At 27.1% G+C, this 72,089-nt stretch overlaps 5 protein-coding genes across 7 annotated transcripts; 2 read left to right on the top strand and 3 right to left on the bottom strand.

The window, feature by feature from the left end:
- Nucleotides 1-20,847: 20,847 nt before the first annotated feature.
- Nucleotides 20,848-23,181, bottom strand: LOC124946018 (cyclin-D4-2-like). Its single transcript, XM_047486565.1, has 6 exons — nt 22,659-23,181; nt 22,207-22,299; nt 22,026-22,124; nt 21,684-21,912; nt 21,498-21,622; nt 20,848-21,297 (listed from the first exon to the last, which is right to left on the bottom strand). Exons 1-6 carry the CDS (start codon nt 22,926-22,928, stop codon nt 21,088-21,090), a joined length of 1,026 nt encoding a protein of 341 aa, XP_047342521.1. The 5' UTR covers nt 22,929-23,181; the 3' UTR covers nt 20,848-21,087.
- Nucleotides 23,182-40,773: 17,592 nt separating this feature from the next.
- On the top strand, nt 40,774-45,192 carry LOC124945133 (glucose-6-phosphate isomerase 1, chloroplastic). The gene is made up of 14 exons (XM_047485513.1): nt 40,774-41,417; nt 41,502-41,618; nt 41,698-41,796; nt 41,894-41,977; nt 42,225-42,368; nt 42,509-42,574; nt 42,803-42,871; nt 42,954-43,061; nt 43,828-43,880; nt 43,970-44,108; nt 44,200-44,356; nt 44,440-44,518; nt 44,750-44,816; nt 44,888-45,192. Exons 1-14 carry the CDS (start codon nt 40,878-40,880, stop codon nt 45,020-45,022), a joined length of 1,857 nt encoding a protein of 618 aa, XP_047341469.1. The 5' UTR covers nt 40,774-40,877; the 3' UTR covers nt 45,023-45,192.
- Nucleotides 45,193-45,404: 212 nt separating this feature from the next.
- Nucleotides 45,405-48,013, bottom strand: LOC124945399. Its single transcript, XM_047485827.1, has 6 exons — nt 47,553-48,013; nt 47,236-47,326; nt 46,833-46,993; nt 46,088-46,115; nt 45,862-45,970; nt 45,405-45,701 (listed from the first exon to the last, which is right to left on the bottom strand). The coding sequence occupies exons 1-6, from the start codon at nt 47,787-47,789 to the stop codon at nt 45,620-45,622; spliced, it is 708 nt and encodes a 235-aa protein (XP_047341783.1). The 5' UTR covers nt 47,790-48,013; the 3' UTR covers nt 45,405-45,619.
- A 3,076-nt stretch (nt 48,014-51,089) lies between these two features.
- LOC124945047 (rho GTPase-activating protein REN1) lies at nt 51,090-61,293 on the top strand. Of its 3 annotated transcripts, none has more exons than XM_047485415.1 (24): nt 51,090-51,281; nt 51,510-51,594; nt 51,784-51,933; nt 52,283-52,319; nt 53,278-53,354; nt 53,759-53,829; nt 53,958-54,036; nt 54,516-54,651; nt 55,070-55,189; nt 55,689-55,766; nt 57,148-57,203; nt 57,365-57,434; nt 57,676-57,760; nt 57,848-58,091; nt 58,295-58,537; nt 58,977-59,294; nt 59,382-59,431; nt 59,509-59,572; nt 59,673-59,756; nt 59,830-59,943; nt 60,019-60,170; nt 60,263-60,311; nt 60,407-60,580; nt 60,816-61,293. In XM_047485415.1, the coding sequence occupies exons 2-24, from the start codon at nt 51,553-51,555 to the stop codon at nt 61,014-61,016; spliced, it is 2,694 nt and encodes an 897-aa protein (XP_047341371.1). In that variant the 5' UTR covers nt 51,090-51,281; nt 51,510-51,552; the 3' UTR covers nt 61,017-61,293. The 3 variants fall into 3 exon arrangements, with proteins under 3 accessions (XP_047341371.1, XP_047341373.1, XP_047341372.1); XM_047485417.1 differs by having other exon boundaries at nt 60,407-60,509; nt 60,816-60,978; XM_047485416.1 differs by lacking the exon at nt 51,090-51,281 and adding an exon at nt 51,328-51,382.
- A 1,349-nt stretch (nt 61,294-62,642) lies between these two features.
- On the bottom strand, nt 62,643-63,995 carry LOC124945048 (mitochondrial uncoupling protein 5-like). The gene has a single exon (XM_047485418.1). It carries the CDS (start codon nt 63,747-63,749, stop codon nt 62,802-62,804), a length of 948 nt encoding a protein of 315 aa, XP_047341374.1. The 5' UTR covers nt 63,750-63,995; the 3' UTR covers nt 62,643-62,801.
- Between the last annotated feature and the right edge of the window lie 8,094 nt (nt 63,996-72,089).

The following is a 72,089-nucleotide window of genomic DNA, read 5'->3' as shown; positions in this document are numbered from 1 at the left end:
TACCTTCCCGTCGAATCTGGGAGAGATTGGGAGTTTTTTAATGGGAAGTATGTCATATGCCTTTTTTTTAACTTTTTTCAGTATTAATTAACCTCACGACTAGAGAGTCGCCACCTAATTTCAAAAATTAGGAATTTAAGAGATGTGAGTTCGGCGTTTGGTTACGTGTGGGAAAGGGTTTTTTAGACGCTATGTCCCACAACGCCCCTAAGGTCTCTACTAATTAATTTTGGCCTTTCTATAAAACATTCTTACGCTTTACATTTTATGATTTTCCATTTTAAACATTTATTGGGTTTGCATGGGATAAAAAAATAAGTAAGGATAAAAGAAAACAACAGCAAATAATTTACACATAAAGTTATCCTAAAAATCAAAACTAGGCAAGTTATTAATCAAAAATTAATTGGCCTAAGTCTAGATTAATTTTTAAGAAACTTTAGTGAATTATTTAAAGGTCTAAAATTTTACTATTTTGGGGTTTTTTTATTTAAATAAAAATAATAATGAAAATAATAAAAATAATAATAAAATAATAAAATAATAATAAATATAATTTATTTAAATATAGGGCGCCAATTTTATTAATTAAAGATTTTACTAATAAAGGTAGATTTGTTTGAATCTTATAATAGTCACTTTATTTTTTTTTTTTATTTCTTTTAAGGAGACTAACTTGTAACCCTTTCATTGAAATTGTCCCAAAAACACTATTTTCGTGGGCACAACAAATTAAGCCTTGCCTTGATATGTTTGTGATTTTCAAACGAAATAAATAATTGTATAGGGATGTTAAGAACCATATATAAAGTAATCTAACAATCCGTGTTATATTGAGTGATTTTTTTATTGAGTGATTTTTTTGTCACTTTGGCATACTCAATAGGAATAGGAAGACATTGACATATTTTACAGTTTGGTTGGGTGATCTGGACTCTTCTTCACGTTTGAGTGATATTGTACATATCGGTTCAAATATCTCGCCAAATTTATTTATTTGTCCATCTAATCCCTAAAAAATCATATTGACCCGATTTAGCTTATTATAAGTCCAAATGTACTATCAAGTTACAAACATGTTGCTATCCATTATTGGTTAAGTCCCATAGATTTTCTAAATATTTGTTACTTTATTTATTTGGATTAATTAGCATTGTCTCAAGATTAATTGTATAGTATATATTATTTCATCTCCATTTTATATTGTTAATGTCTAAATAGTATAAAAGACAATGCACCCTAATTAGTGATTTATTTTTAATATGCATAATCACCAAAAAAAAAGGACCAATTAATACCATGTGACAAGCAATGGGATAAGGCTTCCCCTTTGAAATTGATTAGCCAAGTTTGAGTCACCTATTGAGTGATCAACTCAAAAGATAGTGTTAAGATCTGATCATTTTCCACTTGATTAATTACAAATGAAGGAGGATCAAGGAAGATCAACTCAAAAGAGTGTTAAGTGTTAAGCTCTAAGCTCGATCTATTTCGAACTTGATTAATTACAAATGAAGAAGAGACTACCTTTTGGGACTAATTACACAACCTACTATATAAAACCATCCAATCTTTGGGCCGGCATAGGACAATAAGGGGCAGGTTTCCTATGATGGGATGTGAAACAATTAATTGAAGATTGACCCTTCAAACAAGAAGGAGTAGGGAATCATATCAAAAGCATAATTTGATGATCAAGAAGAAGCTTAATTGTGCTTTGTTATCATATACTTGTTCTAAAACCAAGTATCAAGCTATTGGTTAGATTTTATATAACCCAATTGGCATAATTTTCTATGAATTTGGCGATGATTTAGATACCCAAATGACATAATCTACAAGTTGGTGGATGATGATTGAATTTCCCTTAGATGCCCAAAATATATACATGAGGTCAGTTAGAAATTATATATTGTTTAGTTTGATATACACTATATTTTAAGTTAAACATTTACTTTTTGAATTTAGGAAGCTAGAATTAACCGAACTCGAAATATTTAGTCTTTTAAACACTACGACTTTCAATACATTTTATAAATAAAAATCAAATTTGATGGAAGTATAACCCTAAAGTGCTGGAATCCTAAGTTGGGGAATGACATGAAGACCAACTATATTTATTGTGGCTCCCACTATGGTGTAACTACTGAATTTCAATTGCCTGTAATAGGCTTTACCGCACAAAATAGTACATTACCTTAACTCAATCTCTTTTCTTCCTTATAAAGAATAAATTTAACTAATTTTAAAACATGTATTTTTTTCTTATTAAATATAAATTTAGAGTTATTGTTTATGATAATTATTTGATAAGATTTATTGTCAGGGTCATGTTATCATCCTATATTAAAAAAAATATATTTGATACAATTTAATGTATTAGATTGCTTTTTAGTTTAACACTATCTTTTGAGTCATTCTATCTTCCTATATTTAAAAATTATATTGTTTAGATATAATAATATGAAGTAGATGATACAAAAAAAATAACATTTTAAGCTTTTCTGATGTTACAATATAATTTTAAACTAAAGTAAATTTCTAAAACAAACTATATGTTTATTAATTTTTAGTCAAGGTTAATTAAATATATGTTAACACAAAGTCTCATCCAAATAAGAAGGTAACACGAGATTAAAATTTTGATTTATTAGACTGAACTTTTATCACTTAAATTATTTTAGTAAGTCAGTTAATTTAATTAAATATTTTTAATAATAACATATATTTGACAATGAAAATGCGAGGACAAAAGGAAACAACTAGCGACATACATAGCCAATCGATCACACGGGAGTTATACTTTTTCCAACATATGTTTGGTGCGATGTAAAGCATAAAAATAAAAATTTCAGCCGCTAATGCTATAGTACGTTTAATCACTACTATATAGTAGTCCACTTAATTATTAAGTATAAAGATGACAAATATAATTGTTTAATTAGACCAGTTAAGAGCTACCACCACAAAATATTATATTGACTAATCATACTTTGGTAGCTAAACCACCGGTGAAGGATTATATATATTTACCAGAACATGAGATGCACGTTATCATATAAAAATAATAATTTTCTGACTTATTTTTTCAAATTTGTATTCTTGTGATTAAGAGATCGATATGATAAATGTATAACGTAAGCATTATAAAAAAAAAAGTTAAGTAACGACTTGAATTAAATTAGTCTATCGTCATTATTGATATGAGAATTTAATTTACTTTAATTTGAGATTAGGAGTTGAATATTAATATAATTTATACTAGCAAATATTTCAGAATTAACAAATAAAATAATATATGGTCGCTCAAACCCAACAAAAAAAGGGTATGATTACATACCACCTAATTCCCATAAAGAAAAACCTAAAACCTTTGACTAATTAAGGGTGTTTCATTATAAGTTATTTACTTTATTATTTATGATATTAATTAGTAAGATGCAATAATTGTATTGTAGAATTCTTTTGTGTGTGTGTTTTTACTTGTGCTGCAAGCTAACGTCTTTCAGAAATGACTAGTTTGCCAGCTAAAGTTGTTCGTAGAAGTAGGGTCATCTGTTAGAGTATATATATATATATATATATATATATATATATATATATATATATATATATATATATATATATATATATATATATATATATATGTTGAAGATTTTTTCTTTTAATTGTTTTTGTTTAATCTTAAATATATTATTATATAATGTTATAATTTATTCAAATGAAAACTAAACTGTAACAATAAAACATTTCTAAGTTCATGCCTCAAAATACCCTATGCAAAGTGCCACTCATTTTCAGGTGTTTGCGTATTTAAATTCATTACGAAAATTTTGTATATTTATGTTTTTCTTAATAATGTTTCATTCCTAAATACGTTTTATTTATTCATCAACTTTCTTTTATAATTGCACAAAATGTTTGATGTTAATTACCGATCTTTCAAAATAACAAGTTTTTGATTCAATATATTTAGGCAAATCATGCTTCAGTTTTCTCTTTTATACTCTACCTCCATCGTCGTAGAGACAAGATACAAACTCTGGATCCTTAACATTATTCGGTCTTTGCTTTTCTTATCCCCTTTCGAAATCATCTTTCAATAGAATGATCGAGTTCATTTGAAATTTTTATAATTAGGATATTTATATATGTTACTTGGTTGAAATTAACCCCTTAATTAGTCATTTGCAATTAATCCTTTAAGTGTCAATCTTATTATTGTTATTATTATTATTTTCTCTAAAGTTCTAATATTTTTCCTTTCATGTAAATTTTTCCTGCATAAAAATTGACTTTGTTATCTTAACAGAAGTTTTTTTTTTTTCTCAATCCTTAAGAATTACCTTTTATAAAAGTAAATAATAATACAGGCATAGAATTAGGATATATTTCTAAATCATAAAAAAAAACTTTATTTTGATGATTTAAACATTCCACCCACGAGCATGCAACTTTTTGCATTACTGTGCCTACTAAAAAAAGGTTCTACACTTAAACGAAATATTTGGTGATGGGTTCTTTGAAAATAATTTCAAATGACCCACGTCATTCAATAAGACTTGTTTGACATATATAGGGTTAATTATTTTTAAATAATCTTATTATATAACTGGTTAAAATAATTAATATCATCCTATTATTATGACCCCAATTAAATCAGCTTATTAAAAAAAAGTAAAAAAAAAATAATAATTGTGATTTATTAAATGGAGAGTTTAATGAGGAGGGTATGGAGAGAGCACTTACTAGTAATTAGGTTACAAATGAGTGTGGGGTTGGAGTGAGTGGGGCATGAAACCACATAACAAGCCAATTAGTTGTGGATTCTCCAACAATAACGCCCACGCTTAGAAAGCTATCTAACCTAAAAACAACATTAATTTATAATAACATATATTTTTAACGAGGAAAGTTGATATTATTAGCGAAAGTTCACGAGTTAATTAGGTCTCGAATTCTATTTTCACGGGTAATAGAGGGTTGTAACTTGTAACTATGAGATGTCATTCTAGTTTTTTTCAATTAAAAAAAATATATATTTAAATCTTTATATATTATAAATGATCCGGGGTGTTTGAATCATAAGATTTTATACTCTCCCACTGAGTAATGAGTCTATGTATTCTTATTGTTTAAATTGAAAAATATATTTCAAACTTATTTAATAATAAAAAAATATATCAATCATATAATATAGAAATAAAAGACCCGGAAAAGGAGGCCACGGTGTCCCATAATCCATTAGATATATTTTTGCCCCCAACAAAACAACATGTCAACACACATGATAACTTGTGATTAAATTAACTTCATTTTTATACATCATGCACCCACTTTCTTTAGACTTTAGAGGTCCCCGATTCTTCCTGTTATTTCTTTTTTTAATTAATTATTAATTACGTCCACATTTTTATTAATTATTATATAATAGTACTAACCAATTACAATTAGAGAGAGATAAAGAAAAGAAGTCCTCACTCCTCATCAATTGGCATGCATTTTTCTTTATTAATTAAGCAATTGTTGTCTTGGTACTTTTAATTAATACCCAGATTAATTAATATACATATATATATTATATATAAAAGCTTATGATCAATTATAATGCTTCTCCAGCTTCCATCATATAACTCGTGTGACTTTTTCTTTTTCTTTTTCTTTTCCTTTTCTACCACTACCATCTCTTTTCTTATTAATACTATTCAAATAATCTCTTTATTTATTTTTTATTTAATGCAAAACTATGTTTGATTGTATAAGAGAAAAACATGATTGGGTTTTACTTTTTTTTTTTTTTTTTTTTTTTTTTGTATGTGTAGAAAAAAGAAATATGTTACATTTTCAAGTGTTATTTTGAATCACTTTAATAAACATGCACATTAGAGTGGAAGGAAATATGGGACACTAAGATAGGTGGTAGCAATAAGACAAGCATTTTCAACCCAAGATAGTTGGATTCAAACTTCTTGCACTTACCCATACAAAATTGATCAATTGAGTGAATAAATCAAGTCTTCATTCCACTTCATAATTCTCCACTCTAAAAAATGTCAACTTACCTTGACTTTGCTAGCTAGTAATTCTCCTTCCTAACCAATATTAGTATTTTTATGGCTAATTGTGTGACAATTGTTTTGAAATTATGTTGTGCCGACATAAGTTGGGACTAACTTTATAACATTTAGTTGGGTCAAAAGACAAAAAAGAATAAGTCTAGTGTAAACAAATCCTTAATTCAACTTAATGATTTAGAAAGTAAAGTGAACAAAGACTATATATTTTTTTCATTCTATATGTTTTTAAACAAAGTTGATTTGATTTATTGAAAATTTAAACAAAACAACAAAACTTATAAATTTTAAATCACAATGAGTAAAGCAAAAACACAATTAATTAATAGTAAGTGGCTTCCTCCAATAAGTGATGTATATATTGTGGAGTCCCAATGAGACTTTCACTCTACTACATGGTTCTAAACTCCATTAGAATATCCACAATATATATTGTGATTCGTGAACTAGGTCATCGCAAGCTAATCAAGAAAAATTGTGAAATCAATAAGGACAAAAGTCAATAAAAATGACAATAACACAATTGAGGTTCCTAAATATTTTTTTATATAGTTGATGCAATCTAATGCTTCCCTTCCTCCATATAGTTTTCTTGCTTTTTTGCATTTTCCTTGATCTTTTCAACAAATTTTACTTATTCATCAACAAAAGAACCAACATTTATTTGAAATTGTAATCAAAATTTTCTTCAATCTTTAAATGGTGGTCATATATGTTGTGTATAAAATATTGAACTCTACCCTTTTAAATGATTCTACTTAATTGATTTTGAATCTCATTTATTTATTTTTATTTAAATCTTGAATAGATATTAATAAAACATTAAATACAAATTCATAACTCACACCAAAATGATAAAAGAAGAAGAAGTTATATTGCATGGTCATTTGTAATACTACATATGTTTGTTTGTTTTTTTTGATTAATGATGCATTTTTTTTTAGCCTACCTTAAATCATGAAAATATCTATTATCAAATTACAATAATCATCGTAGTTGTCCGAATTAATATCATTCATAATGTTATTATTACAACATTTTCTGAGGTTCGTTCCGAAAACCCGATAAAGTCAGTCGGGGAGTTAATCATTTTTATCGAGTACATACGAACTCGATAACTTATTGGGCAACATGGTTTCATTCTAATTTTTATTTTTCTAACGTAATGTTTTGTCTTTAATCTTAAAAAATTCTTATCATTTACAATATACATGAACAATTTTCAAAAAAATACATCTCAATCAAACACAATTAAATGATCCCAACCCTACAAATTAATTTGCACTCCTTAATATATATGTTCTAGCTCTATTTTTTTCTAATTAACCCTAATCTATCCATAATTAAGTTAAGTCTTATAGCCTGGTCCAAGTTTTGGCATGTCAATCATGAATGTCTCACGTAGGGCCTCACCCCATTTGAGGTAGGGATCAAATTGGGATGTGGATTCACAAATGACACAAATCAAGGTAGGAAGTGGAGTAATAAAATACTCAATATATGGGGTTGGTTTCACAAATCAAGGTTGGGGTCTATTAATAAAATACTAGCACATATATATATATATATAATCTCTTTCCTAATTTGACATTTAATTCAGCATTTATTTGAGTTTAGACATTAATAATTATTTTAATTAAAGTTAAGGGAAAAAAGGAGCCAAAAGCACAAGTAGTACAATGCACTAAATTCAGGCGAGTTTTACGGAAGCTAGCATTAGAGAGATTATTACTCATTTTCACACGTACGCCTCCACTAATTAATCCACTCCACTCTTAATAAGTTTTTTTAAAGCTCTTAAAATGAATTATGATAAAAGTTCAGGAGAGGAAATTATTAGCTTTTGATCATCTTTTGAATTGGTCTTATAATTAATAATTCAATTTGATGTTACTTTTGTCAAAGGAAAATAAAAATAAAAATAAAGGGTTTTGGGTAATCGATTGATTACAAAAGTTGAATAAGGATGTGGGTAATTAACGCTCTTGTCGATTCAAATCTTTTTTTCACTAATTACCATCATTTCAATCTTGAAATTAAGTCGTTTAAACCCTAAGGTGCCTTAATGACTTCTCATTCCTTAAGTAAGAATAATTAGGGGGGGTAAGAGTATACATTGTTTTAAGTCCACTTTAATTTGTTGGTAATGTTAGGCCATCTGCCGGTTTAGGGTCAATTAAGTTAATTACCATGTTTGAAAATGCTTGTGAGTATCATCATTATCATTTTGAATACAATTTCTACCACTGTTTACTATTGATACTTATGACTTAATCTAAATATATATTTCATTGTTAATTGGATGTGCCAAAATAAATTGGTGTGGTGGGATGATATGGTAATATGGGATAGACTCGGTTGAATCAAGTAAAAATTAATGTTCGAGGATTCGGGTAGCTAGGTTTCGGTTCTAGGAATTTACACATGATTCATGCTTCCATTCTTCGGTTTTTTTTATTTCATTCCCTCAGCATACTATTGTTTTTTATGATGAATTTTATTTTATCATTGTTCTATCTAATCTCCTACTTTTCTATGAGTGTGTCTTTGGTGTATTGTCATTATCAAAGAGGGGATACAATTTTTGTCCCGGTTAGCCTTTTTATCACACAAATTGTAAAGAGTACTATTAACACTCGCAATCGTACCAAGTTGAACGTACAAAAGAGTTACGAATATTCGCAATATTCAACAATTTAATTTGATGAAAAACAAGTCATCAATTTCCTATCATCCTTGATTAAGTGGATTATCAATTAATGTTCCAAATTATTAATCAATTAGATTTTGGTCGGTATGAACTGCTTGTGATTTGCGTCGAGTATGACATGTTTGCCAAGCAGACCATGTGGGCTCATTTGAAGTATTTTGTTCTATTAGGACCTATTTGCAAAACTTGTTTGTTGAAAATTTTGAAAAATAACCTAATAAAACATTTCTTTTAAAAATATACTATATGGTGAGATATTACATATTAATAGACCAGTGATGTTGCCAAAACTCTTATTGGTTATTTGAGTCGGGTTGAATATGTTTATTATCTAGGTTGTGACCGACCCGTTTTATGAATTACTTGGATATGAGTAATATACAAAATTTGCACACAATGTGTGGCTCAAGTTACAACTGGTCTGTCTTTAATTTATATCAAATATTTCATATTTGACATCACGGAATTAAACCCAATAAAAAATAAAGTTAAACCCAGGTCACAAACAAAATTCTTAAAATGTTTTGATATTGAAATTATAAAAATATGAAATTAGAATCCGCCATAACTGATTATGATTATGGTATGAACCATTAATGAATTGGGGTGTCAAACACTACTAAAATTTATGAGTGGTTACCGGTAAGGTTTGGGTCGGATTGCACCAGGCCTGCTCAATCGGGTCTCATCCGGGTCTAGGAGACCCGCCCGTAACTAGAAAACATATGATTGAATTAAAAAAAATATAGGTATGACTTGATTATGAAAAAGAAATGTGTTATTATAAAAGAAAGAAAGCAATTAAGGATAGGATATATATAATATATAATGTGAAAATGACAGTATAACCCCCGAAATTGATGATAATGAGACATTAGAATTTGACATTGCACGCTTGGAATCAAATTAATTCCCATTTCAAATCCTCCACACATTAATTAAGCCTTCCATGATGTCACTTCGATGATCATCTCTATAATTCTATTCATGCTTAGATGATCAAACCCTAATAATAATATATATAAATATGTAGTTGTTAATTAGCTTTCAACCATATATATATATATATATATATATATATAATCATTCATGAAATTAAATTAATCTTTCTAGTAACTGTCATTATCTTCCTTCTTATAATTCATTAAAGTTATGAAAACGATTGAGTTTCCCTTGCTCACATCATACAATTTTAGGGTTGTCATTGTGATCCCGGTTGAGTTATATATTTGAAATTGTAGATGAATTTAAATGAAAATAATGTTATTAAAAAGTAAATAATTTTATTTTTATTTTTATATAGACATTTCCAAATGAGGTGTAAAATAAATCAATTTTTTATTGTGATTTTTTATATTGTTATATATTGAATAATAAACTATATGATCCAGAAAAATAAATCTCTACTATTTTAGATAAAAACAATATCTTTAGGGGGATTTGTTAGAATTTAAAATATGTGTGAAGGGATATTTATTTAATAATATTGTGTAGACAAATGTATTATTATATTATTATTGATGGACTTGAAATAGAATCCAATCATCTGCAGAGAGAGCATTATCCTATAAAACTGGGTGTTTGCTGAAAGGGGGAACCAAATGGGGGCACAAATTCACATTAATTTATATAATTAAATTAATTAATTAATTAATTAGAAAGAGGAGGAGGAGAGAGAAAGAGGAAATCTTGTAAGTCCGACCATCAAATCTTGAGTACAGTAAGGCAGACTGCAGACTTTATTGTTTGTTTTATAAAAACAAAAGTCCCTCACGCGAGTCTATGCTTTTTTTGACACGCCGTCTTGTCGAAACCAGGAGCTATTATCCCCTACATCCTCATTCCATCATTCATCCATCCTCACCGTTTATCGTATCATCCCCAGGCCCAGCCCACCTTTTATTTGGGCTTCAGAAATAGCATTCTACGGGAACTTCTATTATGTTAATTATGGAAAATAAATTATGATTCTAAAAGATAATCTTGACTTTTAATGTTAAATTTCAATTATATGGATGTCATACATATTGTAATAAAATGTTATTATTGAAATGTTTTATTATTGACCAATATTTTTGTAAGGATGTGTAATTACAGATATACTTTTGTAGGGTAAATGAAATTATAAAATATATATATGTATGTGAAGTTTGTTTAAACAATGCATCTTTTTATAAAATCATATAGAATTTGACTTAGTTTTTTCTTTATATTATCATTGGAATTATTTTATAGGATTTTTTGAAAAAATTATAATTCGATAAAAACAATATATATTATATGACATTTTTGTATTGTGAATTATTAAAATATCATTTTATATTTAATAAATTAAGGAATGTAATAAATACTAATGACTTAATAAAAATATTTTTTTTTAAATAAATATCAAACGATTTTTTAGAGTTTGTTTGGTGTTAGACCTTGTTCCGTAAAGGCTGTTTAAATAATCTATAGAGGGGTGAAAATAATAATTAGTAATAATTGGGAGTACGTATTAATATTTTTTTAATATAATTATTAATATATATAAATAAAATAAATAATAATAATATTTTAAAATAAATTATATTTAATATTTTGGTTAATAAATTCAACAAATAAAAAAAAGTAATATTTAATTTTTTAAAATTATTATAATAATTTAAAATTAAACAAGGCGTTAGTGTTATTTGGGTTTTTGTTTGGTATTTTGGTGTTAGGTCTTGTTTGATAAAGACGGTTTAAATAATCTATAAAGAGTAGAAAAAATAATGATAGGTAATTATTTTGAGAAGGTATGAATATTTTTTTATAAAAGTATTAATTTATATAAATAAAATAAAATTAATAATTTAAAATAAAATATATTTTAATATTTTGATTAATAAATTTATTAATTTATTAATTTCACAAATAAAAAAAAGTAAATTAATATTTGATTTTTGTTAAGTTATTTGAATAATCCAAAATTGAACAAGTTTGGGTTTTTATTTGATATTTTATAAAGATTTTTTTTTAATAAAAATTAAATTACTTAATTGTTAGTTTGTTAAATTATGATAACGGATTTTTATATTTAAATAAAATAATAAAGTAAAAATAAATAAGATATAATATAATTCACAATATCTATATCAAACTCGTTATAATTATTGAAATGACTGGAGAGAATTGTCAAATGTCTATTGAATAACATGGAGTACTTTATACATAATTTTATAATTCAATACAATTATTTGCAATAGTCATCACCCGTATTCTTACTTTAATATTGATGTAATTAATTTAGAAACTGTCAAAATACAAAGGAAACCAATTATATCTAAAATTAGTAAATATGATTGAAAGTTTTCTTAGGGTTTTTTTTTTTATGTTTTTATTATTAGGATAAAATTCAATTTTTATCTCAAAATTCAAACATTTATATCTATCATCTAATTAATAATTTTATCCATTTAAATATCAAAATTATTTTCTAATTTTATTATCTATAAGTCACCATTCTCTATCCTAAACTATATCCTCTAAACTTAAATGGTAAAAGAGTCTTTAAATTTTAAAAAATAATTTTTTTTTATTTTTTATCCAACAAGAGTTTTTAAAGACAAAACCCAAGTAAAACTAAAAAAAAAACTTTCCTCAAACGAGGCCTATAGAATCTTAAAAGAGATAAATCTCTACTTATTTTCATTTTCTTCAAAATGGTCTCTTTAGTTGATTGTTGAATTGGTGGGCCTGTGACATGTATTATTTAAAAGATTATAAACAAAATAATTGAACCATTATTTTAGATACAAACGGCATATTATAATATATTTATAACATAATAGTCTGTGCACAAGAATATCAATTCAATATTATAACTATAACTAAAATGTCATAATATTCACAACGGCCTCAAACCTATATTAATATTCAATAAATAACCTAGATTAGTTTGTAAACATTTTTTACTAATACTACGAAAATTATGACCACTAAAAACTAAAAGCATTTTCAAAGCTCAAATCCAAAATGAGATTTTCATCATTTTCCTTCAATTATAAATTGTTCATCAATCTCAAAAGTATTTTTTTTTAGTTTCAACCTCTAAATTTAATTTAAGTATATTTTATATATTAAACGTATTTATATAATTTTATTCATTTATATAATATTTTTTATATACATAAATTTATAATAATGTTCAAAATTAATAATAATGTTTAAAAAAAAAATTAATGTTCAAAAAAATTATAATACTATTAAAAAATATATTTTTTAGTTTGTGGATTATAATTTTTACACCATTAATGAATTTTTTTAATTAATTTATAAACAAATTTAAAATAATATGATGCTATTAAAATATTATAGTGTAGTTAATAGCATTGTAAAATATATATATGAGGTGATATTAAAAAGTTATAAAAGTTGATGAAAAAAAAATATATTATTAAAAATTTCTTTTGATTTTGAGAATGAATTTTCGGTTAGAGAATAATTAATGTTTGAATGGACATTTATACCAAATTGAGTTTTAAAATAAAATTTTCGATTGAAGATGTTCTAAGATGAATTAGTAAAATATTGTTATATATTTATAATTTAATTAAAAGAAATTAAGAATACTTTAATATTTTTAATTGATAATTAAATAATATAAATTATATATATGATAATGATGTATAGATAAAAGTTTAAAAAAATCTATAAATCAAAGCTAAAACTATCCCGATAAGAGTTCGTTTGATTTTAGGTCTTAAAAAAGAATTATCCCTCTAATTATCGAATAAGGAGATTTTTATGTTTATATATATATATATATATATATAACTCTAACTTTCTAAATTTAATTCATTACTTAGTTTTTTAATTGAAAAAATATAACAAAACATACATTAATCTACTTATTTTATTCCTGAATTCCCATTTTATCACAATATCACTATTTTACTTTGATTAAAATTAAATTTTAAATGTAAAAAATATTTTGAAAATCCATCTTATACCAATTTAATTTTTAATCCAACAAAAAAAAGTTTCAAACACCCAAAATAAAAAAAAGAAATGATAAAATAGTAAATTTGGAAATGAGAATAAGAGAGAAAATAACAATGATGCAATCAAATTAGCTGAAAAATTTAAAAAAAAAATCTCAATTTTTTTTTTTCAATCGTAAAACTTTTTTTATTTTTTCCGTCAATGTGACCATCATTTACTCTGTTATTATATCTCCTATCACCCCTAATAATAATAATAATAATAATAATAATAATAAAACCACCCCAAGTCAGTTACAAAGTCCCCAATCAAATAAGTAACATGTCAAGGTGAAATTTGAAATCCTTATAATGAAAATCAATTATTATAAAAAATGTATAAATAGTAGAAAAAGCAAGTTGCCCTAATTATTCAAAGTGATTGGAGAAAATGAATAGAAATGATGAGTGAAAAGAGGTTATTGGAGAAAAGGTCCGGGGTCCGGGGAATAAGTGGATCGCAATCGCATCGCATCAGCGTTGGGATCCATTAAAACGCATGCTTTTTAACGCACGCTTCAGCTCGTTCATCCATGCCACCATACCGTACACCACACCACACACAACATAAACCCCCAATAATTTATTTATTTAAAAATGAAAATTAAACCTAAGACGGCGCGTGAGAGTACGTACGTTAATAACTTTTTTTTCAACGGGGTCAAACTGTTGTTTAATGACCTACTCCCATAGCACGCGAGCTTATCTGTCAAGATGAACTAGTAGACGTGTCGTTTTCTTAATGGTTTGGGCCCCACACTGCCAGAGTATTAATACAACAGTAGCCGCCAGTGGAGGCGTGTTTTTTTTATTATTTTTTCATTTCTTCCTATGATGTTCTTTTAACCTTTTCTATATTTTTTTTTTGTTATGGCAATCATAAAATAAATGACTTTTATCCTTGTAAAAAAAAAAAAGATTTATGAGAGAAAGAGCGCATGGGGGTCTGTCTGAAGTAGTGATTTATGAGATAGTACTACAAAGTTGAACCCAATAATAATAATAATAATAATAATAATAATTACTTTTAATACAATTGCTTGCATGCATGCACATCACATGTGTTATCATCCCCACACCACAAACACACTCCCCCAGGTCCTAGACCAGATCAGAGAGATCATTCATGCCTTGAACTGTCACTTAACTTTTATAAAAATAAATTTTAAAAAAAATTTATGTATAAATATATTTAATTATATTTTTCAATACCCATCTCCTCAAAGGAATACATCATTTATGTATTTTTTTTTTTTTTTTTTTTTGCTAAATTTATAAAATCATAAGAGAGTGGTTCGTTTGGTTTAATTGGTGTTTAATCCGTGAGAATTAGTCGCATTCGAAAAAGACGCGAAATCCGGCGTTTCAAAAAAAAAAAAAATTATCCTTATTTTAGTACCATGCATAGTTATTTAAATTTTTTGTATTGTTAATCACTTTATCTTTCACAAGTAGGCCCCGTACAAAAAAGAAGATATTGGGCTTTGTTTCATGACTTGTATTTTGTAATATTTTTCTCTCTCAAAAATTATTATTTGTGGACCTAAGGATTATTGGGCCTCTTCAAATGGTAGGCCCTAGGGATATTTTCATTATTTCCCATATACATTGAATTCGAATTCCATAACCGCCATGCATATTTCATTCATTCAGTTCCACATCTCCCGCGCTTAATCAATTGTATCGTCCAGATCTGATCGCAGCAGAGCTCCACTGTTCGAATAGACTGTTTTAAGGAGAGAATGATGGCTAAACTATGAGGATTTCTGTTCGAGGAATTGAAGAAATCATAAGGTAATTACTAATTAGTGATCTCATCGCCTGAAGTAGATGATTCAATTTCTTGAGTTGTAGATTGATTTCTGTAATAGTTCTTTGTCTTCAGTGGAAGTTGGCTGTATATGATTAAGTTAGGACTTAGGATCATATACAGCGGAGCTAATGATGGCTAAACTATGAGGATTTCCGTTCGAGGAATTGAAGAAATCTTAAGGTAATTAGTGATCTCATCGCCTGAAGTAGATGATTCTGTTTCTTGTGTTGTTGATTGATTTCTGTAATAGTTCTTTGTATTCAGTGGAAGTTGGCTGTATATGATTAAGTTAGTACATAGGATCATATACAGCTGAGCTAATGATGGCTAAACTATGAGGATTTCCGTTCGAGGAATTGAAGAAATCTTAAGGTAATTAGTGATCTCATCGCCTGAAATAGATGATTCTGTTTCTTGTGTTGTAGCTGCATTTCTTTCTGAAATAGTTCTTTGTCTTCAGTGTAAGTTGGCTGTATATGATCAAGTTATGATCACAATGATGTTTGCTCAAAAGCTCCTTGAAGAAGAATTTGTTGATATAAACTGAAACAATTTTTCCTTGATTGTCCTTCCTAGAATGAAATTTGAGCTTGTTTTGGAACAGAACATTACATAGATCATATTAGGAGGTTCGTTCTTTTTCCTTCGAAAATCTTATACAGTTATCTGATGCTTGCAATGTTTGCTCAGTGAGTCTTTAATATGCATCATATCTGTTTGCCAATATCACATTCACTTTCAGCAATGGTGTATAATCTTTTATCTGTTAATTTTGTTTGCTTTCAAATCATTAATTACCGCATTCAACAGCCTTAAACTCTTTTTTCCCTTTGAAATTCATTGCTTCCATGATAATCCTTTTGATATTCGATATAGATTTCAGTTTCCAACAATTTATTTGGAAGAAACCTTGCAATCTTTCAACATTATGAGCATATCAAAATCTTCTTCTGATTCATTGAATTGTTCCTTTCTGCTCCTACAACTTTTATCTCTGCATTACTGATATTTTTTCCTGAAATCAATTTAGGAGATAATAAGAAATTTAACTAGTCCTGAGATTCAGTTGCGTCTGATTGATTAGAGCAAGTTTTGAGTTGTTGATATATAGTTGTGTTCACAGGTCATTCTACCTGAAGGATGAAAAGTTGGCATGGAAGGAGGTTAAAACTTCAATGGCAACTTATTTTACTTCTTGCAAAAGACCAATATCTCAATGTTCATCTAAACTAAGGTATGGGTATTTTATAATTTCAAGGCTCTTGTCTTCTATTCCATACTTATTTAATAATATTTAGTTATATTGGAAGAGGACATAAGGGATGGAATGAGTACTAAATTGGAAAGACTAACACTAAATACCAAAATCTAACAGAGAGGATGTGGAGAAAAGGACACTTATTAGTACAAAAACAATACTCCATCCAATAACATCATGTTCCTTACTGTAAAATAACAGAAATCCCTGTACAATGTTATGAAGAAGACAGGAACTAGAATTTAAAATATATCCAGACTAATTTTTTATTATAAAAATCGATATAACACCATAACAGAAACTGAATATGCAAACATTTACTATGCAACCAGGTAACTGTGATTTTTGGATTTATAATATTCATCAATAATATAATCTGAGTTATACTTAAAGTAAATTATCTTTTAAGGTAGATGATCATTAAATCTGTTAAAAAGTTTCTCTCATTCTATTACGAAAAATATTTTTAACATGTTTCACAGCAGAAATGCGTTATGTAGTTGTCGTTGAAACAAATAGATTTAAAACTAAACGGATAAACTTGTCAATCAAATGATATTGTTCAAACTTTTTTGTTTCAAATAAACTTCGATACAATTCTAAGATCATAGACATATTCTGAAAATTTTCATTACTAACTACATCAAACTCAAAATGTTATAGTTGACACCTCAAATTAATAATGCATTTCATATTCGGTGAAATTCCTGAGATAATATTTCTCGGTAAGAGTCAAAATTTTGTCAATGTTGAACTTTTAAAATTTATTGTTTGGATCCAAAGTAAAACTAAAAATAAAGTTTGATTGTTAAATATATGAAGTTTAACTCTTCCAACTAAAATATATATTGCACTATTCAATATATCTTAATGAAAGTGATGTTTAACTATGATATTGATATTTTTTGTCGACATGAACGACTATTTTTTATAATGATAATTTTATATGGTAATTAATATCTATTCTTGTGCAAAATAATATGATATACAAAATTATACAAACTTGGTGAAAGAATGTATTTCAATTTAGAGCTATTTGGATTAAAAAATATAAATAAATGAATTTCAAATTATAAGGGTTTATTGATAAAATAATTTTCAATTTTTCAGAGAATATTTTTTTTATTAAGCTTGAATAAATTATATTGTTTTGAGTGGTCACCCGAGCAATCACCTAGGTAGTAATGTACATGTATATGACAACAACAAATGTGGAAGTTTGACATTATAATTGTGTCATGTGTTTCTTTGTGTGTTTTTCTCCTTTTTAAATGAGCCTAATACTATTTCCCAATATGAATGTGGACTATAAGGTGCATTGCTATAACCCTCACAAATGTAAACCTAATAACTAGAGGAGAATCCAAGTTCATAATTTCGTATTCATGTCATTTTGCATGAGATTAGATTAAATGTTAATATAATAAAAATAAGTGATAATTACAAGAAATGTATCTATTCATGTCTAAAAAAAATATCATTATAGTTGAACATCAATTTTATTATTATATATTCAATGTTACAATAGATTTTCAGTTAAAATAATTAAATTTCAGATGAAATAATATGACAATCAAATTTATATTTTTTAGTTTACTTTGAACTCATATGATAAATTTAAAAAGTTCAACTTTAACAAAATTTTGATTATTGTCGTAAAATTTTATTCCGAGGATTTCACCGAATATAAAATGCATAATTTGATGTGTCAACTACAACATTTTGAGATTACGGAGATTGTAGTGAAAATTTTTAAAGTATGTCCATTATCTCAGAATTGTGTCGAAATTTATTTGAAACAAAAAAGTTTGAACAATATCATTTGATAGATTTAGTTTTAATTTATTTGTTTCAACAATTACAGAACGAACAATAGAAATATGTTAAAAAAGTTTTTCGTATCAAATAAGAGAGAACCTTTAGCTTTTATTATTTAGAGATAATTTATTTCCTCAAATGCATATTTAGCTTCTATTATTATATTATATTGGTTTTGAAAAAAGAAATCGTGTAAATTTTAAATCACGACTCCTCCTTTAGTCATATTCCAGTTATTTTTATCTATTCTAATTTATAGCCATAAAATAATGGAAATGTCAAATATTGAGCTCCTCAGCATTATATATTATTTGACTAAATTCTTTCACATTATATATTATTTCACTAGATCTTTACATCTTTCTCAATTTTGTATTTTTTTAATGAAAATTTTCAATGCTAGAGCTCTAACATGGAAACCTTGCTTAATAGGAGAAAATCATATTCCTTCCAATTTAGATTACTAAAGTTACTTCTCTCAACATGCGATTTAGGGTTTTAACTCGAGAAATGATTGTGGAAAAGATTTGAGAGAGAATTACGTGACACACAATCAATCTAATTACACTTTTATCCTTTTTCAGCCAATATGATGACATATTATTCCTATTTTCTCTCTCAAATTCTCTTTTCATATATTTCTCTTAATTAAAATAACTGTACAATCAGCCTTGGAATTTCCCCTAGGCCAAATAAACTCTTTGTAATATGAAGATCAATAAATTAACTTAAAAGATAAAAAAAAATTACAAAATATAATGAACTTAAAACTAATCTTAACGAGAGAAAAAAAATGAAATTAATGGCCCTAACTCCAAAATATATATATATATATATATATATGTGTGTGTGGATGAGAAGGGCTGCCTAAGGCCCAAATCTTGTTGGTTTTATTTAGGACTGATCAGGACTTAAGTTTAAACAATATTATAATTATTGTTCAATAATTTTATATTTATATGAATAAAAAAATTAGTGTGATTATATAGCGCAATAATCTCATTTCATATAAATGGTCATTATTTTACTATAATTTGATAATTGAGAACACAAAAATATAGTGCCATCCCTGCTTTTTAAAGGATAAACCATAATGATTTGAGAATCAAATTCTTCTTGTTCATTGACTAAAACAAATGTATTTTTATGTAATCTTGATACACCATTATTATTATTATTATTATTAGTTGCAGGCCACCATCAGAAAAAGTTAAATCAAAATATAGTTCAGTTACTGTCATGAGATCTACCATTATTTTTTCTTTATTTGAAAATGAATTGGACTTTTGTCTCTTTCATCTTTTCGATTTTGTTTTTCAAATAAAGCTTTTATACCTTGAAATTGGATAGACTTCCGCTCTCCCCCCACTTCAACCATAGACTTATTACTTATACCATTCTGTCTAACTTGGGTCAGAATTCAGATATAATAAAAGAAAAAGAAAATATACATGAAAACTTTAAATATTATATTAAAATTTCAATTAAATGATTTAGCATATTGAGCTTAAATTTTTTAGGTCATAAACTGTTGGGTTATTTCAAAAGTGTAAACATTTTTAAAATTGGATATTTTTAAAGATATTTATAACTTTAGAAAGTTTGAAGGCTTATATAAAGAATTGGGAAATAGTTAAGTGGCTTAAATAACATAATATTTGTAGATACCCACATGCCTCATGAGTCATAAGCCATGACTGAATGACATGAGTCAGGATTGCAGGTGCTTTATCATCAAAACCAAAGAGTCTTCTAACAGAGACATAGAGTCAAACAAAATACTAGTGGGCTATACAAAAAGCTTATAACCTTACTCAAAATGGTTTTCAATAATAGATCAATTAAAAAATAACCAAAATAATCTAAAATAATGAGGATTTTGTCTTATATAAGGTAAAAATAATAAGCCAGGTCTCTATATAAATCATATATAAAATTCTAAACAGTTTAAAAAATAATAATTCCACTCTGTTAAGTTTTCTATTTTTCTAAACAACAAATGAAATTAAAAGAAATATATATATAAATAAGATTGACAAAACAAGACAGTTTGCCATATTTTTCTAACCCCTCCCTCTGCCAATTCATTTCTCTTTAACAAATGAGTGTTCAAACCTTGACAGCCTGCCTATTCCAAATGAGGTCTCACCAGAAGAACAAAAATGTCTACATGTTTTCTCAAAATAATCTGTCCTCCAGTCTAGCTTCCTCATGAACCATCTTATTCATTCATTATCTTTTTACATTACCTGGTTTCATTTTTTACCTATAAAATGACAGAAAGATTTTCACATTTTTTTTTTCTTTTTTTCTTTTAACTATTTTGGAAGACACACCAAAGAAAAATGAAAATAAAAAACTCTCATCCCATCAAAACCAAACTGATAACATCCCATTTAGAGCTTTCCTCTTTAATTAACACTTGAACTGCTCTGCAAAGTATTTGAGCATGACCCAACAACTAGCGATGTTGTTGAAGATCCATCAGTTTTATTATAACTCAAGTATGCAGCATCCAGAACAGCATTAGGACTTTGAGGTACAGATGAGACAGCAGCAGCAGCAGCAGCTACTGTAGAAGAAGCCTTTTGAACAGATTCAAAACACTTGAGCAACCTCTCCTGATTAATTAAAAGAAAACAATCATTCATAAGATCAAACCATCCTTTTAGCTAACCAAATCCATATACAGAAGAACATTCCTTGTCTATCCTTGGGTCCATAATGATACAACTTTATGTCAAAATTATGACCACCAGACAAATCGACACAATTGTTGGCTTTTCAAATATGGACCACCAAAGTAATTTATTATTTTTACCTTTTCTACATAGTGAATGAGTCCGGATATAGATTCCTGAAAATCTACTGTTTGAACTTCTCCAACTACAGACATTGTCACTGCTGCTGCTATCTCAGACGGCTTGAATTCCAACAGATCATTCCCTGTTTTTAATTGTTAGCATTGTCATGAAAATCCAACATTTAAATTCATAGAATCATATACCTTTTACTATCATGTTCAAAATGATTTGGGTTGATTTGTGAATTGAACATCTAGAAAAGAATCTTTTCCCATCATCATCCTTATCATCCTTATTCATCATCTTTCTCTGGAAGAAATCTAGGAAACAAAATGGAGTGATTGCCTTCATCCTCCATTTCAGTGTGGTTAAAACCAGAAGCTCCATTCTCTGGATAGTCTTGCCTTCAAATATAGGTCTATGACCATCTATCTGTTCATCAAATCAGCACAATTTGATCTAAATTAATATATATATTAATATTTTTATAATAATAAAACAAACAAAAAAACTAGGGGAATTTCTTGTTTAGTTTTGTTTCATGCCTGTAAATCAAGAGATAAAGGAACCACAGTCTCTTCCATTTTGGCTGCAATAGACACACAAGCTACAGCCAATAACTGCATCATCCATGCTTTACCTTTCTACAAGAATAAGAATTCTTCTTAGTTTATTTGGTTTGTATTCTAACTTTTAGTTGTATAGTTAAGAGTGAGCAAAACTTACTAGTAATTCTGATTCATAGGCTGAAAGAAACCTGTCCATGTAGTTAATAGACAAATATGCACAGATTGGGCTGAAATTGAAATGGACATGCACCTGTTTGAATTAAAAATTAAAATAAAAAACTGTTATCAATTAAAGAGAAAAAACAGAGTTGGAAAAAAGTCAATAGAGTGGTAAATGGAGCAAAAATTCTTAACATTTTTATTTTTCATTAAAACCCCTACTAGAAAGGCAAAAACAAAAACATCCCACCTAACCCCATCACGGATTTTGTGTGATGAACTTAATAGCTAGCTGGAGAGAGAGAGAGAGAAGAGAAAACCCTTCATCCATGAAAAATTAAAATCACCCAAAAAAAAATATATAAAAAATTTAATGAATCTAGACTGATGATTCTAAAAAAATGGATCAAGAAGAATGGGAATGAACATGAACATGAGCATGAATCAAACCTTTGCAATCCAATTAACAGCTTCGGTTCTACCCAAGAAATCAAAATCCCCATTTGTCAGCCTATCCAGATAATCCCCACTGAGTAAATACTCATTTTCTCTCTCAAGCATTAAACCCATGGATTCATCGGTCACCTCCGGTAGCCTCCAATTGAGGGTTTCATCAAAGTTCTTATCTTGATGATCCTTCTTTCCCCCATCTTCAAAAACGCCGGTGCCGTTTTCTGCACAGAGAAGGCTTGCGCCTACATAGTCAAAACTCGGCTCCATTCAGGTATGGTCTCTCTTTCTTCTATATATGTCCTATCTATTTGCAATCTCTCTGTGTGACAGTGTTTATATAGATATGTGTTTTGTGTATATGGATTTTTAGATTTCACAGTCTCTGCTTAAAATGACACTCTTCTCTGTAAAATAAAATGAATGGATGCAGCAGCAGAGATGGACCAATTCGACTCTTCTAACTTATCGATGAAGACGAAGAAGATTTTACTCAATGAAAGAAACAAGAACAAATCAGATATGAATCTATAAACCCTTCCTCTCTCACTGTATATATGATTTGGTCTTATGCAGGAACAATTGTGTATTCTTATTGGCCTCTAGCCTAGGGTAAATGGGAAGAGAGAGAGAAGAAGAACACAAGAGAAAGCAATTGAAGAAGCAAAATATAAACAGCACCCAAGGAAGAAGGCAAGAGGGAGAGAGATAGAGAGAGAGTCTGGACTATGTGTGTGATGGGAAAACAGGTAATATCCTTCTTTTCTTCTTTCTTTTTACAGTATCTAATTACTATTTTCTTAAATTCTGTCTAAAAATAAACTTTAAAATTATTAATCTTTTTGGTAATTTCTTTTTATCAAATAGGAATTTTTTTGATTTCTTTCATCCATACCAAAAATAATCTAATTCAATAAGGGAAAATGTTTTGAACAAGACTAATTTTGTAATCAAGACTAATTGAAATGATATGCATCATATGACCGTTCTATTATCATCTAAATTGAATATTTAGAAATCTTGTTTATGGATATTTGAATTACTTTATTCAATTTTATTGTAATTAATTCTCGAATCTATTAACTAATTTTCATTGTTCCGAAATTCGTTGTCGTCTAGTGTTGTCACTTTTCATTTTATCATTTACCGCAAATTTAAGCTATCTATTTGAAAATTACCCTTTAAATTAATTGTGATCCTTAGATGTATATATATTAAACAAATAGTAAGTTAGGTTTTAAGTGTAAATATTGATTTTTAGAGTCCAACATTTTGTGTAGAATTTATTTTTGTGCTGATGCACATTAGGCAATTTTGATAATTAAACTAAACAAATAGAATATATTCTATTATTTTAATTGATTATGTCTTGAATTTGCTGTTTACAGTGAATGAAAAAAGAAAAGATGAAATTAACCCATAAGGATGGTATACAGTCATAATATATTTACATTTATTGTTCTATGATGTTTAGACCAAAATAGAGTTTAAAGGATTTTTTTATATATAAATATATATTTATTTATTTTTTCGAGAAGTTTAATGCCAACGATTTAATAATGTACTAGACATTAATTAATTTATGGAAACTGAAAATTAATCTAAAATTAAATTACCCCAATAAATGTAACAAAGGGTAATGGCTGGTGAGTGCCAGTGTGCACTGACCCTACTACTTACTGCCCTTCTGAGTTCTGCCTACTGCCCGTAATATTTTTGTCCATTTGTTCGGGGTAGTGACACGTGGTCTCTAATTTCTACTGTCCTTTTCATTTATTTTTGATTTATCTATGCTACACATAAAAATTATATCCTTCCAATTTTGTCCCTTAAACTGAAAAGGTAATTTTATTTTTGAATCAGTCTTTAAAAATTTTATTTTTTGAATTAATTTTATTTATTTATCATTTAAAATAACATATTTGTATTAATAAATTTATTGTTAATTTCACATTAACCAATTTTAACAAGTTTATACTAAGCAAAAATTTCTGAGCCAAATATTAGTTAAGAATCATTAATTAAGCCATTAGTAAAAAAATAAAATGTAAAATTATGAAATAAAAATGTTTTATTCGATTTATTTATTCGATATATTGATCAATTTAGTTTAATAAATTAAAAATTGGTATACTTAAAAAACACTTAATTATTAAAAAAAATTATATATTAAATATAAGTTAAATTCAAATTATATATTTTAAAAAATATATAATAATAATAAGTGAATCTGTTTGATTTGAGAGTTAAAAAATAGATGTTTATTATTTTCTTTTATAATATTAAGTCAAAGAGTTTAAAAAAAAATATTATTATTTTTTCATATTTAGTTTGATAATTTGATTTATTTAATACAATTTAATTTATTTAATTTTCACATTTATATCAATATTAGACAATTTCTCTTTTAGTTATTACTATTAATATAGAATATAATAAAAACATAAACCATATAATAAGAACTTATTTTACTTTTACTATTTAATATATTTTTATGTAATAATAAAAAAATAATCAATTATTACTTCATAAATATTATTATTATTATTTAATCAATAATAATAATTAAAGATTTCCAAAAATATAAATGAAGCAAATCTTAAATTACATCTATAAAATTAATAGATATTCATAAATTTTAATAATGGTGTATATATACTCCATAACATTTAATTTCTTATTGTTAAATAAATTTTGTTCTTTAAATTATCGTATTTAATTATATTTTTAATATTATATTATATAGTTTTTTAATTAATTAATAATTTAAAATATAATATGAAATTTATAATATAAATATAAATATTTTTATTATAAATTTAGGCCTATAATTCTCTTAGACCTTGTTAGTTAAAAAATCACAATTTAATCAAATATTATTTTATTTTTTCTCATTTATTTTATTATTTTATTTATTAATTAAAATATATTATATTTGTTTAATTATTACCTTACATTTTATTATTATATATTCATACAATTTAAGTTTTTTTATTAAAAAAATAATTATTTTTAAAAATCAGCATAATCATACCTTTTAAATTTTAAATATTCAATTACCAACTTATTACTCTAATTAAAAATTAATTAATAATAATGACAAGTTCTAAAATATAATATTAATAATATAGTTTGGTAAAATGGAGAGTAGATTAAATCTTAAATCATATTTTTATAATTTGATTTTTTTCATTTAAAATTTTATCTATTTTATAAATTAGGTAGATATTCGTAATATTATAATAATATATATTTAATATTAAAGATTACGAAGTTTTTTAATTATAATTAAGAATTTATATTAAATATAAAACATGACATGTCCAATATAAATCTTTAGCTTTATTTTAAGGTATGTTTCATTTTTTTACTGTTAATAGTATAATTATTTGTAATATTAATATTCTAATTAAAACTTGAGGAGTGATAGAGTGAGGGAATTTGGTGAGGGAATGACGTGGCATCACCTTTCATTGGTTGGAAAATGTAAAAGTGGGAGGAAAGAGAGAAAAGAGAGAAATTATTTGATTTTTTCAGCGAATAAAATTATGCCAGTCATTCCCTCACCAAATTCCCTCACCTAATCATTTCTCTTAAAACTTACTTAATAATTACTAACATAATAAATAATATATATATATATATATAATAATGTTTAACTGGTCTTCGCAAAACACTAGGCTACCTTTTTTTTACACTATTTTAACCGATTAAACTAATAATTCTTATATTATATTATCTATATATTTTATGGTTATTTTATAGAAAAAAAAATATAAAGACATTTTTTTGTACAAGTTTTTAGAAAATTTGGAAAAGAAACTTATTTGACAAAAGTTTTGATATTAAAAAAATATATACCCAAAAAAACTTTATTCAAAAAAATTATGATTTGACAAAATATTCATCTATAAAAAAAATTAAACGAGTTAAAAACTAATTTACTTATGTGATATAGTATAAAATTTGTGATTTATGATATGGTGTGTTAGATTTTAAATATTATTTAAATATTAATTTGAGTTATTTTAAAATTTAAGCTTTATAAGATTTATAATAATATTTTTAGAACAATATATTTTTTTAATTTAAAATGATTTCCAATATGAATTTTAGTATAACAAGTAATTAATATCATTAATAAATATTATCACACTTGCAAAAAATATAATTTTATACTCTTTTTTGTTAACTGATCTAATATAAATTCATAAAATATAATAGTAAAATATTGATGTCATTTACTTTATTATAAATTAGTTTTATACTAGGATTTAAAATTATAACTTTTGTTTATTCTATTCTAAGATAATTAATATATAAAAACATTTTAGTTGAGGATAAAATATAATAACTTATAAGTTTCAAGTTTTATGTTCAAAACTAAGTTTTCAATTAAAAACTAAATTATTAAAAAAAATGTTACCAAACTTTAATTTATTCTTTAAAGAAAACAAACCAACCATCACCCTACCCACTTCATTAGTTATATATTTAATATGAATGGAATTTAACATTTTTCATTGTTTTTCATAATTTTGTATGTTTTAAGCTTAAATTCTTAAAATATATTATATTTTATAAATTACTGTGTTAATATATTTTTAGTATAAATCAAACTTTTATGCTTTAACATTTTAAAATATAATTTATTTTATGAATAGTTTTGTCAATGTTTATAATATTTTCCACTTTAAGTTTAGATTCTTATAATATATATTATATTTTATAAATTATTTTGTTAATTCCCTACTTTTGTTTTTAATAAGAATTGAATTTGGCACTAACTTTTTACCGTTTAAACTTAAATTCTAAAAATACATTAGATTTTATGAATCGTTTTGTCAATGTTTCAAGTTTGGTTCAATATAATTAATGGTTTTAATTAATGTTAATATAACTATTATGTACAAGAGAAGTAGCTTTTGAAAGAATCCACATATCAGAACAAGGACCTACTCTATTAATTGTTTTTGGGTAAGTTTCTTTATTTATTTTTATTAAAATATAAGATGAGTTGTATCCCATGTGACAAAATTAAATAAATAAATAATCTCTTATAATAATTCTTACTTATTATAACACTATAATTTGTTGGTTATTAATATATATACAATCTATTGGTAATATGTGTAGATAAGAGATCACAATAAATTTTTGTATCATTTTGGAGGTAACGTGAAACATGTTCTGTAACTATTTTTTTTCTTGAAGTATAAATTATACAAAAACAATATACCACTTATTATTAAAAAATTAATAAACAATTAATTATATAAATAAACTAATTTAAAACTTAAAAGAACCAATTGAATTAAATGAACCATTTTTTTCAAAATCTTAAAGTGTAAAAAGTTAATCACAATTTAATTTAAAACACTTTTAAATTATTACAATTATATCTACTCATTTTTTAGTTAAATAAACTAATAAAAAAGATTAATTTAAAATATATATGTTAAATAGTTTAGTTGGTAATGGTATGTGTAGTTCAAGAACTAGTTATATCATTTTTTTAATCTAATAATTTTTTAATTAATTGATTTAAATTTATAAATGACTTACAAAACTAGATTGTGATTTTGAAAAAAAAAACTGTTTATAATATTAAATATTTAAGGGTCAATTTTTCATTAAAAATATATTAAATTAAAATATAAGTATACGGGAAAGAGGTTACGATAAAGATAAGACCAACTAGACGGTCGGCTTTTAAGCCGTTCTCACAAGGGCATTTACAGTCTACAAAAATAACAATTCAACAAAGTATTAATCCCTATAGTGTTAACCAAAATTTAACCAATTAAAATATGTTATTTGTTATAAAACTAATACAATTTTATTATATTTATTAAATATAGCATAAAATATAAATATTGAATTAAAAAAATAAAATAAACTCTGAAAAGAAAGAGAAATATCTAAAGTATTCTTTTTGTTAACATGACTCAAGTTTTGCTTTAGAGCACTTAAGTTTGTTTATAAGGTATTTGAATTTTAATTCAAATTATCTAGAAATAAATCAATTGATCAATTGAATTATTAAACTAATGTAATTTGTTTATAAAAAAAAGGAAAAAATAATTAAATGTAGGCTCTACGAAACAAATAATAATAATTGGGGTTGGATGTATTGAAGAAATAAAAGGCTTGTTTTTTTTCTCTTTTTTAAAAAAATAAAAAACTTAATGAGAGAGGAGTGCTTTTGCTTTTCCAACTTTATGGCGCGTTGCTTTTTTTATATATATACTTTTATTAAAAAAATTATTAATTTTTTTTAGTTGAAATTTATAGTCAATTGTTATAATGAAAAAAAAATGTAGAATGTTTGGTAGTAGCCAGTAGGACTGTAGGAATGTGATTTATTTGGATTTTTTGTTGTCTGGATTGGATTTAAATAAATAAATATTTCACTATCAATTATTTATTCTATTAAATAATTAAATAATAAAAATATTTTAAACATTACTAAATAAATACATGAAATACATATTTCATCTAATAAGGTATTTATTTTTAACTCTTTTAAATCCTGATATTTGTATAGAGAAAACATTTTCAAATAGTTATACAAAAGTAGAGGCTATAATAAAAAAAATTCCAAAACAATTATTACCAGTGAAAACATGTTCTGTCATAATAAATACATGAAATTGAAGTTTAAAAAAAATTGAAAAATATTCTCAAAATGTCAACTGATTATTTACATAACAGTATCCATTTTTCCTAATTATTGATCTTTTAAACCAAATTTTTGTAATTTGAATTATTCAATTAATAAAATAAATGGCATGTTTAAATATGTTTTATTTCACATTAATAATACAAATTTAACAAAATAACAATAATCTTTCATATTTATAAAAAACAACTAGTGATAATTTAATTTAAATTTTAAAATGAGTCTATATGAAATATAGCTTTTAATTATAAATGGTAGTTGTGTAAATAAAATGACCACTAATAAAAAAAAATTGGTTTAATAATATGAGATTTATTTAAGTTTAAGGTAAAAATTTAATGTTATAAAAAATATATTCTGATATTATTTTTAAAAGTTAAGCTTACCGGATTTTAAATTTAAACATATATTTACTAATTATTTTGGCATAATCACTAAGCATTATAATAAATCTTAAAATTAACAATTTTGGTTTTAAATATGATATAATTTTTTTCTTCTTAAATTAGATACTTGAGAAAATATAATGAAATCTTTAGTATCAAGAATAAAAAGTTGTCTTATTAATTTATGTTTATATAATAAATAAATAGTCTAAAAACTATCATGCTCACAAAAACAAGAAAATGATTATGGATATTGAAACATATATAAGTTATACTGGATGAAATATTATTAAATTTGTTAATATATAATTATAAAAAAATATATATTATTTTATTTAATCAATACTCATATTAAAAATATTATTTAAAAATAAATAAAATTTGTCCACCTTCAGCTTGAGAAAAAGGGATTTCCAAACAGAATCATATCATTTATATGTTGATGACATTACAAACCATAACCAAGATTTTGATTTTATTATAATTATATAGCAAAAAAAATAGTACCATTATAATTTTACTAATTTCTTATTAATCAAACCCTTTTTAAAATATAGCTAGTTTGATGTTTATTATATTTTTTATTAAAAAAATTATATGTCAAATTTTATTTATAATTATATGACTATTCAATTCGTCAATCAAAACTCTAATATTATTTATATTTTATTTTTATAAAATTTTAATTCTAAATATAAAAAGATATTACATTAATCCAACCAATTAAAAATCCAAAAATATACTTTTTCATTAAACAATTTATTTTTCAAAAAAACATAATAAAATCATAAATAACTCGACCTAACAAAAAAAACTCTTAAATATTAATTTTGTTATCTTAATTAAATAAGTGATATTAAATATTTTTTATACTACTAAGATAGTCCAATGATAAAGTCGGGTTAAGAGACTAAGAGGTCTCCGTTTGATTTCACTTGAAAGCATTTTAAATGAAAGCGAAGGACATAAAATGTCATTCTAGTTTTCATAATAAAATAATCAATAATTTACTTTGGTTGATTATGGTTGAGATTGATTAATATTTATTAATTTTGGTGGCTCAACTTGTAAGTTGTAATAAAAGATTGACTATATATTAAGCTCATTGTTCACATGTTGATTATTGTCAATTAGTCCAACCACCAACAAAATTAAGAATAGCCTTCTTCTTTCACAAACACAATCTTAAAAATAATGACAATATGCATAAAAGTAAGTTGCAATAAAATTTAAGAATTCAAATATAATTAAAATCTAATTAGCATCAAAACTCAACTATAAAGCAAAGACCCGAACACATAGTAATATATCAATATAATCTGCAATATAAAACTTAATTACAATAAATAAAACAAAGCTTATCAAATATGCATTCTCATTACTCAAACTCGTTTGAACATATGAATTATCAACATAACCTTGAAACATCATCGAGATAGAAAAACTCTCATAGTGATATCGTATTCATTTAAACCTTGGGAAGCCCGTCTATCTAATGCGTGCACATCTTGTCTTCTTCCCTCCGTACCCCCAATCATATGGACACTTGTCCTAGTTCGACCTTCATTCATATTCATTAGCACATGCATTAATAAATATACATCTCACCCAATTAAGCTCATTAATTATGCCAATCTTCAACAATAACACACATTGAACACCTAAAATACCTTATAAAAATTATAAGTAATTTTGTGAGATCCATTGAGAAAATGAGAGCACAACATGAGTTGTAGTGGTTTTGTCATCCCAATTTCCTTTTGTATTTTGTGCATACTTTTTCGTTTTTTTTAGGTTTCTTTTGTCGGTTTTGCTCAATAAGTTATAAAATTGATAATATTAAATAAAAACACTTAATTGTCCTATAATCGCCCATAAAATGTCATATCTTGGGCTATAAGCCTATAATAATTACAACACTCCTTTATAAATATTAAATAGAAAAATAAATTAAAGTGCATTAATAAAGTTGTAGTAGAATTATGATTACATAATATGGAAAATTTAAAATACCATATTTTTCATTGAAAGCCTCCCACTTTATGCTTATTGTTAACTTTGGATCCTTTGTTTCATGCATTGGTTAATTGATTGGGACATCTCCATTTACCCCAAACAGAATACCACCACTTTAAAAGAGACTTTTAAAGGACACAAATTCCAAACCCTTTTTTCTCACCCTAAAAAAATTGTTTTTATTTTTTTTAATTTTCTATTTATATTGTTGCTTATCTCGCTTTCGAATTCACCTTTTAATGCCATCTTTAATCTTTTTGCAGAATTTTTACCATCAAAAATTCCCCCTTTGAACCAAAGTATGAGACCCATATGGACATGTCAGGCTTTGCTAATTGGCCTCTTTTTTCATGCACTTATTTTTTAGCAAGATTCACATCCCACCCTTTTCTCTTTATCCTTTTTACGTTAGGGTTAATTTCTTATTTACACATTTTATAAAAGTTCTATTTACTTTTTGGAGTTTCAATTTAGATTGTTTTGTCCTTTTAAGAAGATCGAATTTTATATCGTGTAATTTGATGCTCAAATTATCAGATGCATGATCATGGATGGATTAATGTGTGAATTTGTTTGCTAAGTAATTATTAAATGTCATATATTTGACTAATTTAAAGAAAAAATATGAATCACTTTACTCTTCTTTTACAATGAATAGTCAATTTAACGATAAATTCTTGCATAGTTAAAATTATTAAGTTCAAAATTTAAATAATACATTGAAAATTTGAGTCTCGTATTATAAAAGTATCATAAGTTTGAACCCAAAATAGTAATTGCGTTTCTTTATAAAATATGATGTTTTTTAAGTTGTTTATAATATAATTATTATTTTTAGTGTTTTTGTACATCACAAGTATTTAGTCATATTGCAACATCTAATTATAAATATATATATATATATATATATATATATATGAGGAGTGATAGAGTAAGGGAATTTGGTAAGGGAATTTGGTGAGGGAATGACGTGTCATCACCTTCATTGGTTGGAAAATGTAAAAGTGGGAGGAAAGAGAGAAAAAAGAGAAATTATTTGATTTTTTCAGCGAATAAGATTATGCCACGTCATTCCCTCACCAAATTCCCTCACCTAATCATTTCTCTCTCTCTCTCTATATATATATATATATATATATATATATATATATATATATATATATATATATATATATATATATATATATATATATATATATATATATATATATATATAATTTAGATCAAATTTATCAACTTACACAACTATTTACTTACACATTCTTGTCAAATTAGGACATCTGTCTATATGTCCATATTACCCTTTAAGTTTGAGAAATAGTCAATACTACATCTTTTATAAACATTAATTTTCCCTAAAAAAACATTTAATTTATGATTTTTTAAGAAAATGTTAAAATGTTGAGGTACATATTTCAAATTTTTTTTTTCATCTTTATGATATTTCTCTTTTAGTTGAGACCATTTGGATACCAAAATATATAGGATTTGTTTGAAATACCCAAATTTGGAATCAAGTTTATATTTAAATATATCTTAATTATATATACTAAGAAATCTAATAATATTTTTTCATTCAAATTCAATTACACCCAACTTTTGCTTCATATGTTTCCAAATAGGTCCAATAGTTTTGTTTATATAAATTAAAATTTCTTTAAAAAAATCAAATTGATAGCATTTTCAACTAATAAAGCTCATTTTGCCCTCGAACTATCGTACCTTGTGCATGTTGAGTGGCTATGTAAAAAAACATTTTTAGATTCTAGTATTCTACACAAGGACAGAAAAATACTTTAACTAGCATATATTATAGGAGGCTACTTAGATCATTGACTTCTAAAATTACCTGTCTACATTTTAGTGTAGTTATTTATTTTTAAATCCATATTGATAAGATAATAAAATAAAATTTGTTAAAGTAGTATTATAAAATGAAACCAAAAGCAAGTCTTAAAGGTTGCATTTAAATATTAAACAATGTGAGAATTTTAAGTGATATGAAACTAATTTGGACATGAGATTTGGCCTGTCAAATTGGTTTGAATTTGGTGGGGTAATCTGAAATCATTTTAGTCTTACTCATTGATGGGTGTTATTAATTTCTTATAGAATGTCATTATAAAATGATTGTTCGATAATGTGCTTAAATTAAACAATTTTCTTTATTTTGACAAATCAAAGGATGTATATATATATTGTGTCGTATCGTTGAGAGACTGAGTACTCATGTGTCAATTGTAACGAATTAACCCAATTGTAACAACTCTCGTTGTGGTGCTTTTGAGATCTCCGGTCTCCTCTGTTAAATGTTTATCGATCTTGAATTAACTTCTCACCTTACAAATTTATAGAACGAATTTGTAGCTGGCAAAATGATGTTGTCTTGGTACGAACAATGTTGTAAAAGAAACTCAATAACATATTAAGAAACTCTTCCTCATTTGGCTATTGTTTATGCATAGATAAAAAGAGGAGGACCACAAAGTAAGTAAATAGTAATTAATTTTGAAAATTGAAGAGAGACTCTTGTCCCTATTGGCCATGGATTAAATTTTCAGTCAAAATCTGAATTATGCTTAGTTAGATTCGATCTTAATTAGAGAGAATCTTGGCATTGTGTTTTCTTTTGTGCAATGGAGAACGTGGTGGTGGGATTGATTATTATTATTAATTTGATTATACACTTTTACTCCAGAATTTTAGCATATATTTTTTACTAAATTTCAATCTTATGGAAAGTTCCTATTTTGTCCTTGAAGCTTATTTAATATTGGGTTATTAAAATTTTTTATGAAATATTTTGATGGTTAAAAACTTAAAATGATAAGTGATGTGATAACATGTTTTATTAAAAGATCAAACAAGCTTTTGGAATTTGCATTCATATTAATTAATTTTGCTGTTATTATCTTGATGTTAATTTATTACTTGTATATTATAGAGTAAAGTGTAGATTCATTCTTTTTGTACAAGTGACAATATTAGTTTCTTTTAATTGTTAAATTGGACTGCACAAATAATTTATCAACATTATGTGAATAATTTATTGACATTTCAAAAATATTACACTAACAATTTCTACATACAATATTACAACTTTAATTTTTCACTACCAAATTAAGTGGTAAATTGAAGAACACATAATTATTCCAATTTTTAACATGACTAACATAAGTGTCAATTATATAACATAAGAACAAACATCACAATTTTTATTATATATATATTAGCTGAATTGAAAGATTGAGAATCAGATTGGGATATTAATGGTGTCTGGACTCTGGACTGAGTTTGTTTGTTAATGGACCGGGCCTTATGGTGGCCATGTTGTTTGCTGGGCTTGGTGTTGAGAGTGGGCTCATGATATTATGATATTTTGTAAAAAAAGAAAAATGATTCATGACTTCTAAAAGATGAATGGTAAAATTATGTGGATTAATCGTAGTCTTAGTTGTTATTTTGAAAGAATTATGGGATGTGTTTAATCTCATATTGATTTTATAGACTTCAATTGCATGTGTTTTATGAAAATATAATAAGAATTTTTTTAATAAAATTCATTGAAAAAATTAGGAAAATTAACCATGAGTAAACCCAACTAGAAACGGATACTAGATTTGAGAATAGGGCGGGTTAAAAAAATTGGGATGAACGTAAAGAAATAAAGGAAAAAACTAAATAAATATTTCATCAACAATAACTAAATTGAAAAAATTAAAGAATTTTGAAGTAATTTCAGATTAATTTGTTTAAAAAATAAAATAAAATTTCTGTTTTTTTGGGTGACTAAACCCCTCCGTTGTCTACCTCTCTTAAAGCTTACATTTGTTTGTTTCTCTTTTTTTTTTTAAATGGTTCGTTTAGACTTGTCAATATTGTTTGAAAAATAATCTTTAATGAATTATATTTTTATTAAAAAAAATTAAAGAAAGAGTAATTTAACTGACATATTATTGTGTAAATAATTAATTACATTACTAAATCAAGACAATAATTTACCAAAACTATATAAAATAAAATAATAGGTTAATTAATGAAGTATTTGATAATGATGTGAGTGGAATTTTTCTAAACTTAATATTTTGGTTGACAGATCTATAAATGCTAACAATAACTCTTCTGGTTTTTGTTTTCTATTCATTTTATTTTATTTTATTTAAAAAATAATATTTTGAGCTATTTTTTAAGTAAATAATATTTAAGAAATACAAAATAAAAATATGATCGATAAAAAGTGGTCCTATCACATGAGAAAGCATATTAACATAAGGCATTTTGATTCCATATATCTGGTTATGTGGTTTAATAAAAATAAAAATAAAAATAAATAAAAATAAAATAAAAATAGAGCTTTCAAAATTATGAATTAGATATTTTGTATAGGGTTGGTTATTATTGAAATTTGAAGTACACAGCTTCTTTGAAGATCATACCGTTATCACTCATCAGTCATCACAAATGGACAGCTGGCATTCTTCACATAACTGCCCAAAAACACTTTTTTTTTTTTCTGGCTCACATGAATGCTTTGATTTATTATATTTATAATAATATTTTTTTCCTTAAAACAAAATTTGAAAGGGTATTATCTTAAAAAAAAATACTAATAAAACTCAATTTTATTATTAGTTACGAATAAGGACAACAATGAGACAGATTAAAACGGTGAATGCTTTTACCTCTCTAACTCATTATACTTTTTAGAGATTTTTTAACTAACATCCCGCCTCATTTCTTTTGAGAATCTTTACAGACACTATTATATTATATTTAAGAAAATGATAAAATTATATAAATAAATATTTTAATATTATATATTTTTTTTTATAAAAATTACACATTATAAATAATAAATATATTTATAATGTTATATATTTAATTATGTTTATTAGTATTAATGACAGAATTAGTATGAAATCAGGAGAAGAGAGAGAACATATGTATCAACTTTCGTCCCATCCCGGTTAATTATCGATAAAAAAAAAAAAAATCACCTCTATTAAGACAAATTAAAAATTCGGAAACTAAATAAAATTATAATCCCTAATCCCTAATTCTTAAACCCTAATCTCTAATTATGTCCTTTATATAGGTTGCATCATTTACTTGGCACAAAATTATTATATAATTAAAAAAAGAAAACAAAAACTACTCTCCCATATGTCATAATTTTGTTTTAAAAACTAACAATGAAAAAAGCTACTACTTGTTATTCCATGATCTTGTGTATATAAAATTTTATTATATATATTATTGATTTTGAGTATTGATATATTATTAATTAGATTTAAATTAATTAAAGATAATATTTAATTATCATACATATATTTTGTTTAAAAAAATATATAATAATGCTATATAATTATATTTTTACAAAAAAATATGGGGAAGAAAAATATAAATATATAAAGTTAAGGGCATACTTGGTACGTGATTTTTCTACTCAGGAATGAGAAAGGGAATGAAATGAGATGTTTGGTTAGTTCAGGATATTGATTTGATTCCCGAATACTCAGAAATCATCCAATCCTCTCTAAATTGGGAGGAATGAATCTCATTATGGGGTGATACACTTTCTCTCTCATTATTACCACTCTCCTATTTTCTCTCTCTCATAATTATAATTATAATATTATATAATTATTTTATATATGTTATTTTATAATTAACATAATAATAAATTTTTATTTATTTATAAAATAAATAATTTCAATTATTTAAATAATATTAAGGAATCATTTAAAATAAAATTTTAATAATAATTACAATAACTAATAATAATATAATTAATTTTAAATATTATATATTAATAATAAAATTAAACTAAATTAATTAAAATATAAAACTAAAAATAAAATAACAATTTTATATAAAAAAATATTAATTAAAGTTAAATATAAAATATTTTAACAAAAATTATTATTAAATAAATCATACCATATTATAATATATTATTAAATAAAATATTATATTTAATTTAAATATATTTATCTAATATATAATATTTGTAAGACTTTATCTTATATTATTTATATTTAATAGATAATTATTTATTTATAATTAGTAAAAATTAAAATATTCATATTTTTTTGTTATAAGTATTTTTATTTTGAAAAAATATAATTAATATGATAAAATATTAAATGTTTATATTTTATTAAATTATGTGACTTAAATATTTTATATATTTTAAAAAAATATGTTATAAAAATAATAATATTTTTAATTTAATACAAAAAAAAAATTAAAATATTAATCATAATTTTAATAACAAAATTATATTTATAATTTTTTTCTTCTAAATTCAAACATTATCAATGGTAATGAGAATGATTAAAACTCTTAACTAAATACTACACTTCTATCAATCATATTCTTTCTCATTCCACACCTCTATCAATTTCAATCCTATTCCCATTCATTTATTTGAACCAATCCCCTCTTAAATATAAAAAAATATATATAATAAAATCTTGTAACATGTATTATTAGTTAACCCTTTGTATCTAGTTTGCTGTATAATATATATATATATACATATATATATATAATGACAAAAAAAATAAAATAATATTCAATTATCATACTAATTAATATATTTTTTAAAATAAATACTGATGCAATAATATAATTATATTTTCAAAAAGCTTTACTTACTCTGGAGTGGAGTCTATGTTGTATAATTGAGTTTGTTTATAGAGAATAAAGAAATGTAGAAACAGAAATAAAGGAAAAAAAATATAATTTCATTTGTTTTAATGGAGTACAAGTTGACAAGTTGTATGCTTTTAAATACTAAATAGTGTATATATAAAATATTTCAACTAAACATTTAATTTAATATAAATAAAATTGTATTATATACATAGTGTTATACCACATTATCAAACAAAGACAACATTGACAGCTAATGTTATTGTACTTTTTTAGTTCGGCATGTTATTGACAACATTGACTCTTTTGTTTATTATATTTTAGGTGACATTAATAACCTTGTTTGAAACTTTCAATTTCTCAAACTAATTCATTTTGTTCATTTTTTTCTCAAATTAACCTAAATTCACTTATATATTCAAACTCTTTTCTTAACTTTTTGTTAGAATATATATTTTTTTAATTATTGAATTATTTATGTATGATTTTACAATAATTTTTCTTTTACTTTTTTAGATATTGTGATTTTACTTAATAAATTAGTTCAAATTAATATAAGGTATAGGCTTATAAGATAGTTAGGGTTGGTATGACCCGTGTAAATTAAATAAATAAAATAATTTGATTAAGGATAAGAAAATTATTGAAAATTTTCATATATTATATATTTTTAATTTATAAATATCAATTTTAAATAATATTTATAAATTAAAAATATATATAATACTTATCATTATTGACTATTTTCAAAAAAAAAAAAAATATACCATACTTATAAATAATTAAAATTTCATTTATTAGATTCCCTGAATCATGATGAACTTTCCAACCAAATCAAACTCATCGAACCAATCATACGCAATTTATTTATTTTTCTTAACATAAATAAACTAATCTTACTTGTTTATTTATATATACTTTTACAATTAGAGTAATTAGATGTATAAACTAATAAATATTTTCGTTTATTTATTTGTCAATAAATAAAGTTATTTTCGTTTAAATTTATATATTTATTAATTAAATATTCGTATTTTTTTATGATTTAATTAATCAATTTCTCTATCTTGTTTTTTATTTATTAATCAAATATTTTTTTAATATAAAAAATAAAATTAGTAGTTATTTTATTTAATTATTTTATTCATCGAAACAAAATTATTGAGTTATTTTTTTTTATAATCTTGATTATTATTATTATTTTTTTTAATTTGATTATTTTTTTTGTGATTAATGATCTTTTTGTTGTTGAAGGGATGAGTCATTATAATATTCAAATATTAGTTTCTTAAAGTGACCAAATAATTTTAAAATAATCAATATTAATATACGAAAGAACGTAACAATATATGGTTGAAAGAAATAAAATTAAAATAATTAAATACTAACAAATGAATAGATTGAAGGGAAAAAATTAATTAATTAATAAATAAAAAATAAAGAGAAATTGATTAATTAATAAAAAGTAAAAAATAAAAAATTAATATTTAATTAATAAACATATAATTTTTTTAAAAAAACTTTGTTTATTAATAGAGTCTAAACGAACTAATTTATAATAGTATATACATTTAAATAAATTTTTATTAGTTAATAAGTCTAATTAGCTAGTAGTTCTACAAGTAAATAAGTCTAAGTATATATATGTCTAAATAGTATTTTTTTTATATATTTTATTTTTATTTTTAATAAATTTATTTTATTTAGAAATAATTGATGTTAATTTATTTATCAAAATCTTAACTTTTGACAATTAAATCAAAATATAATTAAACTATAATAATATTAAACAGAAATCATGTTATACCATCAATATTTGATAATTTCTATATAAAAATATAATTAACATTAATATAGTATGGATAAAAAATTATGGGTATATAATATGACTCACCCAACATGTGTTATTATTTATTTAAATAACATTAAAAAATTAACACATTTTATTAGCTATTTTAATAACATTAAAATAATTAACATTATCATTATGATGTTGAGTAAAATATAAGAAATTAGGTCAAATTTTATAAAATTATAATTAGTCTTCAACCATTTTTTATGTTGTTTAATTTTTGTTTTATAATTATATTATTATTATATTATAAATTATTATTATATATATGAAACAAAACAAACAATAATAAATGATATATATATTATATTTCCTTTTCTCGTACCAAACTCCATATTTTTTTGGCTGTGAATATGAATAACGGTTCTGAGTTTTAAACTTTGAAGTACAAAATTGAAGACCGAAAAATATGATTTTTTTTTCGTTAAAAACTAAAATACACTGAACGGTCAAAAGAAACCTTAAGAAAATAAAAAAAAAATATCGCACACCCTACTTACTACTACTCCTCTCTCTTTACTTGTTCTTCTTTTGCGTTTGTTCCCTCCTCTCTCATGGCGTGACCTCTCTTCCTCGTTTTCAACGTTCATATCTCAACTTCTCAAAACCCTCTCTGTTTCTCTACAATGGCGTCTTCAATCTCCGGTCTTTATTCCTCCACTCTTAAACTCCAAAAGCTTGCTTCCAGGTCATCTCAATCTTCAATTTCACACGCTCGAATTGAATCCATTCCTTTCCTAACCCGATCGCTCCGAGGACAGACCATTTCAGCGCAATCTCTAGCTAGAGAGGTTCCCGCTAGTTTATCGAAATCAGATGATGCATTGACGGCGGAGAAAAAAGTGTTGGAGAAAGATCCGGCGGCGCTATGGAACCGGTATGTTGACTGGCTTTACCAGCATAAAGAACTCGGTCTTTATTTGGATGTCAGTCGAATCGGATTCACTGATGAATTTGTGGAGAAGATGGAACCCAAGTTCCAGATTGCTTTTAAAGCTATGGAGGAGTTGGAAAAAGGAGCTATTGCGAATCCTGATGAAGGTCGTATGGTAGGACATTATTGGTTGAGGAACCCTAAGTTGGCTCCTAAACCGTTTCTCAAGTCACAAATTGAGAACACTCTTGAAATTGTCTGCAAATTTGCAGACGATGTCATCAGTGGTAAGGTTAGGATCTTCCTTCATATTTGATTTACCTTTTGCAATTCGTAGCTGGGTTGATTGAAAGTCTGAAACTTTGATGTTTTTCAGATCACACCACCAGCAGGAGGTAGATTTAAACATATTCTTTCTGTGGGAATTGGAGGTTCTGCTCTTGGACCTCAGTTTGTTGCAGAGGCTTTGGCTCCTGATAATCCTCCTCTCAAGGTAATTAGAACTTGTCATGCACTGCAAAACCAAATAGAGACAGTGATGTGATGTAATTGTACTTTATTCCTCTTGACAGATAAGGTTCATTGACAATACAGATCCGGCTGGTATTGATCATCAGATTGCACAACTTGGACCTGAATTGGCTTGTACTCTTGTAATAGTTATTTCAAAGGTCTGACCACAAACAGAGCATGTTGATAGTATGACAAATGAAGTGTGACATATGATCTAAAATGTGATTGTGATGTATGGGTTTTAATTTTGTTCAGAGTGGGGGCACGCCAGAGACTAGAAATGGTTTATTAGAAGTTCAAAAGGCCTTTCGTGAAGCTGGTCTGAGTTTTGCTAAACAGGTTTTAAACTCTCTGGTTCTCATTTTTGTTTTTCATTTGTGCTTGTTATCCATCCATGTAGGATCTTCTTCAGATGGAGTTGGGTACAAGTGAAGTTCATCTACTAACAAGATTGTCTTGAGTCTTGACTTTGTGGATACTGATCTATGCGAAAGAATTTGAATAATATTTTCATTCTGTAACCTCTTATATGGCTTACATTTCTTTCCCCACTTTGTTCATTGTCGCTTCATTTACTTGTCTGAAGGGTGTTGCTATTACTCAAGAAAATTCTCTATTGGACAATACTGCAAGAATCGAGGGCTGGCTTGCTAGATTTCCTATGTTTGATTGGGTCGGTGGTAGAACTTCTGAAATGTCTGCAGTTGGTTTGCTTCCAGCAGCGCTTCAGGTTCTTATATTTGCATTTTTTGTTTTGTTTTGAAAGGGTGAAACGCCCCAAGTGTCTAACCATTTGCATTTTTTCTTTTTTACCTATCATTTATCTTCAGCTATGCAATAATGTGACTTTTCTTGGAACTCTTGAATCAGGGTATTAACATTAGAGAGATGCTTGCTGGAGCAGCACTAATGGACGAGGCCAACAGAAAGCCAGTGGTAAATTCTTGTCCTAATACATGGCTTCCTCATAAATCCTACTCATCCTCGTTGAATTTTCCAAGAAGAAAGTTCTAGTATCTCTATGTTCTATAAGTTTTTGGTGGTCTCTTTGTGCATAACAAAGAACAGAACTCATGGTAGCTGAGGTTGAGGTCTTAAATTTGATTCACATTGAAAACATCTTGACTTTTATATCTCTCTTTCCTAACGATTTTTTTCTATCAGTTGAGGAACAATCCGGCAGCATTGCTAGCTATGAGCTGGTATTGGGCTACAGATGGAGTAGGATCTAAGGTGTGTAGATTCAACCAACTTTTGTTTTACTCGGGATTTAAAGCTCATATTGAGCTGTGTCTTATTTGCTGTGATTTTTCAGGATATGGTTATTCTTCCGTACAAAGATAGCCTTTTATTGTTTAGTAGGTACTTGCAGCAGTTGGTAATGGAATCCCTTGGAAAGGAGTTTGATCTTAATGGGAATAAGGTATGTTTTCTCAATTCATGAAGACATTTGCTAAAGTTGTATCTTAAGAATCACGATTGATAGTTTATGAGTAAAAGACATTTCTAACATTGTTGTACTTGAATTGCAAGATACTGCATATCATGGTTATCTTTACATTTTAGTATTCCCTTCCAATTGATTGCATCCTTCTTACTTTGCCCTCTGCTGGAAGTCATTCCAAAGAAATCTTTACTAGATCTTTGTTTGATGTTAGGTTTATCACATTTTATTTCTTTCCAACCATCAAATCACTCCATTTATCAAGAAAAATACTAAAATATCCTTACTTTAGTTTTATAAATTTTAAATACATAAGGACATTATAAGAATTTAACCAATTAAAAACCCATTTAACTTACTTTTTCATCAAACAAGATTTTTTTTCAAAAAATCCAATAAAACTCAAATAACCCAACATCAAACAAGCTCTTAGGGTTATTTGAAAAAACTAGGTTATGAAATCAAAATCTTTTTTGTTGAAAAGATGTGTTATTGGGGTGAAAATTTTAAAATAAAACAGGGGTAATTTGATATTTTTATTAATGATTTGATTGATAATGGGATAAAGGGTTATTTATTTAAAAAATAAAAGCAAATAAACCAAGATCAACCAAGCTCTTGATATTCTGCTGTTCCATTACTGTTGGTACACTTAATTTTAATTTAAACAATTTTATCTCCAATAGGATTATGGTCTCTTTCTTCAGTGCTATTCTAAGTTGGTGTTACTATCCTCTTCTGGCAGGTAAATCAAGGAATTAGTGTCTATGGAAACAAAGGGAGTACAGATCAGCATGCGTAAGTATTTACGGTTTTACCCTTTGTCGATCAATACACATACCTCGATGAATTCTATGCTCAGGACATTTTCCATGCATTTTCCTTAGCTATATCCAACAGTTGAGAGATGGCGTGCCCAATTTCTTTGCAACATTCATTGAAGTTCTACGCGACAGACCTCCCGGTCATGATTGGGAGCTTGAACCAGGTGTCACATGTGGTGATTATCTTTTCGGCATGTTACAGGTTATTATACACATCTTTCAATGGGATCGTGACAAAATACCAGTTTCTAAATATGTTTTTTTTGTAAACCTGATTTGAAACTTTTCTGTAGGGAACAAGATCAGCTCTATATGCAAATAGCAGGGAATCCATTACAGTTACTGTGCAGGAGGTAACTCCCCAGGCAGTTGGAGGGATGATTGCATTGTATGAACGAGCAGTTGGGATTTACGCGTCATTGGTCAACATCAATGCTTATCATCAGCCTGGTAAATTTGTTTTTCTTGCTTCTTAAAGTATTTGAAATGACAAAGGCAGTTGGGATGATTTTTTTTGTTTTTTGTTTTGTCAGGAGTGGAAGCTGGAAAAAAGGCAGCAGCTGAAGTATTAGCTCTTCAGAAGCGAGTCCTTGCTGTACTCAACGAGGCTAGGTATGTGGGTTATTTGAAAAAAGAAGTTGATTATTTGGGTAATTTAGAAAAATTATAAGTCGAGATGGTTTGGTATTTTGGTTGAAGATTTGATTTATAGTGATAGATAAGGGGTTATTTTGATTAGATTCAAATAACCATAAATTACAGTTTAAAAAGTAATAATATTTTAGTTGTTAAACTCATATAAGTCACTTTAATAATGGCTGCCTTCTTCTTCTTCTCCACCAGCTGTAAAGAGCCGGTTGAACCATTGACAATTGATGAAGTAGCAGATCGATGTCATGCAGTTGAAGATGTATGTATAAATAGAGATAAAGTTATTATTATATATACTTTGCATGAAATTGTTGTTTTCCTGGTTTTCAGATTGAGATGATCTACAAGATAATTGCTCATATGGCTGCAAATGATCGAGCTCTTATTGCCGAAGGCAGCTGTGGTTCACCGCGAAGCATCAAGGTCTTCCTGGGAGAGTGTAATGTAGATGACTTGTATGCCTAACTTATAACTTTATGTCAGCTTGGAGGCATTTCTGTTTATGTATCATTTGTTTTTGAAAGTGACTATTGCGAATAATTTCAAAATAAATTTGAAAAGGAGAGAATTCTTGAGTCTTTTAATTAATATTAAGTTAAGTTGATTTCTCTAGAAATCATCTTATTCCTTTTCTAGATGGCCAACTGAAAAGATAATAAAATTTTGCCAGATTAGGGTATTCGTGTAGAGAATATTAGTTACAGAATCATTACATTACTTCATTTATCTGAATAAGAAATAGTTTTTTTTTTAATTTATAATTTTAAATTCACTCTATTTTTGTAAAATCGAATAAGATTATAAAATCGTAAAATAGATATTTAACTTAAACCGAGACATCTTGAAGGGAGAAACAAGACTAAATTTTTAAATCAATGGTAAAGGAGTCCTGCTTGCAATGAAGAGTATTTACATGGTTGCATTTGAAACATAATCAATAGAATGATGCTTTATATATAACACAAGGGGAGTGACAATTATGTGACAATTTCGATGAATTCCCCAACCACTATTCATCTTTCGGCAACTTAGAAACACCATAACAGCAGCAGCACAGACAGCTTAGAAAAGCTTTGATATAACGTGGCAAGAAGTCCAGAAGGCCGCAGAAGCTGCCCTTAGAATAGCAGGATTTTGGTAGATGCTGTCACACCAGAGAATAATGTTAACTTTTGTGGGCCAAAATCCTAAAATTTCACATAAACAAGAACCTAAATTCTTATATAACTGAAATAAGTCAATTCTTAGCCTCAGGGTTCTCTACCATTTTGAACTAAATAGCATTGAATTTTAATATAACTTACCCAATGGCTGTTGCACCCCAGGAAGCAACATTATAAATTACTTTGCTTCCATTCCATGCCTTCATTAGTTTTCCCTTTTTCTTCTTTAAGGAGAATGTCTTACTCAGGGCTGAAAAATATTTTTTTTTTCTTTTGTATAAATGAACAATTTCATGTCTACACATCAACAAATTGAAATATGAAATGCATATCCTTGAAAACATTAGCGAATTACAATGTCACTCACCATCCTGAAGTTGGTTAGGGGTCAAATCCTGCAACAAAAGAAAATAAGATACTCATATGGGTGAGGATCCGGATAGGTGAGGGATAAAAATCATGTTCGAAAACCTACAAACTATACAAATATCATTATAATCGACGGTTGGATCGTCTGCAAGTGTGATTTCCAGTCAAACTTATATCAAGTAATTTGACAGTTTCTAATCATTGATACAAAAGTGTTTCCAAATGAAGCCAATAGAGAATCATTTAATGGATGTATATAGTGCAATCAAAACAGGTAGAGAATCAATATTTGATCGTGTCCAAACAATTTTTCTAGAAAATAATTTGATTATGATCGATAAATTAATCTCTTTAACAAATGAAGCAAAAACATATACTATAACTTGGATGATGACCTAGAAAACAATTTGAATACCAAACAAAATGACAAAAATCACAACATAGCCTTGATCATGATCCATAAAAAATCTTGAAACCAACGGAAGGGGTTCACTTTCAATTTTAACTTTGCCAATTTTCCAATGAGGTCGTGATTGTGACAAAATAATAGTTTCCAAATTGGCTCAATATGACACTGACACTCAATTCATTTGCGTTCTCCAGATCTGATCTCATATACGGACAGAACCATGAGATTACAAAAGCTAGCATAAAGCACTAGAACAATGATGTAATAAGAAGTAAATAAGAAACAGCTTCTCTTCTCCTTAGAGAAAACAGAAAAGGTGAAAGGTTTCACATACCTTTGTTTGTTTAAGAGATGACAGGTATGCAGCCATAAAGCACGCAATCCCTTCAACTATATCTTCTTCCCTAACAAGAACAAAATCCTCCTGGTCCAGCTCATCAATTCCACTATCCCATATATCGTTTTTGTTCACCATATCCCAAGAACTACCTTCGTCTGTCACAACTCACAAGTCACAACACATTCTCCAAATTATAAATATGCAAATAACATATCTCAATAAGAACTACTGATTCTTTTAGTTTTTTTCCTGAAACTGTCAATAGTAATTAGATTTCTATGGGCAGACATGCTGTCTAAGCTTAAATAAGATCATTGAGACAACATAAATCGATGTTTTTAAACTCTTAACTCGAAGAATCAAGACAAAAGGAGGTCTGTCTCTAGAAAAAACATACCAGCAACATTGTGAGGAATTGACACTTGGGCATTCTCTATCTTTTGAATGAAATCAGGGCATTCTAGTCTTGATTGGATAAGATCGCATAACTGCAAGTATTTGAAAATTCATGATGCATAAAATTGAATAAGTGGAGCTGATAAGAACATACAAAGAGAGCCCAAATCATAAATTTCACAAACCAGTCATAGCAAGATCAGGATTCTTTACATATAACTTCAAAGCTAAGAAATTAAACTTGAATCAACATAGGTTAGAATAAACAGGCACAATTATGCCATCACCTAAAATAGGGTTTTCATTAATCTTTCTCACCTGGGTCTCCTCATCAACGAGGGGGATCGACGATCCCTCTTGCTCTTCATCTTCAACTTCCGCCGGTCTAACACCGTCAGTGTCGTCATCAGCTTCACTAAGCAATTCCAGAGCCATTTGACATTGCTGGAGGACCATCTCCAAGGTCTTCCTTTTCACCTTAAGCCGATCTTTTCCAGAACCCATCCTTTCGATTCCAACTCCAATTGGCTTCGTACCCAACTCCTCGACTTCCATCGCCCTAATAAAAATAATAACAATTGAACAAGGATGATCCAAACATCAACGCAACCCAATAACGTTATCTTTTTTATCTTCCTCTTTCAAAGAATACAGATTTGTGTGTGAGATCTAAAACCCAGGAACCGTTTTCATCGAATGTTTTTCGTCGTAAATCAGGGCTTCAGGAGGAGGAGTTGGGGTAAAGGAGGAGAATTCTAAGAACACGAGTCCTAGGTGTCTTTTGTTTTTTTTTTTTAATTTAACCTTAGGTTATATTATATTTATTTATATTTTTATTATGAATATAACTGTTTTGGCCCATAAACTATTTCTGTTTGCTCATTTTTTATTATTTACTTCAAATTCGATATTATTCCCCCATGATCTTGGGCTATTTGATATTTTTTTTAAATACTTTAATAATTAAATGTTTGATGTTGGATTCTAATTAATAGGAATTCCACCCTAACTAAAATTGTTTTTATATGTATGTACCTATTCAAACTCGTCAATTTAAAATTTTATTTTTTATATGCATATACCTATTCAAACTCGTCAAATTAAAATTTTATTATATATATATATATATATATATATATATGTATGTATGTATGTATGTATGTATGCGTAGTTTTAGAGTTTATAAATATCTTTTAGAGGAAAGTCTCTAGGCAAAGAGAAAGAGAATGAGACTATTTTTTTTTTTATGCATTTCATAATTAGTAAATAAGAGTTATTCATTGTTTATTTATTTTAATTATTTATATTATTTATTTATTGGTTAAAGTTTGTTTGATTATAAATTTATAATTGTTTAGATGAGACTCATAAAGAGAATGTGTTTAATAAGTTAGGTAATAGTTATTTTTTAATATTTATTTATAGTGTTATTTGAACGTTTTTATAATTTAAGAACAATTTTTTATTATTATAATTGTGTTTATTATTTTTTATGTCAAATAATATTTTATAATAAAATTGATATATATATATGGAACCTAATGCAAAAAAAGTAAAAGACATTAATATCTTAATTATGTAAGAAGTGATCGTGAAATTAGTGAAAGTTCTTGTTCTACCATCCTATAATTCAATCTTAATGAAGTGAATGAAATTCTCGATATCAAAATTTATTCAGTTTCCTCTTTTAATAGTGATTTGTTGTATTTAACTTAAGAGATGAAATCCGAAAAAATATAGAAATATAAGTGGATATTGGTAACTTAAAAGATGAAATCATTTATTATTGAAGTAAAATCCTCTAACTCTATTCTAAAATCTGTCCATAATAGTACATACTTTTAAACTCTATTAACAAATGAAAAAAAATGATATTTTTGGACATATATATATGGAGTAAGTAATAGGAAAATATGACTAAATCATATTTTAACCATTTATATAAGAGAGGTTAAAATTCTCATAACATTCCTTTTAATTTACTTTTTTTTTTTATCATAAATAATAGGTTTTAATGAGTTTCTTAACTTTAATACTAAGTAATAGAATTTTTTATTTTTTGTGTTTTTTTTAAACAATGAATTACTAAAAGACTAAAGGCTTTGAAATTTTAAGAAAAAGCTTTGTTTGCAAGAGAGATCTAATTAAAATTATCCTCTTAGCAAATAAAAAGGTTAAAAATATATTTGTATGTTATTTTCCCAATATTTTTTTTTATTGGGATGAGATAAAATTCACGATAAACAGTTATTTAGTTTAAAAATTTATAGTTATTTTGGTGATAAATTATATAGCCTCCCTCATGTGGAATGATGACGAAGACACTTAATGGTTTTAGCTACAAAATCATTAACAACTAAGTGGAGTATGGTCTTTAATTTGAATGTTTGATTTAATGAGGTTCCTTTTGAATTGTTATCATTAATATTAATGAAAGCAAAATGAATATTAGACTTTGTAGAGGATTCAAAGCTTATTAGATAAATATTTGTTTTTACTAACTTTAAGTGTAAATAATCATGACTTAAAAATTCAATTCTTTCTTACAAAAATAATCTAAATTGAAGTAAGAACTATGAATCTAATTAGAGTCGTGTTAGTTTTCTCTTCCACTAATAAAAACTCTGAATTAAAAAAAGAAAGAAAGATAAAAACAAAATGTTAAAACTAATATGAAAAAAATGACATTAATATAAATAACCTCCAAAATAGGAAGATTATTTAAGACTATTACTTCACAACAAACTAAAAAGAGATTCAAACAATGAGTATCAAATATAAATATAGAGATGTTCAGATTATTTAACTAATCAAATATTATTTTATTTATCATATCACTTCATTCACATTAAAAAATCTTATAATAATTTAAAAAATCTTTAAATTGAATATGCAAATAAATACTCTTGAAAATTAAGTCATTTTTTTTTATTACAACTTACAACCTCAAATAAAATTCAAACAGCTCATTTGAAACTTTTTGAATTTTTAGTAAAACTAAGTGTCATCTTGTTTTCATCCTTCAATCAAATAATATATTAAAGCACATTTATTTTACTTTTATAAAATATATACAATAATATTATATAAATTTAACTCATTAAAAACTCAAATAACTTATTTTTTCATTAATATATATTTTTTAAATCTAATAAAATCCCAAAATAAATTAACATCATATATTTTTTTAATTATTTAATTTATCAATAATTTTTTTTTATAAAATTTAAATATCAAATACAAAATATATTATAATAATTCTACAAACTAAAAAAAGGGGTGATATGAGAATTTGGGGGGAGAATGAGAGTGAAAAATATTTAACTAATCATAAAATTATTTATTTTTTTATCATTTACTTTCATATTTTTTTTCTCAATTATTTCTCAACTAAAAATTCAAATAATTTATTTTCCAGTATATTCAAAAATAAAAACAAATAACCAACATCAAACCAACCTAAGAGAATACTAATTTTATTTCTATAAAATTTAAATTTTAAATAAAAAAAATATTATAATAATTCAACCGACTAAAAATTTAAATAATATATTCAAAAATAAAAAACAAATAACCAACATCAAACAAATCCTAAGAGAAGACTAAAATTAGTTGTATTATAATTCCGTGGTTCTCAAAGTTCTCCACTTTACGTTTCCTTTTTTACATTACTTTACTAATTTAAATAAACTATATAAAAGTTTTAATATATAGAAATAAATAATATAGTTTATAACTATAATTTAAACACTCAAACAACCCCTTAAGAATCCAAATCATGTATAAAGAAGGAATCTCATTATTTAACGTCACCTTTTAACTTTCCAAAACTAGTTTCAAATTTCGAGAGAGAGAGAGAGAGAGGGAGAGGGAGAGAGAGAGAGGGAGAGAGACGACGTGCGTGTAAGAAGAGGGAATGATGATGAACCAGAGAGCTCCGCTCAAAATGGGCGTAACTTTGCTTGGTTGACGGGTTTCCGTTGAAGAGCGATTTCGATTCGTGTAAGCCAAGAACAGTAGTAGACGACCAACGACGGAAAAACAAATGTAACAAAATAAAATCAATCTCTACTACTTCTTTCATCTTCTCCTTTCTTTCTTCTTCTTCATATTGATTCTATTGCTGCTTGATCTTCATTGTTATAGAGGTGCTCTACACAACGTCTATTCATCTTTTATTTTATTTTATTTTAATTTGTTGGCACATTTCCAATTTTGCTTGCTGATTGAATTTCCGATCGATCGATCGATCATAATCGGATACTATGAATTCAGGTATTGATCTTGCTCGCTGGACATTTCCCTTGGATATGAAGCTATGAGTCAACCAATGAACAACCCCAAAGGAGATCCTGTGCAGGTTACGTTAACGGATTAATACATTATTGTTTTAGTTATTTTTTACATATTGCACATTAGGAGAATCACATTAGGCATATCATTAATTTCCTTGGGGGATTGATTGAAAATGGGATTAATTTCCTGTTTCTTATGTTTAAATAATGCTGATTTCTAAACCTGCTTACTCTTGGCAATTTTATGCTCACAGAGTGAAAGTGGTGCGCCGGCGCCTGTGCCTGCCCCTGCCCCTGCTCCTGCCTCTGCCCCTACCCTTGCCCTTGCCCCTGTCCCTGCCCCTGCCCCAGCTCCGGTAGTTGCTGGGCCACCCGAGCACCTTCGTTCTCGTGCTGGAAATAAGGTCATTACGCCTCTCCCAAGTCATGCTAATTATGTTGATTCATGTTCGAATTTCTATCTATGCATTTAATGTTTGCTCCATAACAGAACGTCTTTGATCTTTATGATATATCGGTTGTGTGTTGATCTATTGAATCTCGAGAAGATTGATATGGTTTAATGGTATTATTGAAGCATAATTGAAGACGAGCCTATTTGTTCAATGATAAATTGCTTTTTTATATTTAGGGCAACTTTGTATTAGGAATTTAGGAAATATGATCTCCTTTTTTTAAGGACTTTGTAACTTTCAGTATTATCATCTTCAGCGACTAGCTGACATTTGTTCTATAATTTGCATTTTGTTGCAGGTTTTCAAGAGTGGGCCGCTGTTAATATCATCCAAAGGTATAATTAGTTATGCAATTGATAGATCAATTCATGACTGAAAAAAGGAAATAACTAAAGTTTGACAGTGTTTGCACAAAAATACTGGAAAGTAGTCCTTTGTTAATAGAAAGGAATTGAGGAACGATCAAACCAATATTTCCTGGTTACATTTTCTTTATTTTTCCTTTGGGATTATTTTGGTTCTTCTTTTCTCTTTGCTGTCTTTGCAAGGGCTGATGGATTTTCTATATACTTTCTGGTGATTACATATGCTTTTTTTTTCTCCCTTTTAGATTAGTTTGGATTTTATCATCTCTATACTAGTATACTTTCTATGAAGAACTGGTGATTTTTGTACACTTGGAAGTTATATTATGGCCTTCAAGAATTTCTACTTGGATCAATGTCCTTGATCACAAATATGTGAATTGAATCCCTTAAGATAATTGTCACACCATTCTTATGTTGTTCATGGCTTGTACGTTCTTTTAATCTTATTATATTGAGATTGTCGATCTGATCTGACTTCTGTAAGTTCGGAACTGTGTGACATACAGTTACTTGAGTGTAAGCCAAGTTGAGATATTGGCCCTGTAATATGACCTATTTTGACACATTGATATTTTTCACTAATAAGATTCAATCAATCTTAATGAATGCATAAAAAAAGGTCTTTTTGTTAGTAAATGTATTCCAAAGCATGACCATTCAGTTTATCTCATGGTTGTGCTTGTGCCAAATGTTACCTATCTTTAAATTGATGAATTGCTGCAAGGATGCTGGTGACATATGCCCAATTATAGTTGTAAAGAAGTTTGCCTAAAAGAACAAGGAGAGGTCTTCAGTCAATACAATTTTCCATTTTTCCTACATTTTTCTCCTTTCTGACATTCAATCATTTTGAAAGGATGACATGATTTTACTATATATCATCTTATTTTTCATTTAAATTTAATATGTTGTTCTTCTTGGATAGGTATTGGTTGGACATCATGGAAGAAAAGGTGGTTTATCTTGACACGCACTTCACTAGTATTCTTTAGAACTGAACCGGTAAGCTTTGCTCTGGAAATCTCGTATGCCTAATCCCTTCTGAAGTATATCTTGAACAGAATGGAGAATATTACATCTTATCTCAAGTGTTAAACTGACACAAGCTAACAAATTTAAAGCATTAAAGCTTTTTATAAGGGAAAGTTGGAATTCTTTGACTTTCTATTTTATTTCATAGAAAAAAACTAGAACAACAACAAAAAATGACCTTTTTGTTGTGGTAGTTTTTTTTTTATCAAGTTTAACTATGGCTTGAATACATCCACAGGCATATATCATGCAAATCTCATACTGAATTTTGTTGGTTTACATTCTGGTGAATGCTAAACAAATTTTGCATGATTGTTTCCATCTTGAGTGCATGTGTATGGAGTTGTAAATGCAAGCTTTAAATCTGTTGACAGAATGCCACTGCTCAAAAGGGAAGTGAAGTGAATTTGACTCTTGGAGGCATTGACCTCAACAACTCAGGCAGGTTGGCTGTCATGGTTCACTCCCAACTGCACAACAATGTTTAGCATTTTTATAACTTGTATTTGTCTGTTTCCTAATGTTCAAATGGAGTTTAACTTTATTTATGTTCTCCTCTGGGTAAACTGTTAGCGTAGTTGTCAAGGCAGATAAAAAGCTCTTGACCGTGCTTTTTCCTGATGGTCGTGATGGCCGAGCTTTTACTCTGAAGGTACCATTTTCTGCAGTCCTTGTGATTCTTCTTTAATTAGTGCAGTTTATGATGATGCACCTACTAAAATTTCTCAGCACCAATGAGTTTCTCTGAGTTCAAATCTTTACCTCATATTATGAATCATCTTATATGATGTTTTAAGGATTTATATTTTGGCCTTTTATCATGGGAAGTGTAACAGGCTTGTTGATGATGTTCATTCTCTAATTCATTGATGTGGAACTGTATTTAAACTATCCAGATTTTTATTGCATGAAATTCTGTTTTTTCTCCTTCACAAAAGTGCATTCTGAGTTTGTAATACATCAGCAACACGATATGCAAATATGACATTTGAGTATTGCTAACCACAAAATTGGAGGTTAATACTACTCGGTGAAAGCTTAATAAGTGAATGTGGGTTCATAGAGTATTGTTTAAACTAATGGTTGAATTTTATTAAAGTGTTTCTTATTTTTAGCCCTTTGCTTCTTTAGTCTGAAACTTTGGAGGATTTACATGAGTGGAAAACTGCACTCGAGGAAGCACTCGCGCAAGCACCAAGTCCTACTCTTGTGATGGGGCAAACTGGCATATTTAAGAATGAGGCAGATGATGAGTCTGGTGACCAGGGTATGCTCCAATTTGGTGTCTTACACAATAAGTTTATGAACACCTAATTCCATTGAGGACTTGTTTGATGATGCCAATAATCCTTCATCCATCATCAATCAAATCACTAAAATACCTTCACTTTATTTTTATATTTAAAAAATTATATACTAATTGAGTCATTTAACCCAAATAATGCATGTTTTCATCAAACAAGCTTAGTGTATTATGACTGATAGTGAGTACAGAGTTGCATGCATTGAGACTTTCTATTATACACCTCTCTGTGAGTATCACACAAGACTTGTTTTGTCACAAACTTCAAGGAGAGTAGTCTTGAGAGGATAAAGATATAATAAATTAAAAAGTTTCATGTCTAAGGACTAATGTCATTTCATTTCTGTTAATCAAATGATTAATGTCCTTTTACTTTCTCTAGTGAAAGACAGACAGCCAGTGAAGTCAATGGTTATTGGACGACCGGTATTACTTGCATTGGAAGACATAGATGGAACACCATCTTTCTTGGAAAAAGCCCTTAGGTATATGGAAGAACACGGTGAGATCTCTGTTCTTTTTTCATCTTCTTTCTTGCACATATGCTTGAACCAGACTACTATTCATTGAGCACAAGTGATGTGAGGGTTGCTGGAAAATCTCCAATGGAAAATGATGAAGTCGTTCAATGGTTATGTATTCTTAATGTTTTATGGGATGTATTTTGTAGAAACTGTCATACACTCGTACATATGCCCTCTTTGGAATTGTGGCTGTTTTTCAATTTTTATTTTGGATAGAACTCTCATATAAAGTAGAGCATATAGGCTAGTCGTTAATCAAATAGCTATGACTTAGAGATTTTCAACACTAAGGGATATTATCAACATATAGATATGAGCTTATGGTAAATAAGATACAACTTCCATCAAGGATTCATGAAAACACACATGCAGATTATTAGTTTTTACTTCTAATTCTTGTTCATCTCAATGATATGTGGTTTCCAAGATGATTAATTGTTTTCTTTCTATACTGATCATTGTGTGATTACATTCCAGGAGTCAAAGTAGAAGGCGTACTGCGTCAAGCTGCAGATGTTGATGACGTTGAGCGTAGGATTCAAGAATATGAACAAGGTTAGTTGCCTCGAATGATCTGTAGCAGTTACTTTTCCTAGGCGCCACTAATCTACAGTATTCTTAATTACTTTTTATACTATAATATAAGATGTTATGATAGTCCTGTGATCAATTTCTTAACATATCCTTCATGGTATGAAGAGTAATAAATCTGAGTCAAACTCTCACTTGACCCGAAGTTCTAGGACCTTCATATAGTAAGCTGCCTTTTTCTAATGTGTTTTAGATCTAGCCCGTTATCTTGAAACATGTATGTGCATGAATCATGATTAGAGTTGTAAACGAGCCGAGCCAAGCCGAACAGTTCCAGGCTCGAGCTCAGCTCGTTTAGCATATATTCGGGCTCGAGCACGGCTTGTATGTATTTAGTTGAGTTCATGAGCTGCTCAAGCTAGGCTTGTTTACAATCTAGAAGAAAGGCTTCACCTCTTTTTTGGGTTATTAAATATTAGTTGATTAATAAATATTAATATATGTTAGAAGGCGAAAAATGACGAATACAATAAAGAAAAACACATATTTAACATGGTTCATCAAGATAAGACTTGGTTACGTCTATTCAGAGATTACATCATGATAGTCTAGGGTTATGATACGAGTTTATATAATATTCGATCCCTTAAAACCCTAACACTGGAAGTGATGCTTTAAAGACAAACACTTTAGTTTTCTAAAGTGCCTAGTTGTATCTTTAAAAAAGCCCCACCAGTTGAGGAGCGATAGAGGAGGAAAATTGGGAGAGAGAATGAGGGAGGGAATAATATGACATCACATCGTTGGCTGAAAAAATGATATAGGGTGAAGAGAGAGAAGAAACAGCCAATCATATTGCGCCACGTAATTCCCTCCCTTATTTTCTCTTCCAAATTCCCTCTTCTTATCATTTCTCCCAACATGCAAATATATAATTGGGTTCACCCATTATGAAAACTCAAATATTGAAGTCTACTCAACAATATATTAATAAATATTAAACAAAGTTTTAAATCAACTTTTAAACGAACATGTTCACGAGTCCATAAACGAGCCTCTAAACGATAATTTTCACGAGCCTCTAAGAGAACATGTTCGCGAGTCCATTTACGAGTCTCGAAACGTAGGTCTTGGCTTGTTTAAATTTTCAAACTTTTAAGCGAGTTCGAGCTCGGCTCATTAAAACTAACGAACGAGCTCAAATGAGCTTTTTACTGAGTCGAGATTCAAATAGCTCACAAAAAACTCTGTTCATTTTTACATCCCTACTCATGATATATAGAAGAAACAGTAATTGGAAATTCCTAAGAGCACTATGAAAGAAGGATGGCCTTTTTCCTATTTTGTTTTTTATTTTTTGGTTTATTTTGACCATTAGAAACGTGACACTTTTTCATTTGTTCAGGAAAAACTGAATTTTCCGAGGAGGAGGATGCCCATGTCATTGGTGATTGTATCAAGGTATTTTTTTTAGGTAGAGATAGAGAATTATTGTTTTCTTTATAAAAAAAGAGAAAGAAAAAAAGAGATAGAGAATGTTCTTGTACCCCTTTACAAATGGTTTTTGGGACTCAATTAATTTTTTGTCATTGGGCTCTACTGTTTTTCTGTTTGCTTTCCAGTATGTAATTCGGGAGTTACCTTCATCTCCAGTACCCGCATCTTGTTGCAAAGCATTACTGGAAGCATGTAGTAAGTTTTCTTATAGAACTCTTCACTATGTACTATTTTTCCTTGTTAAAAAAACAGCCCCTTTATGGTCCTTTATATTCCTTTCGGTGATCCAGAATCAATGATGTTCAGACAGCCTGTATCGAAATCACGAACAAATTTTCTCTTGCATACTTCTTCTATTTGAGCAGTCATTCCAAGATGACTAAAAATCTTTTATATTTTCATTTCGTTTATAAAATGGTTTCATAATTCTGTTTAGAAACTGATCGTAACAAGAGAGCTGCTGCTATGCGTGAAGCCATATGTGAAACATTCCCAGAGCCAAATCGCCGTTTGTTGCAGAGGTCACTGATTAACTGTGTTCTTAGCTCTCTGTTGACAACTATGTTAAACTTTGGTTTCTTTTACCGATTTGTGTTGTTATTCTCCAGAATCCTTATTATGATGACAATTGTGGCTTCACACAAGGCTGTTAATCGGATGAGCACTTCAGCTGTGGCAGCTTGCATGGCTCCCTTGCTTCTGCGTCCCCTTCTGGCTGGTGATTGTGAGCTTGAAAATGACTTTGATGTTGGTGGTGATGGTTCTATGCTTCTTCTTCAAGCAGCCGCAGCAGCTAACCATGCTCAAGCCATTGTTATAACTTTGCTAGAGGAGTATGATAAAATATTTGGGGTAATATATATTCTTACTCTTTTTTATGTAAGCATGGACTAAATTGATTTTTATTATGGAAGCCACGAGCTGCAATCTTAGGGACAGCAAATAAATATGAGAGTTTAATTTTCCCCTCTTCATTTCTGCTATAATATTCAGTTCCAATAAAAGCACATCTCCTACTAGTTTTGTATCCTTATCAGCTTCTTAACCAATTGCAGGAAGTGTCTGCATCCCCTGAATTATACACTGAATCTGATGAGAGTGGAAGTGAGGAGTTAACTGATGATGAGGCTTATGACGATGATGACGAAGAATATGATGATGAAGAGGAAGAAGAAGAAGAAGAAGATGATGATGGGGAGGAAGAAGAAGAAGACGATGAGGAGGAGGAGATAGATGACGATCACGCCCATGCATCAACTGGAGCTTGCAGCGGAGATGATAACATTTCTGATAATAAGGTTGGTCATCCAAACTCTGAATCACATTTTTTACACAGAAACAGATTTTTTTTTCTTTTCCTTCTAAGTAATAAATTAAAATGTATGAAGAATAACAATGCTAATGCAAGCTTCTTCATAAATTTATCACTCATCACTTTAGTATTTTATTATTTAAGCTAGTTCTTAGTAATGGAGGTTAGTGAAAATTAGGGTATATTTAGAGTAGATTGTTGATTGAATAATGGGTTATTTGGAATTAATCTCAAATAACCCACATTAAACAAGACCTTAGTTTGAATTCAGCTTTAACATTACGTTTGGCTCTGTATACCTTAAACGCTCCATCCCTTTGAAATTGTTTGAGGTTTGTCTTGTTGTTCCTACTTTGTGTTTTTGGGAATCAAACTAGGTGTACCCTTTTCCTTTATTCTAACTGAACTGAGCTCTTCTAATATAGGGTGCAAAAGCAGCCACCAAAGATACTGAATCAGATGATGATAGTAAAGTGAAACAGAAAACACCATTGATTGCCACTCGATCTTTGTCAGCTCGAAAAGATGCAGTGCAGACTGGGGAGAAAAAATCCAAAGAGAGTAACTCTAGCTCGACAGTACAAACAATTCAATCCGGTAATGGACTTTCGGAAGATACAGCTGAAGCAAAAACACATAAACACAATATCAATAACGAGAAAATTCAGCAACCTGCTGCTAAATCATTAGTGTCAGTTCCTAGTACAAAGCGTGCTTCTGTTTTCGGACGCTCTCCTGCCAGTGTAACTGAGACACACCCTTCTTAAATCATTTTCTTCAACTCTATATGATTGCGACGATTACTTGACATTCTGTCTTCCAATTTCCAGGGAAGGAAGGACTTCAAGATCGAATCTGCTGATTCTCCTGCTGAAGTGGAGTAAGTGATATCATATTACAAACAAAACATTTTTTGTCTGATCATACACCATTAAACTTTGAACATTTCCTCCTTAGGGAGGAGGAGATTTTAAAGCTTGAAGCAATGAAACTTGACTTGCAAAAGAAGATTGATGAGGAAGTATGTAATCATAAGATTTTTCTTTACAAAATTCCATCCTTTGGAAATTATCTCGGAATGTTCGACTCATTCTCCTCTATCCTTGATGTTTTGTTTACAGGTCAAAATAAATGCAAGTTTACAAGCAAAGCTGGAGAAAAGAAAAGACGGTTTGCATTCGCATCGTTTAGTTCTTCAACGAGATGTAATTTTCAATTTCATTTATCCTCCTCTTCATAAATTCAAATTTTGTAACTATAATAAATAAATATATGAAGGTGTTAAGACTTAAAGAACAGTTACAAAAAGAGAGAGATTTGAGAACAGTGCTGGAAGCTGGACTCAAGTATCCTCAAGGGCCAATTCCTGTTTCAATTATTGTTGATGAAAAGGTCAGTCAGTGTACATTTATTCATTTTTAGTTTGGAACTAAATATATGATATCATAATCGTTGAATTCTGTCCAGATCAAAGCTGATCTTGATGAAATGGCTGAAGCCGAGGCAAATATCAGCATCCTAAAGAAGAAGGTAGACGACCTTGAGTCACTGCTTCATCAACAGCGTGAACTAAATTCTGCTTTGACACTTAGTAAACAAGATCATCACCCCCCAAACATGTATGATTCTTTTCGCTCTTTTCTTATATATATATATACTTTTGTGATTTCTGATTGGTTGGATCAATGAAACTTGTTATAACTGGATGCAGGAAGGAGAAAACGGATATTCAAAGTTCCCTGGGAAGGGTGAGAAGTAAGGTGCATATCATCTCGCTACTATGTTAAATTCATCATTGGCTTAATACACATGAAAAATAAATTATCAAAGTAACCATTTTTTTTATGTTTTCCAGAAAGATTCCCGCATGAGCAGAGCAGACAGTGGCCGAGAGTTAAAACCTAACCGACGATCATCTCAGAATCAGCAGTCTGATTTAACACCAACTGCAAGATCAGGTACAGTTACAGAATTATCCAACAACAAGCTAAAGTCTTCACATTCAAAGAAACATAGCTCACATGCCGAGGTAAGTTTATTTTCTTTTGTACTTTACCACCTTCAGGCTTCATGTCATGTCTTGCATTAGAAATAGAAAAGCCAGCCTTCTTGGAGGATGTCGAATAAGGGTGGAGCCTTAAGCACAAAAGTTATAGGAAGAGTAAAAAAAGAATTCACATTTGTGCACATGCATTTGCTGTAGATTTCTAATTCTACCAATTGTCCAGTTTCAAAGTTAATGAACCATCTCAACTTCTTTGAAGGATCTTCAAAGCCAGATATCGAGTGAGCAGCAAAATTTGGATAAAGGATGTAACAGAGAATCGGAATCCCAACAATATCTACATAACATAGAAACTGAAGGACAATCTAACCAAAGTTCCAATAATAAAGGAAGATCAGAAGTGCAACAACAAGCTCCAAATCTCGACAGATTAAAATCAAACAATGAAAAAGGTAAGTAGATTACCTGAGGTGTGGTTCAGTCTGTTACCACTCCGACAACCAATTCCAGATAATGCGATACATTCAAAGTAGTTGGTGTTTTTCGTGGGAGCTCCAATTATCGTTTTTCTGTACAGGAGCAAAGAAGAACTCATCTTCTTGATGGGAGAATCTTTTTTATAATTTTTTTAATTGCAGGTGTGTTTATATTTGTTGTTAGAATCATTTTATTGAATGAAATATTGCAACATATGATTTCTTCATAGGTGGTTGGTTGGTTCCTTTCTTTTGCTTTAAGAAAGGAAATATATATGTATAATTTTCTTTTTTGCTAAACAATATGTATATTTTTGTCTAATAAATGTATTATCAAACTTTTCGGATTATCATTTCATACTTTGTTTTATTATTCTTAATAAATATTATTCTTTTAAATTAAAAAAATGTGGTTATTGAAAATGATAAAAGAATGGAAAGGAGGAGGAGGTTGCACTTTATGTCTTAAATGGTGATAAATATCTTTTTCAATTAAGTGGGCCCATAGTTTAATTTAGAGAGAGAAAGCAACAGTTTGATTTATTTATTTTTATAAAACAAAGAAAAAACGTGTGCCCAACACATGGGATCTTTCTCATTTGTCCGAAGCTAAAATTAAAATTATTAAAATGGCCCCATTTAAATTAATCTTCCAGAATAGCTGAGACTTTTCTTATTATATATTTTTATAAACAAATAATTAAATGTGTATTTTAAAATACTTTCAATAATCATGTTAAAGAGCAAACTTTCCATTTGACTTGGTTTAAATTAGAGTTTTCATTATATATTGTAACTTTAGCTTTGAGGTGGTAAAGTTTGAAAACTAAATTTAGTTTTATACTATTTAGGTTACTGGGAAGTTTGAGTATTTTTTTATAAATTTAAATTGGATTGATTAAGCATTTAATTTCGAGTTTTTAAATAATAATCTATTACATTAATTTTACATAATAAATAATAAGTTAATGAAAAAAATTATAGTTTAACATTTTATGTTTAAATACAATTTTTTGGGTACCTAACTTATCTCACTGAATAAACTAGAGCGAATAAGTTGAATAACTCTATACTCTATTTAAACAAGTTGGAGTGATATTATTTTTAGAACGGTGGGTAGTGCGACTAATCTCTACATATTAAGAACATAGTCCACAAACACATTTAACCATTAATCAGATGCAGAATTCGGGCTCGAAACCATAATCTCGAGAAAGCTGAGAATATCTCACTCTTGTTGTTGCTGCTAGATTTAAAGAGGAGTTAAAGAGAGGATAATTTACCCAATATTATTTAACAATATTAATAAATATTATATATCCTATTTGATAATTTATTTTTACATATTTATAAACTAAATTTAATCAATTTTATTATTAGTTAAATAAAATTAATTACAAATAATAACACCTTCAAACAATAAATTGATATATCCTTAAATTTTTCCTAATCTATAAAATTTATTGACATATTAAATTTTTAATATATTAAAACTCTATGACAAATCCAATGTTTTTGGGTTCACATGAGATCAATTTGAATAATCAATCTTCTTATATTTCTTATTTCATTCAAATTTAAAAAGAAGAAAAAACATATTATGTTTAGCCTTTAACAAAACAAAGATTTAGTAAAGTTTCAATTTATAACCCATGATTCTTATAATATCAGAAACTTAAAAATACAAATTATTTTATTAAGATATTCTTATGCTTCATAGTCAGTCTTCTTCCTCTTTTTCATCATCATCATCATAAAACTGTCTTTAATTAAAAGTCCTTAAGAAGCTTACGAACTTGTTCAAGAGTCACAAACAGCATCACAGTGAACGGTCCTTGCCTTGAAATTGTAGGTATGAAGCCCTTATAAAGGGCAAAAGGACCCTCCGCCCTTATAGTCTTAAGGGCACAATCAATAGCTCCACTATAGGGCGCCGGCATTCCAGGTTCAACTTTCATATTCATCACCCTAGTCTTAATAACATCAACCGGATTCGAAGCCACCGACGCCACAAAACCCGCCGCAAAACTCGCCGTCACATGTGTCCCAAGTCCATCTTTCATCAAACCCTTTTCAATAATCATCTCTTTCACTTGATCATAAGATGCAAGTTGCGATGCAGTCACGATCATCGCACGATTCACAGTTAAAGACGATCCACGCCATAGAGAAGTAATCCCTTCCTGTTTAGACATCTGGGTTATGGCGTCAACAACACTCTTGTAATTCCTGCGTTGAGAAATCGGTAGTCTTCCATCAGCTTGCATTCTCACCATCGCTACATCGGCTGGATTACCAACAGCAGCCCCGATCCCACCGGCGATTAGACCGGCGCCGATTTTACTTCCGAGTGGAAGTGTGCCGGATTTAGGATCTGACCATTTCTCTTTCAGAATCTCGTATAACCCCATCCGGGTTGTGGAATATAAAGTCTGTCGGAGGACGGTGGCTGATATCCCGGAGAACAGAGCAGGGATACCCTCTGTTTGGAAAATCTTGATCCCGACCGAGACAGGTCCCACCTTGGGAGGAACGATCGGGGCTGCGGCGGCGGCGCCGCCGTGATAAGCAAAAGCAGGGCGGAGAGAATGGATTTCTTGTTTGACATTGTTTTCTCCCTGGAGCTGCATACGGACCTTGATTAGATCCAGTGGGTGGGTTGAACAACCGGCGATTACGGAAGCGATTCCTCCTTCAACGAATCCCTTGATACCCATTTGTAAGAAAAGGAAAAAGAATATGAATTGGGGATCAATGAAAGTAATTGAAAGAAAGAGGAGGGGATGTTAAGAGTGTTAAGAATGTTAAGACCAATTGGAGATAGGGTTCATCTCACTGGAAACCAGAAGATGGGAATGAAGGGCGAAGGCTATGGAAGAAGAATGAGGGGCGATGGGTCTGTGAGACATATAATGCTTAGTAATGAAGAAGAAGAAAAATAATGTTTTTGTGGAGAGAGAGAAGGAAGGGGAAGCTAAATATATAGGGTTTGCGGGAGGAAGAAGACGACCTGCTGCTGCTGCTTCTTCAATAATAATACGCGGTTAAAGAAAGTGGGGCGGGTGGGACCCGTAAAATAATTCAAACTAGGGTTGAACTAGACCGGTTCAATTCTATTTTCATCCCATTCATATGAATAAGAATACGATTCTCATTGCTTCATAATTATACGCATATGCTTGACTTTGACGCTATTTTTATATATATTCTTTTTTTAAACTCATCAAATAACTTTAAAAAAATAAATTAATTATTCAACTTATTTTAATTACTAATATTAATTACTTAAACTTTTTTTAATAAGTTTTTATAAATTTTATTTAAAATAATTTGAATATTTTATTAATTTAATTTTAAAAATTATATTAAAATAAATTATATGAATATATTAGATTCTATAAATTTATATATTATATTTTTGTTAGTTTATTAAATTTGAATATATTAGTTTATTATTACTTATATTTATGGTAAGAGATTATTATTCCATAATTAGATATTACAAGTTGAATAAAAAGAGCATTTAATGAAACTAAGGAGGTGGGTAATATTATTAATATATTTAATTTATTGACATAAAATATAATATATTATGGAGTTAAAATATATTTTATAATATAATATTAATAAAATTAAAAAGATAAATAAATAAATATTACCAAAATTCGTTACTTAAAAATTATTAGATTTGATTATTCTTGTAAATATATATTTAGTTATTTAATTTAAATTTAATACTGTAATTCTTTTGATAAAGACCTGAAAAATTCTTGTTCGTATCTCATGTTATATCAAATAAAAATTTATGTTATATTATATTATTATAATATAATATAATATATTTTATAGATATATTTATAAATATGTTATAATATATTATATTATATTAATAATATAATATAATATATTTTAAAATAAATTATTTTTAAATTAATAATTATATAAATTTGATTTTTTTTTTAAATAATTATATACAAATTATAATTTAAAATTTAAAAATAACTAATATATATATATATATAAAAATTATTTATAAAAACAACTAATATAAATATATAATTCAATTATTACCAATTTACCATTAGAAAAATAGTTCACAAAAACATAATCATTTAACCAATAAAAAACTAATTAACCAAACCGATTAATTAATAGTTTGATTATCAATATTTTGAACAACCTACAATCAATAATAATATTTTCAATTCATTTAATTTAGCTCCTTATTTAACTAAAAGAATTTAATGATTAATATCATCAATATATATAATTAACTATGTTTACCTTCAATCTTTCATTTAAACTTTTTATTTCTATCCTAAGTGGACAACTTTAACTACTAATTTACACTAAATCAATGATTATAATTATGAAATCTTTAATTTTATCTAATGATATTAAAACCATTCAAAACAATATAACTTTGATAGCTTATATTATTTCTCTTACGACTAGATTAATAGTTTCTCAATAACAAATAATATTATTAACTAAAAAACATACAACTGGACTTGCTTGCTTGTATTGTCTAAGGGGAATCTTTCATTTTGACCTCCAGTTTATGTTTAGCACTAATTAAGTACTAATTAATAATTAATAATAAAGTAATCATATATTATATTATTGATCTAATTGTTATAATTGTTTTTTAAGGTTCAAACTTGAACCATTTTTTATCAAATGAGATTCAAACTTTGTATCATATTAGACTCTAATTATTACAATTTTAATTATTGAAGTCTTTCTCACAAACGAATTAATGTCATTTTTATTAATTAATTACTCAATTTTCTACCCAAAAAAAATTTTAAAAAATAAAATTTTCAATTATGCTCATAAATGCATATAAATTGATAGAGTTTTAAATATATAATATATATATTTTAAAAAATAACACTTCATTTAAAACATAAATACATTTAAATTGGTAAAATATATTTAAAGTTATTTTATTATTATATTTTTCTTAAAAATAAATACTAAATTTATTTCAATTTCAAAATTTTTTTTCTTAAATCTCGAAAACAACTTAATTACGTTCAAAGTATCTTTAAATGTCAATTCATTTAAAAATATGATAAATTAATTAGAGAAATAAAAATAAACAACAAAAATGAAACGTAAAATCCTAATATATCTATAAAAAAAATTATAGTTCGATAAAATGATTCAAATTCGAATATCAAATTGCAATTGAATTATTATATTATTTAAAAATAGAATAACAGGCGAATTCAAAATTTTGAAATAGAGTGAATTTTAAAAAAATTAAACATTTTGTAAGGTAGTCAAAGTAAATACATATAAATTGGTAGAGTTTTAAATAAATAAATATATATATATATATATATATATATTGAAAAACAACATTTTATTTAAAACATAAATACATCCAAATTTGTAGAGTATACTTAAAATTATTTCATTATTAAGTTTTTTTTTTAAAATAAATACTAAATCTATCTCGATTTAATTTTTTTTTTTAAATTATACATTTTTTTAGTCACCCAAATTAAATTCGATAAATTATTATACTTCGATAAATTATTATACGTAAATCTAGAAAACAACTCAGTTACGTTTAAAATATATTTAAATATCAATTCATTTAAAAATAAATAAAAATATGACAAATTAATTAGAAAAATAAAAACAAAACATAAAATAAGAATACATTATAGTGTCCGGTAAAATCCTAATATAGCTATTGATAAAATAATTCAAATTCGATTGCAATTAGATTATTAGAATATTTAAAAATAGAATAATAACGGAATAAAAAATTCAACATATGTGAATTTTAAAAAAATTAGAAATTTATGATGGTCTTACAAATATTATCAAGAAAGTTATAAATAAATTAGGTGAATAAAAGTAGAGTTTCTATTAATTAGAGAATAAAATGGTGAATTAAATTAAAAATTAATTATTAAATTAGAAGATTATGAAACATTTTTTATTATTTTGGGATGCACTTCAGCTCGGTTGGCCCGAAGGTTGGATATTTACGGGGTATACATTTTTTAAAAATTATTTTTGGAAATATATAGAGATAGATTAATATAAAATTAAGAAGCTTAGTTACCTTTTTATTAGCATAATGTCTATAGATTTAGTGTTATGTATCATGTCACTTTACCAATAAATATGAAACAGCTGTATTATGACTATTATCACTCAATGTTTTACAGCCAGCCGGAGACCAAAAAAATTAAATAATCCCAAAGAATAGGACAATCAACTACTCTAGTAAGAATTATATGACCCGTAAATATCCCTTTTCTAGACTTTTATAAAAGAGATAATAATTTTAAGTTTCTACGTTTAGACAATTAATTATGCACTTGATTAAATGGTTAACTGTTTGTGAATTATATATTTAATTCTTTGTTTTATTTTTTAATTTAAAAAAAAAAATAACCCATATTTCTTAGAATATATATAAAATAGTTTGAACATATTTTGATTGAGTGGGACAAGTGGCAGATGCATAAATAATTGGCCCCATAAACAACGGACGGACGCGTCTTATTTAATAAGAAGCAACTCTTCTTCTTCTTTACCCTTCCTTCCTTGATCATGTTCAACGCATTTGCCATATTTGACCCCCTCCTCCTTCCATTATTATTATATCAATAATTCATCTCTAATTAAAATATCATTTATTTCAATTTTATATATTTAACTTCATTTTTATATATCAAAACACTATAAATGAGTTACACCAACATTTTTACGTCTCTTATAAATATATTGATTTTAAGTGGAGTATAATAAATCATAATTATTTCCTAAGGTCCTGGGTTTAAGTTTCCGTCCGAACAAATTATGCGTCTGATTAAATTGTTAAATGTGTTTGTGGGTTACATGCTCAGTTGTCTAATTTTTTTCTCAAAATAAATAAATCATAAGCGAGGAATTCATTAAAAATTAACATTTGTTTTATTTTTTAATTTATGTCATGTTTGTTTTGTTTACTCTATTTTAGAAAATAATATAAAAATGGTTGACCTGGTTAAATTGTTAGGTTATCAGTATTTGTGGAAAACATATGTTAATTAATGAGGATGACATAAGCAAAAATATTAACACTATATATTCTATACAACTCATTGTTTATGATTTATTTAAATTTATTATTATTAATAATATATTTGAAGTAATAAAAATAAAATATTCTTTTTTACAGCAATTTAAACTTAAATCTTAAATTTGCCATTACTTAAGATCTAGATATCATATATTGAGTATGTTTGCAATAAGAATGACAAATTATCCTAAAATTCAGATCTAAGTCTTTTAAAATTTTAAATTCATTTTATGTAAAATTTTAAAATTATGATAATAAGATTTTATAAATTTAAAAATAATTTTGATTTTACAATTTTTACATTAAAATGAGTAAATTAATATTTTTTATTATTTATTCAAATTTTTAATATTAATAATAATTTTTTTATTAATTTTATATTTATATAAAATATAAATTATTAATTATTAATTATAAAGTACTTAATAATGTATATAATTGTAGTCATACATGTTTGCTAGCTTTGTTCCATTTTGCAATGAAATAGTTTAAACTAAATATAAAAACTCAGCCCATTTCAGTAAAAAAAAAAGCCCAACTTTTTGAAATAGCCTTAGTTATCATTTTATATATGTTTTAGGCTGCAAGGCCCGAGTTGTGTGCATAAGCCCATTATTATAGTTTTCATATATATCTGAAAAAGTTTGTTTACAAACTGAAAAACAATTGGTGATATTTTATTTTTTATTTTAAGCAAACTGAAAAACAAGGAGGTATATATTTTATTTTATTTTATTTTTAAATTTAAGCAGACAGATAAAAAATTTACCAATTTAACTATGCCACTGAATTAAGAACAAATAACTTAAAGTTCACAAATCACTACAATTTAAACAAGAAATTTGAAAAGAAAAAAAAAAAGTAAACTTAATAAAAAAAATTCTATCTTTGAGGTTGTCTCTGATCCGACTTTGTGAAATGACTTGAAAATTGTAGTTTATGTGAGCGTCGAATGCGAAATTAAAATACCACTATTTTTCTTATTAGAAAATAAGTAAAAATAGTAATTAAAAAAAACTTTGAACATGACATTCTTACTAAATAGAATAGACCGAACAACAACATCATCCATGTGCTATTTCTTGATATAAAAGCTAGTAACCTACAGTATTATATATTAGCCTTTCTTTATATTAAGGTTATTAGATATCTTAGTTATAAAGTTTAGTTGTAATTTTTAAATTATGTTTTATTTTTTATATAAAAATACATACAACATATATATTATTACGTACATGAAAATATATTTTATTTATTAAAAATATAAAATATTTTGATAAATTAATTAAATAATGTAAGTGATAAATTTTTATTTTTTAAAATAATCTCATACAAAACAAGTTTATTGTTTCTTTTGATAATTGAGTTTTTTTTTTCTTTTTGATATATTTGTATAAATATAATAATTTAATTAATCAATTAAAATAATAATATATATTTTATTTATTTTTATTAATTAATTTGAAAAGAATTCATCTGCATAAATTGTGAGTATCATTTTTCTCTTTAATTAAAAAAAAATATTATTGTATGAAAAATTATATTATTTTTAGTTTTTAATTTATTGAATTATTATAATGTAGTTTTTTATATTTAATATTTATAAAAATAAAGTAAGATAATATAATGATTTAAAAAATGTAGAAAGTGAGCAGAAGAAGACAAGTCTCCCCAGCATGGTATGGCCTAGGCTAGATCCGCTGTCAGATACTTAGATGGATCGAGAAGGGAAAGTTTGGGTCTTTGCCGGCGCCGGTGCCGGAAAGTTTGATATATAATAATTGCATGCATGCATGCTTAATAAATATGATTTTGTCTTTTTTCAAATGTACTTACCAACCACGTGACCTTTCTATTCAATTCAATTCGATAAGAAATTAATTAATATATTTTTGTAAAGCCATTCAGTCCATCCGTCCGGTGGCTGTTGAAGAAAGCATGGACATTCATTATTAATTGTTTATTATATTCATACCCACGCCTACCCATTTCAGCCGCAATACTATCTAATTCAGATATCATTTTATTATTATTATTAACCTCAAATAAAATCTCTAAAGGAATATTTAACCCTACCTATCAAACATACAATATTGTATTCCAATTCCACTAAAACACCTTATTCGGATTAGAATTATTTAAAAAAAAAAAGTTAGAGGAAAATAAAAATTATTATTGATAATTTTAAAAGGGTAATGATTATTTTTGATAAAAATATTTAAAGGGTATTGATATATATAGATAAAATAATAAATAATAAAATATATAATATTTTAGTATTTTGGTTAATAATTTGAGTGATGTGATAGATGAGAGGGAGTGAAATAATATTTGATTTTGTTTGGGTTATTTAAAAAAATCAAACCAAACAAGGTCTAAGAAAGCTTAATAACTTGTTTAAAAGGGAAAAAAAATAATGATGGTTCATTATTTTATAAATGTTTTTATAAATATGATAGATTAATTTTTTTAAATAAAAGATATTGATATATAAATAAAATAAAAAATAATAATTTAAATAATTTTTTTATTATTTTAATTAATAAATTGAATATATAATATGATCAATTAAAAATGAATCAAATAATATTTTACTTTTTGTTTAAATTATTAAAGGACAACTCAGAGTCATATTTTTTTTTTATCAGATATATCATATTAATATATGCTATCAAAATTACTCAAACAATTAGAAAGTGGAATTAAAACAAGCCTAAGTATAAACTAATGAAGGGATTTCAAATAAGACATTGAAATTACATTATATATATACTCATTTACTAGTACTGCATCCATAAGATAGAACTAGTGCTACTCTTGCACCATAATTTACTGCACGTGACTGGCTTCCCTTGAACGACAGTCAAATTATATATATATATATATATATGATCATTCAAATCAATTCCAACAGCAACATCTTTATAGTAATTTAAAAAAAACATTTGATTTGTGGTTTATAAGGCTGGATATATAGGATCGGATGTAAAGTCTATATTTAAATAATGACAAATTATTTTATTCATAGTTTTGAAATCGGCCCGATCATCAACCCGATAAAAAAATTGGGTCACTAGATTATTGGTTTAATCGGTCACACCGTGGTCAACTGGTTCAATTAGTGGGTTATTCCAACCTAATCTATGATCAAACTGATCATGAAAATATAATCTAGAGATTTAATAATCACAATGTAAAGGGTACCCTGATCAATGTATAAACCTTGAAATAAGTCAAATTTTGACAACAAAAAATATGAAAATAACTTACAAAATATTGAAATAAAAGAGACTTAACTAGATTATGTAAGGGAAAAGACTTAAAATCAAATTACAACCTCCGATCATTGAATTATAAGTACATTTTCATCTGAAAAATAAACTAGGTTTAAGTTATGACTTACAATTCCACCTTAAATTGTTTTTTTAATCGGGTAAAAGTGGAATAAGTAGGAGGTGGAGCTTAAGGTGAATGAAAGAGTTTGTCATTTTAAGTGTCTAGAACTATAAACCGGTAATCTACCCACATGGAACTAAAAATATGTAAACTCAATGAAAACAAAAAAAACGGGAAGAAGAGAACTGAGAGGGTGAAAAGTGAGAAAGTAAGTAAGTGTTTATTTTTTAAAAATTAGGATGAACCCGCTGGTTCATCGGGCTGCAGGATTTTTAGTCCAACCGACGGATTAACTGAGTTTAACTGAGTTAATTTCCAATCCAATCGGCGGGTTAATCGAGTTTTTCATCGACCCATCCTAGTTTGACTATCAATTCTATAAATTAATATTATAGTTAATGAATTAATTTACAAATACCATACTCCAACTTAATTTTTATGTATCTGTTTAATAATTTTCTTTTTAAATTATTAGTATATTAGTGTTTTTTATTTAATTAGTTATCTTAAAAATTAGTTTAAAACATGATAACAATGATTTAAAGTATATGGTAATTAAATATTAAAACAA

The sequence above is a fragment of the Impatiens glandulifera genome, chromosome 7, assembly GCF_907164915.1.
Source record: "Impatiens glandulifera chromosome 7, dImpGla2.1, whole genome shotgun sequence".
Taxonomy (NCBI): domain Eukaryota; kingdom Viridiplantae; phylum Streptophyta; class Magnoliopsida; order Ericales; family Balsaminaceae; genus Impatiens; species Impatiens glandulifera.
Note: the sequence above shows the minus strand (reverse complement) of the source record. Positions and strands in the feature narration are given on the sequence as shown.

Coding starts and splice junctions, on each gene's coding strand:
- LOC124945133 (XM_047485513.1), top strand. CDS start 40,878: ATGGCGTCTTCAATCTCCGGTCTTTATTCCTCCACTCTTAAACTCCAA. Junction 41,797..41,893: donor TTGTAATAGTTATTTCAAAG/GTCTGACCACAA, acceptor AATTTTGTTCAG/AGTGGGGGCACGCCAGAGAC. Junction 43,062..43,827: donor TTGATCTTAATGGGAATAAG/GTATGTTTTCTC, acceptor CTCTTCTGGCAG/GTAAATCAAGGAATTAGTGT.
- LOC124946018 (XM_047486565.1), bottom strand. CDS start 22,928: ATGGAGCCGAGTTTTGACTATGTAGGCGCAAGCCTTCTCTGTGCAGAA. Junction 21,913..22,025: donor CTTTATCTCTTGATTTACAG/GCATGAAACAAA, acceptor TTTGATGAACAG/ATAGATGGTCATAGACCTAT. Junction 21,298..21,497: donor TCATTCACTATGTAGAAAAG/GTAAAAATAATA, acceptor TTAATTAATCAG/GAGAGGTTGCTCAAGTGTTT.
- LOC124945048 (XM_047485418.1), bottom strand. CDS start 63,749: ATGGGTATCAAGGGATTCGTTGAAGGAGGAATCGCTTCCGTAATCGCC.
- LOC124945047 (XM_047485415.1), top strand. CDS start 51,553: ATGAGTCAACCAATGAACAACCCCAAAGGAGATCCTGTGCAG. Junction 51,595..51,783: donor CCAAAGGAGATCCTGTGCAG/GTTACGTTAACG, acceptor TTATGCTCACAG/AGTGAAAGTGGTGCGCCGGC. Junction 53,355..53,758: donor TATTCTTTAGAACTGAACCG/GTAAGCTTTGCT, acceptor ATCTGTTGACAG/AATGCCACTGCTCAAAAGGG.
- LOC124945399 (XM_047485827.1), bottom strand. CDS start 47,789: ATGGAAGTCGAGGAGTTGGGTACGAAGCCAATTGGAGTTGGAATCGAA. Junction 47,327..47,552: donor TCGTTGATGAGGAGACCCAG/GTGAGAAAGATT, acceptor AAATACTTGCAG/TTATGCGATCTTATCCAATC. Junction 46,994..47,235: donor AATTCCTCACAATGTTGCTG/GTATGTTTTTTC, acceptor GAGTTGTGACAG/ACGAAGGTAGTTCTTGGGAT.